Raw genomic sequence first — 70,771 nt, 5'->3', positions numbered from 1 at the left:
CCTGAACCAAAAAAATTATAGTCTAGGCCCAGTTAATTCACTTCTTTAACCCAGAGTTAGGGTTGCCGAGGGCTGCCATGCGTCCTTCCAGAACGTGGATGGTGACGAAACTTAGAGCTCTGAAAACCAGGAAATGAAGCATGAAAGTTCATACCACCTCTGCAGCATAACCTTAACTCTGCCCCCCAATCCTGGAGCTGGCATTAGCCACTGACTATCGATTAGTGAGGGTTACTAAACTACTGAGGAAATGGGGGATTCTCTTGGGAGTCTTCAGGTCAAGACTGGATGCCTTTCTGGATGAGTATTTAGTCTAACACAAGGTATTCAACTCAATACAAAAGCAACAGGAGAAAACTCTATGGTCTGTGTTATACAGAAGGTCAGAGGCGATGACCTAATAGTCCCTTGGGCCATAAAATCTATGAATTTATAATAGAGATGAGGAAGGACTAAGAGAACGTGCCACTGTCTGTGTTGTGTTCACAGATGGGAATCCCAGCATTTATCTGCATGCCCTCCAGCTGTGTGCAGTGTGTCACCTGTAATGATGGAGGGATTAGTAGCAGCATCTTGGCAGAGCTATGACTGTGATATAAAGGGAGGTGCATGTGATCCTTGAAGGAGCAAGCCTGCCTCATTTCATTCCCGAGTGTTGTAGGTTGCAACAATCAAGGTGCACAAGGGTGTGTTCTTTCCATGAGCGTTGTCGGCACTTTGGGGGAACACATGCTAGCCCTCTCCAGGGTTTAGAGAAAGGTAATAGATGGCAATGACTCAGAAGGAATCATCATCAGTGGTAGCAGATGACAGAGCAAGGAGCAATGGTCTCAAGTTGCAGTGGGGGAGGTCTAGGTTGGATATTAGGAAACACTATATCACTAGGAGGGTGGTGAAGCACTGGAATGCGTTACCTAGGGAGGTGGTGGAATCTCCTTCCTTAGAGGTTTTTAAGATCAGGCTTGACAAAGCCCTGGCTGGGTTGATTTAGTTGGGGATTGGTCCTACTTTGAGCAGGGGGTTGGACTAGATACCTCCTGAGGTCCCTTCCAACCCTGATCTTCTATGATTTGCCAGAGGCTGGGAATGGGCTGCAGGGGATGGATCTCTTGATGATTGATTCCCTGTTCTGTTCATTCCCTCTGGGGCACCTGGCATTGGCCACTGTCGGAAGACAGAATACTGGGCTAGATGGACCTTTGGTCTGACCCAGTCTGGCCGTTCTTAACCCTCAGGGGCGAAGAGGGGGTGATATTTTGCAAGTCTGTGATGGTTCGTGTGGCGTAGGCTCCATCTGAGGGCCGGCCAGGAGTCGGAAGCTTCTGTTCGCTTTGCCAGACCTAAACCCAAGTTTTGCCTGAGCAAAGAGAAGATGTTAGACTTTGTGCTGTACTGCTCTGTTCCCAGAGCGCTCGGTAATGAGCAGGGTAGAGTGCTGGTGTGTGTGTCACTGGCTTGTTGCGGTGTTGTTGAATCAGGGCAGAATGAACATGGCATTGTGGGGGGTGACATGAACCTTAACTCTGCATTTCCCCTTCTAGTAACCGAGAGGACGGGAATCCTTACCCAGCGAGGTCACATTCTCATAGTTCTCCTGCATGACGTCTCTGTAGAGGGCTTTTTGACGGGGGTCCAGCAGAGCCCATTCTTCCCTTGTGAAATACACAGTCACCTCCTCGAAGGTCACCGGCCTCTGGAAAAGCAAGAGCAAGAGGATGAGGAAGAGGGATAGCTCAGTGGTTTGAGCATTGGCCTGCTAAACCCAGGGTTATGAGCTCAATCTTTGAGGGGGCCATTTAGGGAACTGGGGCAACAACAACAAAAAATCTGTGGGGGACAGTACTTGGTCCTGCCTAGTGAAGGCAGAGGACTGGACTCAATGACCTTTCAAGGCCTATGAGATGGGTATATCTCCATATATTAATTATTAAGAGTCCAACACTCAGTACCTACTGCCCCATTATTCATGGGGGAGGAGGACAATCAAAAGGATACAGCGTCAGAGGAGTCCAACTCAACGGCCACGTGGCTCTTTCTAAAAACTTGGCCCTGGGTTTACCAAGTCCCAGCAGCTTCATCACACCTTGTCCTACGGCCTGCACCCTCCTCCCACCCTTAGATAGATCAAATTCCCACTTCCTGTGTATTCTCTGGCTCCTGCGGGAACCCCCCAGCATCCCTACCTGAGATAGCTCTGCTGCATCCATTTCCCTACCCCAGGAGAATCTGGAGGGACCCGGGGATGTTATTCTGCAGCCTGTCGGGGAGAGAAGGGTTATGGGGGGGTTGCAGATCACATCACGCGTCTCACGGGCACTTTCTCTGCAGAGACGTTTTCGACTCTCCCGCTGGGAAAATGCTCCGTCACTGCAGTGTAGACCCATCCCTTCTCACCAGGGCTAAACCCACTGAGACCCTTTAAAGCTGACATGGTTCCCCAGGACAGAACATAAGAACGTCCGTAATGGGTCAGACCAAAGGTCCATCTAGCCCAGTATCCTGTCTACTGACAGTGGCCAATGCCAGGTGCCCCAGAGGGAGTGAACCTAACAGGTAATGATCAAGTGATCTCTCTCCTGCCATCCATCTCCACTCTCTGACAAACAGAGGCTAGGGACACCCTTCCTTACCCATCCTGGCTAATAGCCATTAACAGACTTAACCTCCATGAATTTATCCAGTTCTCTTTTAAACGCTGTTATAGTCCTAGCCTTCACAACCTCCTCAGGCAAGGAGTTCCACAGGTTGACTGCGCACTGTGTGAAGAAGAACTTCCTTTTATTTGTTTTAAACCTGCTGCCCATAAATTTCATTTGGTGGCCCCTAGTCCTTATATTATGGGAACAAGTAAATAACTTTTCTTTATTCACTTTCTCCACACCACTCATGATTTTATAGACCTCTATCATATCCTCCCTTAGTCTCCTCTTTTCCAAGCTGAAAAGTCCTAGCCTCTTTAATCTCTCCTCATACAGCCAAACCCCTAATCATTTTAGTTGCCTTTCTCTGAACCTTTTCTAATGCCAGTATATCTTTTTTGAGATGAGGAGACCACATCTGTCCGCAGTATTCAAGATGTGGGCGTACCATGGATTTATATAAGGGCAATAAAATATTCTCCGTCTTATTCTCTATCCCTTTTTTGAATGATTCCTAACATCCTGTTTGCTTTTTTGACCGCCTCTGCACACTGTATGGACGTCTTCAGAGAACTATCCACGATGACTCCAAGATCTCTTTCCTGATTAGTTGTAGCTAAATTAGCCCTCATCATATTGTATGTATATTTGGGGTTATTTTCTCCAATGTGCATTACTTTACATTTATCCACATTCAATTGAATTTGCCATTTTGTTGCCCAATCACTTAGTTTTGTGAGACAGCAGAGGGAGAACTACGCAGAGGTAGGGACCAGGCAAAACCTGTCCAGTGCTGAGACAGGAACTGGATCTGAGCAGGTCAGCACGTTCCCCCAGCAGAGGGGAACAGATTTATTATAATCTTCAGCAAAGAAAAATCTCACTTCCTGCACTTTTAGCCCTCAGGGACACCCCTTCTCCGTCAGCCTCTTGAGACACACACATGCACATTCTATAGGATCAGCCTAGTTACGGGTTTTATTCTTATTTTCTACTAAATGTCAGGGGTTTGCCAAAAAAAAAAAAAAAATGGGGGACCCCTTTTTGGAAATCAGTATGAAAAGTATGAAAAACATGCTCATGCACTGCACAGCTCCCTCCACATTCACCATGAACATTCACAGCTGGTCTGTCTGCGGTATACCAGCCCCACGGCACAACCCACGGCACAGCCGGGCTCCCCCCCTCCTCGCGCCCGAGACTCTGCTGCCCACATCTGACCATTTCCACTCACTCATGGAAGCTTTCAGACTCCTCAGGGGCTGGAGATTTTGTCCTTGTTTAATCCTATTTCACACCCTTCAGGTGTTGTTCCTTTCCCCAAAGGGAAACACCCCCCTGAGATCCGGGATTCGCTCTGAATCCCCGTCAGACGTCACAGCAGGAGCGAATCAGTCACGGGGGTCACCCGGCTTCACATTCTTCCACAGCTTCCAGGTGCACATGAGGGCTGGAGGCCGTGATGCCCTGTTGCTAACATGGTTATTGGTCTGAAATCTCCCCATGGCCCATCAGAGACAGACACGTACCTGTGTCGCTCCCCAGCTCCAGTCGCAGCGTCTCTAGGGGAAGGAGAAGACGGGAGAGGTGAGAATTCAGGCCCTCACATTCGTGGAGAAATCCCCATGGCTTATTAATGTAACTGCTGTTAACTACGAGATGGTGACAGAGATCAGAGGCCGATAACGCAGCCGCTGCAGACAGAGCCAGCCCCACAGGGCTACTCCATGGGGAAGGGCGACTCGCTGAGCTGGGGCTGTGAGATGGAGCCGAGGATCACTGACATCACTAGAGTCCCCGACTCTCCCCAGGATGAGGGTCGCTCTAACCAGAGGAAACGCCACCCCCAGATTCCAACTCACCTTTGAATCCCAGCAGCACCTCCTGGAGCATGGCACTTTTCAGAGAGAAATCCCTGAGTCTCTTCTCCAGCTCCAAAAACCCCAGCTCTGGCTTCTGAAATGTCCCATCCTCCCTGCTGGGGAAAGGAGGGGTGACAAATAGGCCCGATCCCCAGACCCTGAGCCCAGCAACCCCCAAACTCCAGGAACCCTGGATCTGAGCTTTGTAGCCTGAGATAGTCACTGTTATGGTAAGTCACCTGCCTTCAGCCCTGTGCTCGCCATGGGCCCAGAGAGATGGGACACTGGGAAACACTGGGGCAAGGAACAGAGACAGGTTCAGGAGCTTTCTCCAGGACCCTCTGATTCTGTGGGGAGCAGAGCCACCTCCCACCCTGGAATATTCCAGCAACAAGGGGCACCAGCACTGGGATTACGTGGAAAGGGAGGAGACGCAGACCAAAGAGTGGGCAGGTCCCACCTGCTCAGACAGAGCCCAGGTCTTCAGCAGGGAATGAACGTGGGCCCTTAAACACCAAAAGCCCTGAGCCCTTCTGTGGAAGCAGTAACCCTGGGGTGTCCAGCTCCTTTGGAGGAGAAGCCGTCTTCCACTTTCTGTTATGGACAGTGGCCCAGGGCATCAATTTCGGACTCTGTCCCCCACCTCCCTTCACAGCAGGACACCCACTGCTCTCGGTGGGACACCCAGGCGCAAAGAACCAGAGGAGATGCTGCCCGTTAAGCAGGAAATAACAGTGTTATTTATAAAGTCCTTTACTGTCACAATCAATATCACCCCACGGGAAAATCGCTCCCCTCACACACACCCCTGTATGGCCCCTGCTATTTCTCCCCTTTCCTTGCCTTCCTTTCCCACCCTCCTCCCTCTATTTATCTCTTGCTTCCTTGTCCTTGTGTCTCTCCTCTGTCCCCCCCACAGCAATCCCCTATTCCTGCCTCTCTATGGCTTCATTCCCGCCCCCTCCTGATTCCACCTCCTCAAGCGATCAGCCAGGGAATGTTGTCACCAAAGCGTCGGCACTCCAATGAGATCAACGGCGGCCAAGTGCATTCACACCCCTCTGAGCTGCAGTTTCAGGCTGTCTGCAGACTCAGGAAGGCAATGCTGGCTCCCTGTGTCCATTTGGGAGGGTTTCTTTGCAACCAGGAGGGCTAGAAACTTACTTTAAAAAAAATAAACTGAAAGCTGAGATTCTGCACTCTCTGAATACGTGATGTGGCCACATAAATACGTCAGACAGGCCCAGCCTGGCCCATACATCTGACAGCCCTGGTGGGACCGTATCAGCTGTCCGAGAGTAACAGGGTCCGCCCCTTGCTGAGGCAGCCGCTAGGGGAGACAGACTCACAGGCTCTAAGCCGGCGTCACACTGCGGGGGCTGGGGGAAGCTCCGTATTCAGTGCAGTTACCAGACCTAACACACCACGAGGGGAGTGAGACAGAGCCCAGGCCTTACCTGCCCCCACAGCTCCCGGCACCCTAGAGAGGGAGAGAAAGACGAGGCAGTCAGAGGACTTCTCCCAGGCTGCGGGAGCCTCCTGCTCTGCAGGGGAATCACCAGGGAGCCTCTGGGATTTAGGGGAATTTCAGACACTCGGGTTCTTGTGCAGAGAGCAGCGGCCGTCTCCCCCGTCCCCCCGAGCTGGGACAGTGGCTCTCAGCGGCCCCAGCCACCACTGCTGGGAGGTGGCCACAGGGGGAAGTTTCTTCCCAGGCACTTTACAGGCAGAAAATGTTTCTCTGCCTTGAGAGTCAAATTCCCCCCAGGGCTGAGAGCCCCACAAGCCCCCTGGCCCCAGTAACCCATTAACCTGGTGTGAGCGGGGCCTCAGCATGGGGGAGGGGATTTACAGACATTTCCAGGAGAGGAGAGAAGGTCTCGGGGTTGCAGCAGCCAGGACCCATCCCTGGCGCTGCCACAGAGAAGGTTTGTGACCTCGGGCTCTGCCCCTCCCTCTGCCTCACTTTCCCCCTTTGTCCCATAGGGATAATGCCCTTGACCCACTTTGTAAAGTGCTTTGGGGTCTGGGGCTCAGAAGCGCCTATAGAAACGCTGCGTATGATCATTGCAATGACAGCCTGACCTGCAGGGACTGGCTCAGCGGCTGCTGCCCCTCGTCTCCTCCCCTCTCCCTGAGCAGGGAAATCTCCCGGGACAGGCTGCAGACGCCCTCATCCCTTCTCTGGACAATGTCTCTCTCTAGCTCTTCCAGCCGGGCCAGCAGCCGCTGCTCCTGCTCCTCCAGAAACCCTCGCAGCTCCTGCCACTCCCAGACGATCTTCCGCCTCTCGGCTAACGTCTGTTTCTGCAGCCACAGGGAGAGGGCAGGTCGGTACCGGGGGAGAACCAGAAATGCACCTCCCGGCGAGTGGGGGAGTTATTTACCAGAGCAGAGGACCTCTTGTGCTGGGGGATGGGAAGTTTATTTACCCCAGGAAGGGAGGACGGAGCAGGGCCGGGGTGAGCTGTACATCGCTCACAGGGGGGGACTGTTCCCCCCAAAACCTCATCAGATTGCCCTGGGCCAGCCCCTCCATTTCTGCAGCCCACATTTCATCTCCTTCCCCCCTAGGCGCTAGAAAGGATCCCCGGTCACTGTGACATGCAGCCAGCCCGTGGGCAGGGGCTCTGGGCTCACACAGACTGACCCTCTCCTGCCCAGCAGCCTCCTGCCCCCTAAGGGCATCATGTCACCCCCGTGTCTGACCCTGCCTCTCCCTGGGCTCCCGTGGGGATGTGTCCCCGGCTGAGGCTGGCAGGCCGGGCCCTGCATTCACCATCACTCAGGGCTCTGGGACCCCCGGCAAACCTGAGGGACAGGGGGCCCTGGGCACCTACCAGCAGCTCCTCGCTTTGCCGCTGCTCCTTGGCTTTGGCAGCTTCTCCCTCGTCTTGCAGAGGGACCGGACACTCTGGTGGGGGCTCCTGGAAGAAGTAGGGGAGGGGCTTACACACCGCTGCAAACAACCTCCGAGCTGCCAGATGTCAGGGCCCGTCCTGCCCTGCAGAGCCCCTGGGACTCCCTGAGATCTTTTTTCCAGCTCTAATTCAACCTCGGCGAGGATGATGCGGGAGGCAATGGTGAAGGGGGGGACACCACGTTTTCCAGAGAAAACACAGAACCCCCTGGTGAAGTGACGGGGGTGCAGCACAACCCCCAACAGAAAAAAACTGTGATCTGACATCATTCGCTACCAGTAGCCGTTACTCATCAGTACGTTTGTGCTTATTTGCTGACTTGCCCCAATTGGCTACCTCTCCGCTTTCCCGGCTTCTGGTGCAGAGGGAGCAAATTGGGGGCACCTCTGTCACAGGCTGACACCTCTGACATTGTGGAACGCTATGGGTTGCATATGGCCCGTGGGCCCTACTTTGGCCATCACCGGCCCCAAATTAGAAATCACAGTAAAAAAACACAGCAATTGCAATGCTAGAAACACAGATGTCATTGCTAGTACTAGCAACATCCCTACTTATACAGATTTCCGAGGAGTATTTGAGATTAAAATATAAATGAAACAGCACAAAGCACAGTGATAACATGATTACATGATGACGTGCTAAGAGTAATTAAAATAGTATTTAAAAAGTAACCCATGAAAAGGAGCCAATGGATATTGAAAACGGATTCCAAGGAAGGGAGTGTCACTCAGGGGATCCCAGCAGCCGATACGAGAAATCGGTGAACGGCTACGAGACTCTATGCAGGCAGATGCACTGATAAGGGATGCTCTGTTTCTGAGGGGGGTGTATGCAAAATATTTCACTGAATCAATCTCCTGCAGCACCTCAGTAGGTGACAGCAGACAGAGAGGAGCGGCAGTGACTAGGCAGTGGGGTGCCTGTGTCTTTAAGAACCCAGCCCTGGGAAGCCCATGCTGAGAGGTGCTGTCTGGGGGAGGGGAAATAAAAAGGCCCCTCTGCCCCCCACTCTATTATTGCAAACACTGGGGTCACTGTTCCCCCCTGTGCCCCTGCCTGGGCCGGGGGGTTTGCGCCTCAGCCTTGAGCTTAACTTCAATTCAACGCCCTCCCCCCCGATTTTGCTCCTCAGCCCCCATCCTAACCCTGCCTCCACTTGCTTCATCCTGTCAATTTCCACCCCGTGCTCAGACCCTGGCCACCTCCCTCCTCCGATTTGCCCCTTTTTAGCCCCTGTAAAAAGCAGCCACAAACTCTGATGGCAAGGAAGGGCAGGGAGAAGGGCAGGGTGGGGGCCGTGGCTTCAGCAGAGGTGACTGAGTATGCTCAGTACAACCAGTAGGAAATTCTGCCAGAGAGCAGATTGTTACACCCCCAACCCACTGCAGACATTCCCAAAGCTCCAGCCCCAGTCCCCCAAGCTCCCACAGGGCCAGAGCTGAACATGGACCCTCCCCCCCCGCCGAACATCCCCCCCAAAGTCCCAGCTCTGCCCCCCCACCAAACATCCCCCAAACCCCCAGCTCTGCCCCCCAACCGACTATCCCCCCCAAACCCCCAGCACTGCCCCACCAACCAAACATCCTCCCAACCCCCAGCTCTGCCCCCCGCCGACCATCCCCCCAAGCCCCCAGCTCTGCCCCCCACCGAACATCCCACCAACCGAACATCCCCCCAAACCCCAGCTCTGCCCCCACCGAACATCCCCCCAAACCCCAGCTGTCCCCCAACCGAACATCCCCCCCAAATCCCCAACTCTGCCCCCCACCGAACATCCCCCCAAACCCCCAGCTCTGCCCTCCCACAAACGAACATTCCCCCGACCCCCCAGCTCTGCCCCCCACCAACCATCCCCAACCCCAGCTCTGCCCCCCAACCGAACATCCCCCCAAGCCCCCAGCTCTGCCCCCACCGAACATCCCACCAACCGGACATCCCCCCAAAGTCCCAGCTCTGCCCCCACCGAACATCCCCCGGACCCCCCAGCTCTGCCCCCCCCCCAACCGAACATCCCCCCAAACCCCAGTCCTGCCCCCCCAAACTCCCCGCTCCAAACAGGCCCCAACAGCCCCACGACCCCCAGCACCAGCCGGTCCCCCCACCCAGGCTCTGACTCGCAGACTCCTCCCCTCGCTCCCGGGCCCCGCCTGGCCTCCGAGCTCCGCAGCCGAGCCGCGCTCCGGGCCCCTCCCCGCGTGTCCCCCGCCCACGCCCTGGACCCACCGCGCTGCCCCGCGGGCTGCAGGGCCGGAGCAGCCCCCGCGCTGGGCTCCCGGGCCCGGCCATGGCCCCGCTGCAAACACACAAAGGGGCCGGGCCGGGGGGGCAGGAAGGGGCGGCTCCTCCCCGGGCCTGGCCCTGCCCCCCGGGCCCCACGCAGGCGGGTTGGGACACGCGGGAACCCAGCTGCAGCAGACCCCGAGCGAGAGGGGCAGGTGCCCACGGGTCGGCTGGGGTGGGGGACACGTGACAGTCTGGGGGACAGAACTGGGGTTACCACGGGGGGCCGGGCTAGGCCCGAGGAGGAGCCGCCCCTTCCTGCCCCCCCCCCGGCCCGGCCCCTTTGTGTGTTTGAAGCGGGGCCATGGCCGGGCCCGGGGGCGCAGCGACACGCGTGGGGCGGACACCTCAGTCAGAGCCGGGGTGGGGGGACCGGCTGGTGCTGGGGGTCGTAGAGGTGCTGGGAGGTGGGGGGATGTTTGGTAGGGGGCAGAGCTGGGGGTCGGGGGGATGGTCGGTGGGGGCAGAGCTGGGGGTTGGAGGGATGGTCGGGGGGGGCAGAGCTGGGGGGTTGGGTGGATGTTTGGTGGGGGGCAGAGCTGGGGGCTTGGGGGGATGTTCGGTTAGGGGGGCAGAGCTGGGGGTTGGGAGGATGTTTGGTTGGTGGGGCAGTGCTAGGGGTTTGGGGGGATAGTCGGTTGGGGGGCAGAGCTGGGGGGTTGGGGGATGTTTGGTGGGGGGGCAGAGCTGGCGGTTTGGGGGGATGTTTGGTGGGGGGGCAGAGCTGGCGGTTTGGGGGGATGTTCGGTGGGGGGGCAGAGCTGGGGTTGGGGGGATGTTCGTTTGTGGGGGGCAGAGCTGGGGTTGGGGGGATGTTCGTGGGGGGCAGAGCTGGGAGTTTGGGGGATGTTCTGTGGGGGGCAGAGCTGGGGGGTCGGGGGGATGTTCTTTTGTGGGGGGGCAGAGCTGGGTGTTTGGGGGGATGTTCGTTGGGGGCAGAGCTGGGGGTTTGGGGGGATGTTCGGTTGGGAGGGCAGAGCTGGGGTTGGGGGGATGGTTGGTGGGGGGCAGAGCTGGGGGGTCGGGGGGGATGTTCGTTTGTGGGGGGGCAGAGCTGGGGGTTTGGGGGGATGTTTGGTGGGGGCAGAGCTGGGGGTTTGGGGGGATGTTCAGTGGGGGGGCAGAGCTGGGGGCTTGGGGGGATGTTCGGTTGGGGGGCAGAGCTGGGGTTGGGGATGGTTGGTGGGGGGCAGAGCTGGGGGGTCGGGGGGATGTTCGTTTGTGGGAGGGCAGAGCTGGGGGTTTGGGGGGATGTTCGTTGGGGGCAGAGCTGGGGGTTTGGGGGGGATGTTCGCTTGGGAGGGCAGAGCTGGGGTTGGGGGGATGGTCGTGGGGGGCAGAGCTGGGGGGTCGGGGGGATGTTCGTTTGTGGGGGGGCAGAGCTGGGGGTTTGGGGGGATGTTTGGGGGGGCAGAGCTGGGGGTTTGGGGGGATGTTTGGTGGGGCAGAGCTGGGGGTTTGGGGGGATGTTCGGTTGGGGGGCAGAGCTGGGGTTGGGGATGGTTGGTGGGGGGCAGAGCTGGGGGGTCGGGGGGATGTTCGTTTGTGGGAGGGCAGAGCTGGGGGGTCGGGGGGATGTTCAGTTGGGGGACAGCTGGGGTTTGGGGGGATGTTCGGTGGGGGCAGAGCTGGGGTTTGGGGGGATGTTCGGTGGGGGCAGAGCTGGGGTTTGGGGGGATGTTCGGTTGGTGGGATGTTCGGTGGGGGGCAGAGCTGGGGGCTTGGGGGGATGGTCGGCGGGGGGCAGAGCTGGGGGTTGGGAGGATGTTTGGTTGGTGGGGCAGTGCTGGGGGGTTGGGGGGATAGTCGGTTGGGGGGCAGAGCTGGGGGTTTGGGGGATGTTCGGTGGGGGGGCAGAGCTGGGACTTTCGGGAGGATGTTCGGCAGGGGGGGAGGGTCCATGTTCAGCTCTGGCCCTGTGGGAGCTTGGGGGACTGGAGCTGGAGCTTTGGGAATGTCTGTAGTGGGTTGGGGGTGTAACAATCTGCTCTCTGGCAGAATTTCCTACTGGTTGTACTGAGCATGCTCAGTCACCTCTGCTGAAGCCACGGCCCCCACCCTGCCCTTCTCCCTGCCCTTCCTTGCCATCAGAGTTTGTGGCTGCTTTTTACAGGGGTTAAAAAGGGGCAAATCGGAGCAGGGGGGTGGCCAGGGTCTGAGCAGGGGGTGGAAATTGACAGGATGAAGCAGGTGGAGGCAGGGTTAGGATGGGGGCTGAGGAGCAAAATCGGGGGGGAGGGCGTTGAATTGAAGTTAAGCTCAAGGCTGAGGCACAAAACCCCCGGCCCAGGCAGGGGCACAGGGGGGAACAGTGACCCCAGTGTTTGCAATAATAGAGTGGGGGGCAGAGGGGCCTTTTTATTTCCCCTCCCCCAGATAGCACCTCTCAGCATGGGCTTCCCAGGGCTGGGTGCTTAAAGACACAGGCACCCCACTGCCTAGTCACTGCCGCTCCTCTCTGTCTGCTGTCACCTACTGAGGTGCTGCAGGAGATTGATTCAGTGAAATATTTTGCATACACCCCCCTCAGAAACAGAGCATCCCTTATCAGTGCATCTGCCTGCATAGAGTCTCGTAGCCGTTCACCGATTTCTCGTATCAGCTGCTGGGATCCCCTGAGTGACGCTCCCTTCCTTGGAATCCGTTTTCAATATCCATTGGCTCCTTTTCATGGGTTACTTTTTAAATACTATTTTAATTACTCTTAGCACGTCATCATGTAATCGTGTTATCACTGTGCTTTGTGCTATTTCATTTATATTTTAATCTCAAATACTCCTCGGAAATCTGTATAAGTAGGGATGTTGCTAGTACTAGCAATGACATCTGTGTTTCTAGCATTGCAATTGCTGTGGTTCTTTACTGTGATTTCTAATTTGGGGCCGGTGATGGCCAAAGTAGGGCCCACGGGCCATATGCAACCCATAGCGTTCCACAATGTCAGAGGTATCTGCCTGCGACAGAGGTGCCCCCAATTTGCTCCCCGTGGACCAGAACCCGGGAAAGCGGAGAGGTAGCCAATTGGGGCAAGTCAGCAAATAAGCACAAACGTACTGATGAGTAACGGCTACTGGTAGCGAATGATGTCAGATCACAGTTTTTTCTGTTGGGGGTTGTGCTGCACCCCCGTCACTTCACCAGGGGGTTCTGTGTTTTCTCTGGAAAACCTGTTCTCCCCCCCCTTCACCATCGCCTCCCACATCATCCTCGCTGAGGTTGAATTAGAGCTGGAAAAAAAGGTCTCAGGGTATGTCTACACTACGAAATTAGGTCGAATTAATAGAAGCCGGTTTTATAGAAATCGGTTGTATACAGCCGATTGTGTGTGTCCCCACATAAAATGCTCTAAGTGCTCTAGTCGGCGGACCGCGTCCACAGTACCGAGGCTAGCGTCAACTTCCGGAGCATTGCACTATGGGTAGCTATCCCACAGTTCCCGCAGTCTCCGCCGCCCATTGGAATTCTGGGTTGAGATCCCAATGCCCGAATGATGCAAAACAGTGTCGCGGGGGGTTCTGGGTACATGTCAGGCCCCTCCCCCTCCGTCAGAGCAACGGCAGACAATAGATTCGCGCCTTTTTACCTGGGTTACCTGTGCAGACAACATACCACGGCAAGCATGGAGCCCGCTCAGCTCAGCTCACCGTCACCATATGTCATCTGGGTGCCGGCAGACGTGGGACTGCATTGCTACACAGCAGCAGCAGCTAACTGCCTTTTGGCGGTAGACGGTGCAGCATGACTGGTAGCCTTCATCGGCGATCTGGGTGCTGGCAGCCGTAGGGCTGCATTGCACCAGCCCTTGCCTTTTGCCTTTTGGCAGTAGATGGTTTATTACGACTGGTAACCGTCATCGTCATACAGCAGTGGCTGGAACTCCGTATGTCCCCCATCCCCCCAGTCATATTCTGCTGCCTTCACAATGACGATGATGGCTATAAGTCGTAGTATGCCATTTTCTGCCAAGCGCCCATCGCACATTAGCAGAGTCTTCCCTGAGCAGCAGATCATGCAATAGGCCTGAAGGCCATCGTCATCATAACTGCCAAGTGCCCAGTATTTGCTGCCAAGCACCCAGAAGATGCCGAGGGCTATCAGTCATGCTGCACCGTCGTCTTAAGATGTAAAAAATAGATTTGTTCTGTATTCATTTGCTTCCCCCTCCCTCCGTCAAATCAACGGCCTGCTAAACCCAGGGTTTTGAGTTCAATCTTTGGGGGGGGGCCATTCTGTGTGACAGTTGTTTGTGTTTCTCCCTGATGCGCAGCCACCTTTGTTGATTTTAATTCCCTGTACCTGTACGCCATGTCGTCACTTGCCCCTCCCTCCCTCCCTCCCTCCTTCCCCTGGTCCGTCAGATACTAGTTTCGCGCCTTTTTTCAGACCAGACGCCATAGCTAGCACTGGGATCATGGAGCCCGCTCAGATCACCGCAGCAATTATGAGCACTATGAACACCACGCGCATTGTCCTGGAGTATATGCAGAGCCAGGACATGCCAAAGGAAAACCAGGACCAGCCGAGGAGGCGATTGCAGCGCGGCCATGAGAGTGATGAGGAAATTGACATGGACATAGACCTCTCACAAGGCACAGGCCCCAGCAATGTGGAAATCATGGTGTTCCTGGGGCAGGTTCATGCCGTGGAACGCCGATTCTGGGCCCGGGAAACAAGCACCGACTGGTGGGACCGCATCGTGCTGCAGGTGTGGGACGATTCCCAGTGGCTGCGAAACTTTCGCATGCGTAAGGGCACTTTCATGGAACTTTGTGACTTGCTTTCCCCTGCCCTGAAGTGCCAGAATACCAGGATGAGAGCAGCCCTCACAGTTGAGAAGCGAGTGGCGATAGCCCTGTGGAAGCTTGCAACGCCAGACAGCTACCGGTCAGTCGGGAATCAATTTGGAGTGGGCAAATCTACTGTGGGGGCTGCTGTGATCCAAGTTGCCAGGGCAATGAAAGACCTGGTGATATCAAGGGTAGTGACTCTGGGAAACGTGCAGGCCATAGTGGATGGCTTTGCTGCAATGGGATTCCCAAACTGTGGTGGGGCGATAGACGGAAGCCATATCCCTATCTTGTCACCGGAGCACCAAGCCACCGAGTACATAAACCGCAAGGGGTACTTTTCAATGCTGCTGCAAGCCCTGGTGGATCACAAGGGACGTTTCACCAACATCAACGTGGGCTGGCCGGGAAGGGTACATGATGCTCGCGTCTTCAGGCACTCTGTTCTGTTTCGAAAGCTGGAGGAAGGGACTTTCTTCCCGGACCAGAAAATAACCGTTGGGGATGTTGAAATGCCTATCGTGATCCTTGGGGACCCAGCCTACCCCTTAATGTCATGGCTCATGAAGCCGTACACAGGCAGCCTGGACAGGAGTCAGGACCTGTTCAACTACAGGCTGAGCAAGTGCCGAATGGTGGTGGAATGTGCATTTGGGCGTTTAAAAGCGCGCTGGCGCAGCTTACTGACTCGCTCAGACCTTAGCGAAAAGAATATCCCCATTGTTATTGCTGCTTGCTGTGCGCTCCACAATATCTGTGAGAGTAAGGGGGAGACATTTATGGCGGGGTGGGAGGTTGAGGCAAATCGCCTGGCCGCTGATTACGTGCAACCAGACACCAGGGCGGTTAGAGGAGCACAGCAGGGTGCGGTGCGCATCAGAGAAGCTTTGAAAACGAGTTTTGTGACTGGTCAGGCTACGGTGTGAAACTTCTGTTTGTTTCTCCTTGATGAACCCTCCGCCCCCCCCCCCGGTTAACTCTAATTCCCTGTAAACCAACCACCCCACCCTCCCCCCTTCGAGCACCACTTGCAGAGGCAATAAAGTCATTGTTACTTCACATTCATGCATTCTTTATTAATTCATCACACAACTAGGGGGATAATTGCAAAGGTAGCCCGGGATGGGTGGGGGAGGAGGGAAGGAAAAGGACACACTGCAGTTTAAAACTTTAACTCTTATTGAAGGCCAGCCTTCTGATGCTAGGGCAATCATCTGGGGTGGAGTGACTGGGTGGCCGGAGTCCCCCCCACCATGTTCTTGGGCGTCTGGGTGAGGAGGCAATGGAACTTGGGGAGGAGGGCTGTTGGTTACACAGGGGCTGTAGCGGCAGTCTCTGCTCCTGCTGCCTTTCCTGCAGCTCAACCATACGCTGGAGCATATCAGTTTGATGCTCCAGCAGCCGGAGCATCGACTCTTGCCTTCTGTCTGCAAGCTGACGCCACCTATCATCTTCAGCCCGCAACTTGCTCTGTTCATCCCGCGATTCAGCACGCCAACTCTCCTCTCGTTCATATTGTGCTTTTATGTAATCAGTCATTGACTGCCTCCACGCATTCTGCTGTGCTCTGTCAGCCTGGGAGGACATCTGTAGTTCTGTAAACATGTCATCACGCGTTCTACGCTTTCTCTTTCTAATCTTCACTAGCCTCTGTGAAGGAGAAACATTTGCAGCTGGTAGAGGAGAAGGGAGAGGTGGTTAAAAAAGACACATTTTAGAGAACAATGGGTACACTCTTTCACGTTAAATTTTGCTGTTCACATTACACAGCACATGTGCTTTCGTTACAAGGTCGCATTTTTCCTCTTATGTTGAGGGCCTGCCGGTTTGGTGTGAGAGATCACTCACGCAGTGCCAGGCCACAGATTTCAGCTTGCAGGCAGCCATGGTAAGACACAGTCTTTTGGCTTTTTTAACCTTCTTAACATGTGGGAATCATTTCAAAGAGTAGCGCCCTCATTTCCCATACCAAGCACCCGTTGGGTTGGCCATTTAAAATGGGTTTGCAATGTAAAAGGAGGGGCTGCGGTTTCAGTGTTAACATGCAGCACAAACACAACTAACTCCCCTCCCCCACACACCCAATTCTCTGGGATGATCACTTCACCCCTCCCCCCGTGGCTAACAGCGGGGAATATTTCTGTTCAGCAGAGCAGGAACGGGCACCTCTGAACGTCCCTTGCCCTTAATAAAGTTGCCCCATTTCAACCAGGTGACCGTGAATGATATCACTCTCCTGAGGATAACAAAGAGCGATCAGGAATGGATGTTGGCTGCATGCCAGCAAACACCGGGACCATACGCTGCCATGCTTTGTTATGCAATGATTCCAGACTACGTGCTACTGGCCTGGCGTGGTAAAGTGTCCTACCATGGCGGACGGGATAAGGCAGCCCTCTCCAGAAACCTTTTGCAAAGGCTTTGGGAGTACATGAAGGAGAGCTTTCTGGAGATGTCCCTGGAGGATTTCCGCTCCATCCCCATACACGTTAACAGACTTTTCCAGTATCTGTACTGGCCGCGATTGCCAGGGCAAATTAATCATTAATCATTAAACACGCTTGCTTTTAAACCATGTGTAATATTTACAAAGGTACACTCACCAGAGGTCCCCTGTGTGCCCTCAGGGTCTTCGGTGAGTTCGGGGGTTACTGGTTCCAGGTCCAGGGTGACAAACATATCCTGGCTGTTGGGGAAACCGGTTCCTCCGCTTCCTTGCGGCTGTGAGCTATCTACATTTTCTCCATCCTTCTCTTCCGAACCCTCTTCCCTGTGTGTTTCTCCAGTGAGGGAGTCATAGCACACGGTTGGGGTAGTGGTGGCTGCACCCCCTAGAATGGCATGCAGCTCCGCGTAGAAGCGGCATGTTTGTGGCTCAGCCCCGGACCTTCCGTTTGCTTCTCTGGCTTTGTGGTAGGCTTGCCTTAGCTCCTTAATTTTCACGCGGCACTGCTGTGTGTCCCTGTTATGGCCTCTGTCCTTCATGGCCTTGGAGACCTTTTCTAATATTTTGCCATTTCGTTTACTGCTTCGGAGTTCAGCCAGCACTGATTCATCTCCCCATATGGCGAGCAGATCCCGTACCTCCCGTTCTGTCCATGCTGGAGCTCTTTTGCGATCCTGGGACTCCATCACGGTTACCTGTGCTGATGAGCTCTGCGTGGTCACCTGTGCTCTCCATGCTGAGCAAACAGGAAATGAAATTCAAACGTTCGTGGGGCTTTCCCTGTCTACCTGGCCAGTGCATCTGAGTTGAGAGTGCTGTCCAGAGCGGTCACAATGAAGCACTGTGGGATAGCTCCCGGAGGCCAATAACGTCGAATTCCATCCACACTACCCCAATTGGGACCCCCTAAGGCCGATTTTATCGCTAATCCCCTCGTCGGAGGTGGAGTAAAGAAACCGGTTTAAAGGGCCCTTTAAGTCGAAAGAAAGGGCTTCGTCATGTGAACGTGTCCAGGCTTAATTCGATTTAACGCGGCTAAAGTCGACCTAAACTCGTAGTGTAGACCAGGCCTCAGGGAGTCCCAGGGGCTCTGCAGGGCGGGACGGGCCCTGAAATCTGGCAGCTGGGAGGTGGTTTGCAGTGGTGTGTAACCCCCCTCCCCTACTTCTTCCAGGAGCCCCCACCAGAGCGTCCGGCCCCTCTGCCAGGCGAGGGAGAAGCTGCCAAAGCCAAGGAGCAGCGGCAAAGCGAGGAGCTGCTGGTAGGTGCCCAGGGCCCCCTGCCCCTCAGGTTCGCCTGGGATCCCAGAGCCCTGAGTGAGGGTGAATGCAGGGCCCGGCCTGCCAGCCTCAGCCGGGGACCCATCCCCACGGGAGCCCAGGGAGAGGCAGGGTCAGACACGGGGGGTCACATGATGCCCTTAGGGGGCAGGAGGCTGCTGGGCAGGAGAGGGTCAGTCTGTGTGAGCCCAGAGTCCTTGCCCACGGGCTGTCTGCATGTCACAGTGACCGGGGATCCTTTCTAGCGCCTAGGGGTATGGGGAGGAAGGAGATAAAATGTGGGCTGCAGAGATGGAGGATTTGACTCAGTGCAAGTTGATGAGGTTTTGGGGAGAACAGTCCTCCCCTGTGATCGAGGTACAGCTCACCCCGGCCCTAAGCCCTCCACCCTTCCTGGGGTAAATATACGTCCCGTCAGCCATTGCAAGAGGTCCTGTGCTCTGGTAAATATCTCCCCCACTTGCCAGGAGGTGCATTTCTGGTTCTCCCCGGTACCGACCCGCCCTCTCCCTGTGGCTGCAGAAACAGACGGCAGCCGAGAGGCAGAAGATCGTCTGGGAGTGGCAGGAGCTGCGAGGGTTTCTGGAGGGGCAGGAGCAGCAGCTGCTGTCCCGGCTGGAAGAGCTCGAGAGAGCCATTGTCCAGAGAAGGGATGAGGGCATCTGCAGCCTGTCCCGGGAGATTTCCCTGCTCAGGGAGAGGGGAGGAGACGAGGGGCAGCAGCCGCTGAGCCAGTCCCTGCAGGTCAGGCTGTCATTGCAATGATCATACGCAGCGTTTCTTTAGGCACTTCTGAGCCCTAGACCCCAAAGCACTTTACAAAGGGGGTCAAGGGCATTATCCCTATGGGACAAAGGGGGAAAGTGAGGCAGAGGGAGGGGCAGAGCCCGAGGTCACAAACCTTCTCTGTGGCAGCGCCAGGGATGGGTCCTGGCTGCTGCAACCCCGAGACCTTCTCTCCTCTCCTGGAAATGTCTGTAAATCCCCTCCCCCATGCTGAGGCCCCGCTCACACCAGGTTAATGGATTACTGGGGCCAAGGGGCTTGTGGGGCTCTCAGCCCTGGGGGGAATTTGACTCTCAAGGCAGAGGAACATTTTCTGCCTGTAAAGTGCTTGGGAAGAAACTTCCCCCTGTGGCCACCTCCCAGCAGTGGTGGCTGGGGCCGCTGAGAGCCACTGTCCCAGCTGGGGGGGATGGGGGAGATGGCCGCTGCTGTCTGCACAAGAACCCGAGTGTCTGAAATTCCCCTAAATCCCAGAGGCTCCCTGGTGATATCCCTGCAGAGCAGGAGGCTCCCGCAGCCTGGGACAAGTCCTCTGATGGCCTCGTCTTTCTCTCCCTCTCTAGGGTGCCGGGAGCTGTGGGGGCAGGTAAGTCCTGGGCTCCGTCTCACTCCCCTCGTGGTGTGTTAGGTCTGGTAACTGCACTGAATACGGAGCTTCCCCCAGCCCCCGCAGTGTGACGCCGGCTTAGAGCCTGTGAGTCTGTCTCCCCTAGCGGCTGCCTCAGCAAGGGGCGGACCCTGTTACTCTCGGACAGCTGATACGGTCCCACCAGGGCTGTCAGACGTATGGGCCAGACCGGGCCTGTCTGACGTATTTATGTGGCCACGTCATGTATTCAGAGTGTGCAGAATCTCAGCTTTCAGTTTATTTTTTTTTTAAAGTAAGTTTCTAGCCCTCCTGGTTACAAACAAACCCTCCCAAATGGGCATGGAGACAGTGTTCCCTTCCTGAGTCTGCAGACAGCCTGAAACCGCAGCTCAGAGGGGTGTGAATGCCCTTGGCCTCCCTTGATCTCATTGGAGTGCCGACGCTTTGGTGACAACATTCCCTGGCTGATCGTTTGAGGAGGTGGAATCAGGAGGGGGCGGGAATGAAGCCATAGAGAGGCAGGAATAGGGGATTGCTGTGGGGGGGACAGAGGGGAGACACAAGGACAAGGAAGCAAGAGATAAATAGAGGGAGGAGGGTGGGAAAGGAAAGGAAACAAAGGGGAGAAATAGCAGGGGCCATACAGGGGTGTGTGGGAGGGGGCTATTTTCCCTTGGAGTGATATTGATTATGACAGTAAAGGCCTTTATAAATAACACTGTTATTTCCTGCTCAATGAGCAGCGTCTCCCCTGGTTCTTTGCGCCTGGGTGTCCCACCGAGAGCAGTGGGTGTCCTGCTGTGAAGGGAGGTGGGGGACAGAGTCCAAAATTGATGCCCTGGGCCACTGCCCGTAACAGAAAGTGGAAGACGGCTTCTCCTCCAAAGGAGCTGGACACCACAGCGTTACTGCTTCCGCGGAAGGGCCCACTCTTTGGTCTGCGTCTCCTCCCTTTCCACGTAATCCCAGTGCTGGTGCCCCTTGTTGCTGGAATATCCCAGGGTGGGAGGTGGCTCTGCTCCCCACAGAACCAGAGCGTCCCGGAGAAAGCTCCTGAACCTGTCTCTGTTCCTTGCCCCAATGTTTCCCCGTGTCCCATCTCTCTGGGCCCATGGTGAGCACAGGGCTGAAGGCAGGTGACTCACTATAACAGTGACTATCTCAGGCTACAAAGCTCAGATCCAGGGTTCCTGGAGTTTGGGGGTTGCTGGGCTCAGGGTCGAGGGATCAGGACTATTTCTCACCCCTCTTTTCCCCAGCAGGGAGGACGGGATGTTTTGGAAGCCAGAGCTGGGGTTTTTGGAGCTGGAGAAGAGACTCAGGGATTTCTCTCTGAAAAGTGCCATGCTGCAGGAGGTGCTGCTGGGATTCAAAGGTGAATTGGAGTCTGGGGGTGGCATCTCCTCTGGTTAGAGCGACCCTGGCCCTGGGGAGGAGTCGGGGACTCTAGTGATGTCACTGATCCTCGGCTCCATCTCACAGCCCAGCTCAGCGGGTCACCCTTCCCCATGAAGTAGCCCTGTGGGGCTGGCTCTGTCTGCAGCGGCTGCGTTATCGGCCTCTGATCTCTGTCACCAGGGCCGGCTTTAGCAGGTGCGGGGCCCCACACCGGGACACGAATTGTCTCGTGCCCCCCCACCCCAACTCCGCCCCCAGCCCCGTCCCCTCCCTGCCCCATTGGATCCCTCCCCAAATCCCCGCCCTGGCCCCACGTCTTCCCCAAGCACGCCGCATTCCTCCTCCTCACCCCTCCCTCCCAGGCTTGCGCTGATCAGCTGTATGGCAGCGCAAGCGCTGGAGGGAGAAGGAGGACGCGGCTTTTTTTTTTTTTTTTCCCCACTCCGCCGGCAGCCCCGGATGTTGCGGGGCCCTCTTAGGCACAGGGCCCCATTCCGGGGAATCGGCCGAATCGGCTTAAAGCCAGCCCTGTCTGTCGCCATCTCGTAGTTAACAGCAGTTCCATCAGTAACCAATAGGAACCTCCCCTGAATTCTCACCTCTCCCATCCTCTCCTTCCCCTAGAGACGCTGCGCCTGGAGCTGGGGAGTGACACAGGTACGTGTCTGTCTCTGGCGGGCCGTGGGGAGATTTCAGACCAATAACCATGTTAGCAACAGGGCATCACGGCCTCCAGCCCTCATGTGCACCTGGAAGCTGTGGAAGAATGTGACCCCCGTGACTGATTCGCTCCTGCTGTGACATCTGATGGGGATTCAGAGCAAATCCGGATCTCAGGGGTGTGTTTCCCTTTGGTGAAAGGAACAACACCTGAATGGTGTGAAATAGGATGAAACAAGGACAAAATCTCCAGCCCCTGAGGAGTCTGAAAGCTTTCATGAGTGAGTGGAGATGGTCAGATGTGGGCAGCAGAGTCTCGGGCGCGAGGAGGGGGGGAGCCCGGCTGTGCCGTGGGTTGTGCCGTGGGGCTGGTATACCGCAGACAGACCAGCTGTGAATGTTCATGGTGAATGCGGAGGGAGCTGTGCAGTGCGTGAGCATGTTTTTCATACTTTTCATATTGATTTCCCAAAAGGGGTCCCCCATTTTTTTTTTGGCAACCCCCTGACATTTAGTAGAAAAAAGAATAAAACCCGTAACAAGGCTGATCCTATAGAATGTGCATGTGTGTGTCTCAAGAGGCTGATGGAGAAGGGGTGTCCCTGAGGGCTAAAAGTGCAGGAAGTGAGATTTTCTTTGCTGAAGATTATAATAAATCTGTCCCCCTGTGCTGGGGGAACGTGCTGTCCTCGGGATGGTCAGCTTTAAAGGGTCTCAGTGGGTTTAGCCCTGGTGGGAGGGGATGGGTCTACACTGCAGTGACTGAACATTTTCCCAGCGGGAGAGTCTAAAACGTCTCTGCAGAGAAAGCGCCCGTGAGACGCGTGATGTGAAATGACCTAAAGTCTGTTCTGAAACCCCCCGATAACCCTTCTCTCCCCGACAGGCTGCAGAATAACATCCCCGGGTCCCTCCAGATTCTCCCAGCCTGCCCGGGGAAAGGAAATGGATACAGCAGAGCTGGCCCGGGTAGGGATGCTGAGGGGTTCCCGCAGGAGCCAGAGGGACAGGGAATACACGGGAAGTGGGAGTTTGATCTAAGGGTGGGAGGGTGCAGGCCATGCACAGGGTGGAGAAAGGGAGGGGGACAAGGTGTGATGGACCTGCTGGGACTTGGTAAACCTGGGGCCGGGATTCTAGGAATAGGCCCATGGGGGTTGGGTGTGACATTCCCAGATTTGGAAAATGGTGCAATTCAGAATTTAAATAGTGATCCCCGTCTCCTTCCTGCCCCTGCTCTACGTTGCTCCACAGCAGCTTCTCCCCCTGCCGAGTCACCCCAGCACTGCAGTGCAGCCCCCCAGGGTTCAGCAGGGCCCCCGGCAAGGACAGTGGGTGCAGCTAACAGCCCGGTGTGCCTGGCAGTGAGGCGGGGCAGCCTGAGGCTGGAAGCTCTGAGTCAGCTGTAAAGAAGCAACCCCCCCCCCCCCCCACACACACACACACACGTACAGAGATTGAATTCCCCAACGTCAACATCACGACACCCTGTAGAAAGCCACACGGGTCAGTTGTTTTTTTTCACAGGGCGATGCAAAAATCAGGGGCCCCCCATTTTTAAATTGGAGTCAATAAAGTTCAGGAGACCTCGCAAAAATATGCCAAAGATCCCTCGACGTAACCCCTGAAGGTGAAATAGGAACAGAGACAAACCTTGTCAGCAAAAGGAATGAGGAGGCCTTGTGGCACCTTAGAGACTCACAAATGTATTTGAGCATGAGGCCGTGCATCAGGCAAGGTGGCCTAGTCGTTAAAGCAATAGTCTGCTCATCTGAGGCCGTTCTTGAGCTGCCTGTTATAAAAAGCTGGTGCCCCACTTCAGCTCTGCTAGAAACACCCCCAGGTCCCTGCTCATCCCAGTGGGAGCAAGACGAGAAACCCCCAGTGGGCGCCGCCCTTAGCTGCGGGCTGCTGTCGCAGGGGTGGGGGGAATTGATTGTCTGGTGCTGAGGAGGGAGTCAGGACAACCCTCTGGTGTCTGCTCCGAGCATCTGCCCAGCCCAGGCTGTCCGCTGGCCTCAGCTGCTGCCCCCTTCGTGCTCTGGAGCAGGGGGTCATCAACAATTTTTTTGGTGGCGTCAGAGTGCGGCCACCAACTCTTGCTGGTGGCCACTCTGGCAATTTTCCCAAGCCGGAGCCCCACCGCCCTGGGGGTTGAAGCCTGAAGCCCAGAGCCCGCTGCTGAAGCCCTGTGGCTGGAGCTGGGGAGGGCTGGAGGTGGGTAGGCTGACGCCCAGCGCCCCCGGGGCTGACACGAGGGAGGGAGGGGCACTGAAGCCCCAAGCCCACTCCTGGAGCCCTGGCAAGCTGAAGCCCAAAGTCTTCCCCCAGAGCCTCTCAGCCCCTGGTAGGTGAGTTGGGAGCTCACCAGCTGCCTGCGGAGTTGACGGTTCCTACCCCGTCAAGAACACCCCAGCCCCACATGCCTGCAGATGTGCTGCCTGGAGCCCCCAGGAGGCTGGGTGGTACATGACACCAATCCCCTGCTGGTAGTGCCAGCAAACACCCAGGCAGTGCATCCAGGAGGAACAGCTGGACGCTGCAGGGAGGGGCTCCTGCTTCCCCCCCCCACCTGCATCTCTGCCCAGGAGGCTGTCCCAGCTGCAGGAAAAGCCCCGAATTTGAGAAATGCTGCTCTAGATTCACAATGCAGGGCCCCAGTGGGGCAGAGGCTGGGGCAGGGCAGCAGCCTGGGTTGGGCTGGGAAGATGCTGGAAGTTCTGGTGCCCAGAGAACTGGCCTGACTCTCTTCTCAGCAACCAACAAGTCAATTCCACGTAGCTGGAGTTGCATAACTTAGGTCGACTTAGCCTAGGCCTGTCCTTAAGCTGTCTACACTTAAAACACGGCTGTAGCACTTTGGAGTAGACAGTCGCTACAGTGATTGGAGGGGTTTTCCCATCGCTGTAGTAGCCAGATTGACAGAAGACTTCTTCCATTGACCCAGTGCTATCTACGCCAGGGCTTAGGTCAGCTGAACTACACTGGTTAGGAGGGTGGCTTTTCACACGCGGAGAGACGTCGCTATGCCAGTTAAGTGTCCAGAGTACATCAGCCCTTAGATCTCTCTTAGTATTTCAGTGCAATGAACTGTGAGAGGAAAACATCAATTCACAAACACAGAGACTGAATTCCCCCCATTTAATCTCGCTGCATTTTCCAGAAAGTCACAACATTCAATTCATTCTTGCTAGGAGAGAGACACATGAAGTGACACTGATTTTTAGTAAATAAAGTGATGGGTTTAATTAATATAGGAAAAATTAGGGCTGTCGATGAATCACAGTTAACTCAAATCGACAATCGTAAATTCAAATCTATGCTCATAAGCAAAACTCCCACCCCCGAGTACGCTGGACAGTGTCCTGTGCCTCAGTTTCTCACCTTGCGGGGTGACAGGCCAATCCAATGTTCCTTTAACAGACCCCTCTGCTCTCCTTCCACCAACCCCCACTCCCCTTGGGCAGTGAAGACCCCAGAGGTGAGGGAGGGAGGGGAAGGCATCGAGCAATACCTCAGCTTCTGCTGCCGCCACTCCCTCACCCGGCTCTCGGTTTGCACTGTTCACTCCTGCACTGTTCACTCCCCTGTCGCCCCTTCCCCTGCTGCCACCTGCCTGTCTCCTGCAGCCTCTGCATGGCCACGTAGTGGGGGAACCTCGCTACAAGTGCAGACTGGGCAGCCTCTTTCATTGCAACACCATGGGCGGGGCGCGAACCGCCAGCTGGGGGAGACGAACCCCCTGCCCCGCCCCTGCGCCCGAGGCCCCGCCCCTTCCACAAACCCCGCTAGAACCCAGATCCCCACCCCCACCGCAGCGGCCAGCTCCTGCCCCAGGCTAGTGCCCGGCCCCCATTGCGCCCCCAGCCTCAGCTTCCCCAGCCCCAGAGCACCCGGAGGGCGGGTTACGCGGCCCTGACACACCCTGCCATTGACTCGCGTGGCTCTGCGCTGCATCCGCCGGGGCGGGCCAGGCTGCGGACGTGACCCAGGCGTGGGCAGCATGGCCGCGCGTCCCTGACGAGGCATGAGGCAGGCCAAGAGCTTTGTGCAGCCAACAGGGAAGCGGGAGGGAGGCGTCTTTGAGCCGGCGTGTCTCGTCCGTTTCTCCCTTGGGCGGAGGCGGGAAGGGAGCGAAATGTGCCCGGCTGAAGGTTTTGCGCTCGGCCTTGAGGATTAAGCCCGAGTCCCCGGCATGGCTGCTGAGAGATGGGTTTCTGGGTCGTATCTAGCGCGCTCTTCGGGCCACCAACTGAAACCACTGAGGCCAAGAGGGACATTTTTGAGGCAGCAAAGGGGGCCTTTGAGGCTCCCAGCAGGTTTTGAGGAGCAAAGAAGTAACACAGGGTTATCACCGCCCCTGGGTGGGCTCGAACCACCAACCTTTCGGTGAAGAGCCAAACGTGCTGACCCATTGCACCACAGCGACACACATCTGTTCTTACCAAGGCTGCTGCCGAGCAGCCTGCGCATCCAGAGCAGAGTGTTGGGGTGTGGGAGGGAGTGAGGGGTGCAGGCTCTGGGAGGGAGTTTGGTGCAGGGGGGGGCTCTGGGCTGGTGCAGAGGAATGGCGTGCAGGATGGGATGAGGGGTGTAGGCTCTGGGGGGGATTTCGGTGCAGGATGGGATGAGGGGTGTAGGCTCTGGGGGGGATTTCGGTGCAGGAGGGGGCTCCGGGCTGGGGCAGAGTGCTGGGGTGTGGGAGGGAGTGAGGGGTGCAGGCTCTGGGGGGGATTTGGGTGCAGGAAGGGGCTCTGGGCTGGGGCAGAGTGTTGGGGTGCATGAGGGGTTGAGAGGTGTAGGCTCTGGGGGGGATTTGGGTGCAGGAAGGGGCTCTGGGCTGGGGCAGAGTGTTGGGGTGTGGGAGGGAGTGAGGGGTGCAGGCTCTGGGAGGGAGTTTGGTGCAGGAGGGGGCTCTGGGCTGGTTCAGAAGATTGGGGTGCAGGATGGGATGATGGGTGTAGGCTCTGGGGGGGATTTGGGTGCAGGAAGGGGCTCTGGGCTGGGGCAGAGTGTTGGGGTGCATGAGGGGTTGAGAGGTGTAGGCTCGGGTGGGGATTTGGGTGCAGGAGGGGGCTCTGGGCTGGGGCAGAGTGTTGGGGTGTGGGAGGGAGTGAGGGATGCAGGCTCTGGGAGGGAGTTTGGTACAGGAGGGGGCTCTGGGCTGGGGCAGAGTGTTGGGGTGTGGGAGGGAGTGAGGGATGCAGGCTCTGGGAGGGAGTTTGGTGCAGGAGGGGGCTCTGGGCTGGTTCAGAAGATTGGGGTGCAGGATGGGATGAGGGGTGTAGACTCTGGGGGGGATTACGGTGCAGGAGGGAGCTCTGGGCTGGGGCAGAGTGTTGGGGTGCAAGAAGGAGTGAGGGGTGCAGGATCTGGGAGGGAATTTGGTGCAGGAGGGGGCTCCCGGCTTGGGCAGAGTGTTGGGGTGTGGGAGGGAGTGAGGGGAGCAGGCTCTGGGGGGGGATTTGGGTGCAGGAGGGAGGGAGGGGTGCAGGCTCTGAGGGGCGGATTTGGGTGCAGGAGGGGTTGAGGGGCGCAGGCTCTGAGGGGGGATTTGGGTGCAGGAGGGATTGAGGGGTGCAGGCTCGGGGGGGGGGATTTGGGTGCAGGAGGGGGCTCCGGGCTTGGGCAGAATGTTGGGGTGTGGGAGCGGGTGTGGGGTCTGTGAGGGACCTCTGGGCTGGGAGTTGGGGTGCAGGCTCCGGCTGGGAGGTGCTCACCACGGGTGGCTCCCAGTCGGTGGCTGGCTGCTAGCATGTCTGTGTGTGCAGCCCCTGGGAGAGAGGGGGGCAGCGGGTCTCCTTGCGCTGCCTGCACCTTCAAGCACCGACCCTAAAGCTCCCACTGCAAGGACAGTGCTGGGGGCAGGGGCAGCGCGTGGAGCTACCTTACTCCCCCTCCCTTTCCCCAGGGGCCGCAGAGACGTGCCAGCTGCCAGACGCTTCTGGGAGTGGCGTGGGGCCACCCCCATTGATCTGATGTCCCGATTTTATAGGGACAGTCCTGATTTGGGGGGCTTTTTCTTACATAGGCACCTATTACCCCCCACCCCTGTCCCGATTTCTTACACTTGCTTATCTGGTCACCCTACCCAGGGGATGTTGTGTTGGGGTTGGGAAACCGAGTCGGCTGTGGGTGCCGGCTCCCGAGGGGAGACTGGCCTGCCCCCTGTGGCTGTCTGTGGCTACACGGCTCCCCATGGCCGTGGACGGATTTGATAAAGGTGTCTCTCAGCATAGCTTATTTGTAACACTGAGCAGAGGTTACGGCACAAGGTTTTGGATGAGCCATGAAGATAATGGATTTTGTAGGAATTGTCTAGTCATTTTAACTCTTTCACTGCCTCTAACCTGACAGGAAATTCAGTCGTCCTCAGGGCCGTGTATTTATTAGGAAGGAGATTAGAATCCTGTTATATAAACCCAGCATACCCATTCTCTACCGCACTACGCTGAAGGCATTTTTCCTAAGATGAGCCAAGAATGTTCACACCGTGTAGAAATATGGGGGAAATGGTGAAGTTGGATAGAAATAGTCTGTAGAATTTTTACTTGTAACTTATTCCTCCTCTTACCAGTAATAATTTATAACCATGGTTTAGTGTCTCTTAATCAGCTAATTGAACTGAGAGCATTCAAGGATCCAGGGCTGGGACGAGGCACTCTAGGTAATTCATGAGTGACTAGTCCGAGTGCTTATCACGGAGCCCCCGGGCGATGCTCTGGAACTGCTCCCCACAAAGCCAGTCAGGACTTTGGGGAGCCTCTTCTCCCATGGAGCAGACTGTCTTCAGGGCAAGAAGCTCACACGGCTTCACCTTCCTGGGTCTGACCTTGGAGCATTCAGCCTATGCCCCTCCGTGCACTTCCCACAGCAAGTCCGCCCAGGCAGCCAGAGGGTCCTGCCCCCCAACTCCGCAGCCAGACGTGACTCTCAGCCAGCTGGGAAAACAGAGGTTTATTAGATGACAGGAACATGGTCTAAAACAGAGTTTGTAGGTATAGAGGACCGGATCGCTCCGCCGGGTCCATTCTGGGGCCCAGCGAGCTAGACATAGGGTTACCATACGTCCTCTTTTTTCCCGGACATGTCCGGCTTTTCGGCACTCAAACCCCCGTCCAGGGGGAATTGCCAAAAAGCCGAACATGTCCGGGAAAATGGCGGCTCTGCTCCTCCCCTGACTCTTCGGCTCTGTTTAAGAGCCGAGCGCTATGGGCTTCAGGCAGCCCCCTTGCCTCCGGACCCCAGCCGCCGGCCGGGCACTTCCCCTCCCGGGCTCCGGCGGCGCAGGGTCCGGAGGCACAGGGACTGCCCGAAGCCGGTAGCGCTGGGGCAGCTCGGCTCTTAAACAGAGCCGAAGAGTCAGGGGAGGAGCAGAGCCTCCAGCCGCGGCGGCTCTGCTCCTCCCCGACTCTTCGGCTCTGTTTAAGAGCCGAGCGCTACGGGCTTTGGGCAGCCCCCATACCTCCGGACCCTGCGCCGCCGGAGCCCGGGAGGGGAAGTGCCCGGCTGGGGGCGCAGGGTCCGGAGGCATGGGGGCTGCCCGAAGCCCGAGCGCTACCGGCTTCACGGTTTGCCGGGCAGCCTCCAGACCCTGCGCCCCCGGCTGGGCGCTTCCCCTCCCGGGCTCCAGCTGCGCTGGGCAAGCGCCGGCCGGGGGCGCAGGGTCTGGGGGCTGCCCGGCAAACCATGAACCCGGTAGCGCTCGGGCAGCCCTTTCCCCGTGGCTGGGAGTGGGAGGGAGGAGGGGGCGGAGTTAGGGTGGGGAAGGGGCGGGGTTGGGGCAGGGCTGGGGGTGGGGAAATGGGCGGGGCCAGGGCCCGTGGAGGATCCTCTTTTTTTATTTAATAGATATGGTAACCCTACTAGACACCCACGTCTGCACCTCCCCGTCCCCAGCCAGCCCCAAACTGAAACCCCGTCCAGCCCCTCCTTTCTGGCCTTTGTCTCTTTCCCGGGCCAGGAGGTCACCTGATCTCTTTGTTCACCTTTAGCTATCCCCTTGCAGGGGGGAAGGGCCCCAGCCATTTGTTGCCAGGATACAGGGTGTCGGCCATTTATGCACACTGGAGACTTAAGAAATGCATAGGGGAAACTGAGGCACCCACACAGTATTCAGAGGAAACATTAAGAACAGTCCCACTTCGTCACAGTGCTCCTGTACTTAGCAGGGAGTGATTGCACATGCTAAAGGCTGTGTGACCAGGCCAGGAGTGGATGTCCTGACAGCAGAGCAGTGTCAAAGGCGCGCCAGGCTAGAGAACTAAGGGGCCATGGCAGTTCAACAGCCCAGACCGGGATTGTACCCTGGGGATGTCCTGGTGGCACAGCCATTAGCAGGGTGTTCGCACAGCGTGTTCTTCGGAGTGAAGTTTGCACTTGAAGCCCTGGTGGAGTGATTTGAAGTGACGCTCAAGGGTGGTGGCTGAAAACAGTCTGAGAGGTTACAGTTTTATTCTTTTCTGTTGGCTTCTTTTGGGAGAGGGAAATAGAAACAGAAAAACAGAAAAATGAGCGATGTTTTGCAGAAATCATGGCCAGAGAGTGGGATCCTGGGCAGGCCGGGCTGGCAGGGCCCAGGGGGATCCGGGGCTGGCGGGGTCCAGGGGGATCCGGGGAAGGCCAGGCTGGCGGGGTACAGGGGTATCCCATTCACCCTGCAGTGTCCACCGGTGCTCACGGGCTCGCGGCTTTGACACCCCCCACAGTCCTGGGACAGGCCCAGATCTGGCCCTAACGGGGCTGCTCATGACCCTGTCAGCCTGGACCGGCCCCACCCCATCCCAGGCAGGGCCCGAGGGCCCGTCCCGTGCTGCCCAGCCCCGCTGGCTCACCGGGTGTTTGGCTGGTGGTTGGGTCTTTGCTAGATCCCTCCCCGTGGTCTGGGGCAGGCTGCTCTCCCCGGGATGGGTGGGGGGACCCTGCACACCCAGGGGCAGTTTTACAAGCCCAGGGCCAGTGGGCTGAGGCTGGAGAAACTGGCGGAGGGACGGGGCTGGGGCTTGTCTGAGTGTAGGTGGGAAAATTTCCCACCCAAGTGCTTTAGAGCTGAGGGAAACGATGCAAAATGTCCCGGCAGAATGCACCCAGGCGCAGAGCTGTGTGTCCTGGCAAGATGAGAGCACCCACCAGGGGCTCCTCGCATCTCCCTGTTCTCCCCCAAGCTCTGTGGGTGCCCCACCCCCCCTCTACTTCGGGTCCCCTGCATCTCCCCCCAATCTCTTCCCTGCCAGGGTCTCCATGTGCCTCCCACTGCCCTCTCCCCAGACCAGGGTCCCCAACTCGCCCTCATGCCAGGGGCTGTGTGCACCTCTGTTCCCACTTTGCCCCATGCCCGGGGGTGACACCTCCCTGGGGTGCCCAGGGCCGTGAGCCAGCACCTGCCCGTAGCAGGAGGGTCTGCGCCAGCCGGGAGCAGCTCCCCGGCTCTGCCAGGCACGGGCGACACAAACCCTCCCCTCTCGGCCACACGGACGCCGCTGTCCCTCTGCGGGTGGGGAGAAGCCAGGCCTGGTCGGCAGGGGACAGATCACTCGATAATTGCCCTGGTCTATCCATTGCCCCCGGTCATCTGGCACTGGCCGCTGTCAGAGACAGGCCACTGGCCCGTGGGTCTGACCCGGCATGGCCGTCCTTCTGGAGCAACAGGCACACGCCAACCCCCGAGTGTCCCCCTGCGGTGCCCGGCCCCGGCTCCACGGTACACGCTGCATTCACAGACCTGCTGCTGGCAGAGGGACGGGACCCCTAGCTCCCCCGGTCCCTCTCCGTTCACGCCCCCCGGACGCACCGCACCAGCGTGGGTTACACTGAAATCCAGGGGCTGTTTATTTCACAGCGATTTGGGACGTCCCAAGGAAAAGTCCTGGGAGCCAATGGCTCCCTGGGAACTAACCCCAGAGCCCGCCTGGGAGAGCCGAGAGCGAGCGACGAGGACACGTTCCTGGCTAAGGAAGTTTCCCACCCGCAGCCTTTGCAGCGATGTCCAGCCAGGCTGGCTGGGAGCCTCCTTCCAAAGAGAGGCCAAGCTGAGGTTTGTCTCCTCGGGGAAGGACCAGGGTGTGTCTCAGTCCCCTCGTGACACCCCCTGGCCCCATTGTCCGTCCCCTAAACAGGACACCCCACCCACCCCCTGCGGGTTTTGTTTCTTCCTGGAGCTTTTCCGTGTGACTTGACACCCCCGGCTCAGCGTCAGGCTCAGCAAGGCAAATAGGCCCCATTGAGAGCCCGAAAATGCCCCCAGCCCCCAAACACAGCAACTCGTTCTGCATTGGCAGGAAAGTGTTTTATTGCAGGAAGCAGCAAGAAAACAAACCTCAGTGACAGCATCCAGCCCCCACCCCCCCGCGACAATCTTCTCCCCACAACCTGCCCCCGATACCCCATGGATGTGGGGGGAGGGGCGGCTGTACTGTATGGTGGGCACCTAGCGAGGCGGGCACCGGGCTCAGGCTGAGGGTCTCAGTGCCAGCTGGGGGGCTGGGCACCCGGATTTTCACTCATGTGGATGGGAACTGGGCGCCCAGGGTGGGAAATCCCCCCCAGGCCCCAAGCTGCCGGCCTGTGGGATAAGGGGAGACGCTGAATGTCCCTGTGGAGATGCTTAGCGGGCGCTGCCCAGCGGGGCAGGGATGGGGCAGGAGAAGAGCCCCCAGAGACAGGGGGCTGCCCAGGAGCCAAAGGGGGGAGTAGAGGACCCCCTGCTCCCAGATCATGGCCAGCGCCTGGGCTCTACAGGGCTGTGTCGAAGCGCACGGGCCTTCCCTGGCCTCAGGTCACGGGGATCCGGCTGGTCTGGGCTCTGCCTCGGGACGTGGGGCTGGATGGGGGGGGGGGGGGGGTTGCAGAAAGGGCCAGTCAGGTTCTGGCACTGCATCTGGTCATTGGTGGTGCTGGTCTTGGGGAAATTGACACGTTCTCTCACGAACCGCTCGTAGGTGTCACGTGGTCTGAAATGGGCCAGGCCGGCGGCCAGCAGGACAGAGGTCAGGAAGAGCCAGGGGCAGGGTCCCCTCGGGGCCAGGGCTGTGTCTGTCACTGGATCAACCTGCCGTGGGGAGAGGGGGGAGATGGGGGGAGACAGCGCGGGGTGGGGATCTGCCTCCTCCATGGATCCCCCTGAGCCCAAACGCCTCCCCCTGCCAGCCCATTCTACCCCTAAAGCCTCATTACCCCGACCGAGATCAGGGCTCCCATTGTGTTGGGCGGTGCCTAGACACTGACTGCGATCAGGGCCCCGTTGTGGCAGGGAAACTGAGCAGAGAAAAGGTAAAGTTGGGGTCTTCATCTCCCTCGGGGGTGCCCAACTCCCATGGACACACCCCAGGGTTTGGCCTGCATCCAGGGGGCCCTGGGAAATCCACATCCTAAGAAACAGGGAATGAACCCCAGGGCGCCTGGACCCCGAGGAGAACCATGGCTTGCAGAGCAGCTGGCCACGAACTGAACTGTCAGCGTTACGGCTTTGTCTGTAATGCGTCCATTGTCCTGACTCCCAGCCCCTCGCCGCCCTGCTCAAACCACTAGCCCCCACTCCTCTGCGAGACACTGGGACAGAACCCAGGAGTCCGAGCTCCAGCTGTCCTCCAATCTGCCTTTCACTCTCTTACCCAGATCATGATCTCAGCTGCCTCGGGGTCAGTCTGGAGTCACCCCCTGAGTGCAGGGGGGGGGGGCAGGCCTGATTCCGCTCCCAGCCCCCGGGTTCAATCTGCAGTGACCCTCCCTCTGCATTTCCCCCTGGCTGGGGTCTGTTCTCGGCTCACCCAGCTCCTGGGGCTCCCCTCAGAGCTGGATCCAGCTGCTGGCAGAGCTGAGAATCCCTGAGTCTCCTTCCCCTTCGGGTGTCATTATGTGGAGCCCGGCCAGGCAGTTTGGGTGCGGGGTGGTGAGGGGGTGGAGGATTTGGGGTGGGGCAGCTCCTCCCACTGAGGGCCCCAGAGATGCTGGGTGGAGCAGGGAGCTGGGGTGGGCACAGGGCAGGGTCCTGAGATACTGAGCACCCCACAGCCCCAGTGCCTGGTGCACCTGCCCCTGTGATTCTTGGGGAATGGAACCCAGGAGTCCTGACTCCCCACTCCCTCTAACCGCACAGCCCTGGTGACCCAGTGAATCTACCCCCTTACTGGTGCCCTGGATACCCCATAACCACAGCCCCAGTTCCCTGCCCTGGTCCCTGGGCATCGCAAGGGGCAGCGACCTAGCCAGGGAAGGGGCAAGCCTGGCTGCTGGAGATGCCCAGGCCCAGCAGAGCCAGAGGGAGCCAGGGCCTGCTCCCCACCCCGCCCAGCACCACCTGAGCCCCAGGACCTGGGGGAAGGGCGAGGGCTCGAGGGGAAACTGGGAGCAGTGTGTATCTGGGCAGTGTCTGACCAATGTGTCTAAGTGTGTGTGTGGTTGTGTTAGGGTGACCAGATCAGAGAGCTAGAATATCGGGACACGGGGCGGGGGGCGAGCAAAAAAAAAAAAAAAAAGCAGTTTCACTGCACACGGAGGGCCCGCGGGGCAGCGCGGAGCGGCCAGGGGCCGGGTGGGCGGCACGGGGGCGTGCGCCGAATCCCCGCTGCTGCCGGGGGAGCCCTGCGCCTCTCCCTCCCGCTCTCGGCTGCGCTGTGCTCCAGCGGCTGCGGCTCCTTCCCGGCCGCGCGCGCTGCCCTCCCCGCGGAGCCTCCCGGGAAGGAACCGCTGGAACACAGCCGAGAGCAGGAGGGAGAGGCGCGGGGCTCCTCCGCCAGCAGCAGGGATTCGGCCCGCACCGCCCACCCGGCCCCTGCCCACTCCGCGCTGCCTCCGCCCGGACCCACCGCGCTGCCCCGCGGGCTGCAGGGCTGGAGCAGCCTCTGCGCTGTGCTCCCGGCCCCGGGCCCTCCGTGTGCAGCGGCCCGGGGGCTGGGCAGGAGCCCTCTGGCACGGCAGGGGGCTCAGAGCTGAGCCCCCCCGTCTCCCTCCCTCCCTGGCCAGCCCCCCTTTGCCTGCCCGCCCGGTGCCTGGGTGCCGGAGCTGACTCACTAGCTCCAGGATCCAGGCGCCGCCGCCACCCCCTCCCTCCAGGCTTGCGCCGCCATGCAGCTGCAAGCCTGGGAGGAAGGAGGAATGCTGGGTGGTTGGGGAAGGGGCGGGGCCAGGGTGGGGATTTGGGGAAGGAGCCAATGGGGGAAGGAAGGGGCGGAGCCGGGGGGGGGCGAGAGTCCCTCCGGGAGGGCAAAATTTCTTGTTTGTCCAGTGTCCCGACCAAACATCGGTCGGGATGCGGGACAAAGAAGCAAATATCAGGACAGTCCCAATAAAATAGGGACGTCTGGTCACCCTAGGTTGTGTATTTGTGTGAGCAGTGTGTATGGGTGTGCAAGAGCATTTGTGTCTGTACAGTGTGTGTATGCAGTGTGCATGTGACAGCAGCATGCATGAATGTGTGTGAGCAGTGTGTCGAAGTGTATCTGAGTAGTGTGTGCGTGTGTGTATTTGCTCAGTGTGTAGGAGTGTCTTTGTCTGACAAATGGGTGTGTTGTGTGTATATCTGTGAGCAGTGTGTATAAGTGTCTCTGTGACGTGGGTATGCCTGTGTGTGTCTGTGCAGGGTGCATATGTATGTGTGTGCGAATGCACCTGTGTGCAGAGTTTGTTCATGTGTGTTGTGCTCTGTCAGCGTGTTTGGTGCAGGGGCAATCAGGGAAGTGCCACGTGCTGTCCCCGCCCCAAACGCCAGCTCCGCAGCTCCCATTGGCCCGGAATGCGGCCAATAGGAGCTGGGGGGGGGCTTCGCCTGCGAGCACGGGCAGTGTGCACTGCGCAGAGCCACCTGGCTGCCCCTGTGCCCAGGAACCAGCTATGCCGGCCGCTTCCGGGAGCAGCGCGGACAAGGGCAGGCAGGGACAGGGGTGGCAGGTTGGGAGAAATTTGGGTGGTGCCCAGATGGCTCAGAGCCCGCCCCCCCTCCGAGCTCCGCCCCCCACCTGCCTAAGGCTCTGTGAGGGAGTTTGGCTGGGGGGTGGAGGTCTGGGGTGCAGGCCCTGGGTTGGGGCAGGGGATTGGGGTGTAGGATGGTTGAGAGGCTGGGCTCTGGGATGGAGTTTGGGTGCAGGAGGGGGTGTGTGGGAAGGGGTGGGGGTGCAGGCTCTGGGAGGGAGTTTGGGTGCTGTGTGCAGGCTCTGGGCTGGGGCACAGGGTGGGGGTACAGGGTGGGTGGAGGGGTGCAGGCTCTGGGAAGGAGTTTGAGGAAGGGAGGGGCTGCAGAGGGAGGGGGCAGGCTCGGGGAGGGAGTTTGGGGAGGGGAGGGGCTGCAGAGGGAGGGGACAGGCTCGGGGAGGGAGTTTGGTTGTAGGCTCTGGGCTGGGGGAAGGGGTGGGGGTGCCGGACACTTCCAAAAGCAGCGCGCAAGTGCCCCCCCTGCCCCAGGTCAAAACGCCTCCTGCCTACCTAAACCCGCTCCTGGAGCCGGTGCTCTGCAACCCCCCCACCCCCGAACCGCTCATCCATCCCCATCCCAGAGCCTCCCCCACCCCCTGAACCCCTCATCTCCGTTCCTGCCCCGCAACCCCCCACCCCCTGAACCGCTCGTCCCCGCCCCGCAGCCTCCCTGCCCCCTGAACCGCTCATCCATCCCCATCCCAGAGCCTCCCCCACCCCCTGAACCCCTCATCTCCGTTCCTGCCCCGCAACCCCCCACCCCCTGAACCGCTCGTCCCCGCCCCGCAGCCTCCCTGCCCCCTGAACCGCTCATCCATCCCATCCCAGAGCCTCCCCCACCCCCTGAACCCCTCATCCCCGTCCCTGCCCCGCAGCCTCCCCGCCCCCTGAACCCCTCATCCCTGTCCCGGCAGGCCCCCCCCACCCCCTGAACCACTCGTCTCCACCCCGCAGCCTCCCTGCCCCCTGAACTGCTCATCCGTCCCCATCCCAGAACCTCCCCCACCCGCTGAACCCCTCATCCCCGTCCCACAGCCCCCCACCCCCTGAACCCCTCATCCCCGTCCATGCCTCAGAGCCCCCCGTCCCCTGAACCGCTCATCCGTCCCCATCCCCGAACCTCCCCCACCCCCTGAACCCCTCATCCCCATCCCCGCAGCCCCCCCGCCCCTTGAGCCCCTCATCCCCATCCCAGAACCCCCCCACCCCCTGAACCCCTCATCCCCAGCCCAGAGCCCCCCCGCCCCCTGAACCCCTCATCCCCGTCCCCACCCCACAGTCCCCCCTGCCCCCTGACATCCTCCTCCCCCGGTCCTCAGCGCCCCTCCCCCAACCTCCTCCTCCTCCCCGTCCTCAGCACCCCCCGTCCTCAGCGCCCCTCCCCCGACATCCTCCTCCCCCCGTCCTCAGCGGCCCGCCCCCGACGTCCTCCCTCCCGTCCTCAGCGCCCCCCATCCTCAGCGCCCCATCCCCGACCTTGTCCTCCTCCCCCCATCCTCAGCGCCCAGCCCCTGATTGACTCCAACCCATTTCTCCATTGCTGGGCCCCACTTTCCGATCACCCCACTCCCCCAGTCCATCCCCAGTGTGTGAGGTTCCTCATCTCCACTCTCTGCTATCCCCCAACCTGCCGGGTTCCCCTTTTCAGCCACCCTGGGGGCCTCCAACCTGCCCCCATCCGTCCCCTCTGGGGTCTCTAAATCCCCCATTCCCACCATGCACCTTGGTAACCCCACCCTCCTCTACCCCTAATCCCCCTATTCCCTTCCCTTGGGTCCTGCTGGACACCCCAACCCCACAATCCGCCCCCCCATATATCCCTGTCACTCATTCATATACTGAGCTAGTTCTTCAGGGGCCTCCACTGTCCACCAAACTTCTCCATCCATGAGCCCCGTGGACTTGTGACCGGGAACGGGGGGCAAGCTCCCAATTTGGCTGGTTTTGGTGTGGGTGTTAATCTTGTGGAAGAAACAAAACTCCACTCTCAGGTTGGAAGCAACAAAATCAGAGACAGCTTTATTCAAGCAATTGCAGGGGAAGAATACAGCTGGCAGAGAGCATCTCTGCCTCAGTTTCTCCAAAGTACAAGCAAATCACAAAAGCATTTATACCTCTTTGTGATGTGCATGAAATTAAAAATACCTGCCTTTTATTGAGGCTATTTGCTCTCTATTCCAGTATTTTCTCACTTCCTCGTTTCAAACATCGTTGTCTCAAGGCTGGGTCACACGGACTATTCTGCTGTTTTCCGCTCGCTTCTGATGTGAGCCCTGCTTCTACAGGTCTCGCGTTATTAGGCTAAGACTTGACAGAACAGTTGCTCTGTCTCTGACACTTAAATGGCTGCACTTAAACCCTCTCTTCTTTCCCTGCTTCCACACTCCCCCCTTTTGTGCTTCCTTTAGCACAACTAACATTCTTAAACCTCCAATTGCATCAAGTCTTGTATTTCTGTTTCTAGCTCAGGAAGATCAGAATCAACCCTATAAGTCTTAACTGCATATAACGATAATGCATGATTAGTGTGAACATGAAAGGCATCTTACTTCCCTGGTCCTTCTCGCATGAAGGGAGAGCAACAATACCCGAAGACCGAAGGTGCAAACAATTGGATGTTTATTGGGGTGAACTTTTAGCAAGCATGATTCCAGTTTCCTTCCTTAGTGTCTCTCTTCCCAGCTCTGACACCACAACAATTCTAGCCACAAGACAAAACACCACAAGGACAGCACCCAGAACACAATTTCTATTGTGCCAGTAAAGGCATGGTATGTTGGATTGCTCTTTAGCTGGCATTAACTTTCTCTAATTTTCTAAAAGACAAAAACAAATTTCTACCCCTTCTCGGGCGATCAGTCATTGTTTAAAATATTTCTTTCTTATACAAATACCCTTGCTGATTGTAGGCAAAACAGAGGAATTACCCCTATATTTTCTGTGTTTGTTTCATAGGCAGGCTAGGTTTCAGTGGCTTCTACCTTTATCAATTAGGTAATTTGCATTAACACACAACTGCTTTCTGACTTTGCTTTTAAATCCAGAGCCATTCACAAATTAAACTTTTACTTAAAAGGGACACAATTAACTTTTACCAGAGTTCTGATTGCCTGTTACCTTTAACTCCTGTTTTCAAAACACACGGTAATCCGAAAAGGAAAAACACCACCTATTGTAGCCTATCAGGATTTTAATTAAGTAGCATTGCATATTTACATTTTCCTCACTCCTTTTACAATATACACTACACATGTGCCTTTCCTTGACATTCCTTTCATACAATTTGGGTGGTTAAATTCCAATAGACACCCCGTATGTTTTTCTAATCCGACTAAAATGTTCATAGCCAAATGATTTCAATCAAACAGGATTTATTTACAGACATTTCTTTGGAAAAGGGCCCATTTTTCCTTCAGAAAGGCTGCAAAGAAACCAAGAAGTCTTTTTCTATAACACTTTTCCTTTTAACGCTGTTATAACATTGAACTGCTTAATTCCCTCCAGCTTTTGCAGAGTTAATGTCTCATTCATAGATTCATAGATTCTAGGACTGGAAGGGACCTCGAGAGGTCATCGAGTCCAGTCCCCTGCCCGCATGGCAGGACCAAATACTGTCTAGACCATCCCTGATAGACATTTATCTAACCTACTCTTAAATATCTCCAGAGATGGAGATTCCACAACCTCCCTAGGCAATTTATTCCAGTGTTTAACCACCCTGACAGTTAGGAACTTTTTCCTAATGTCCAACCTAGACCTCCCTTGCTGCAGTTTAAGCCCATTGCTTCTTGTTCTATCCTTAGAGGCTAAGGTGAACAAGTTTTCTCCCTCCTCCTTATGACACCCTTTTAGATACCTGAAAACTGCTATCATGTCCCCTCTCAGTCTTCTCTTTTCCATACTAAACAAACCCAATTCTTTCAGCCTTCCTTCATAGGTCATGTTCTCAAGACCTTTAATCATTCTTGTTGCTCTTCTCTGGACCCTTTCCAATTTCTCCACATCTTTCTTGAAATCCGGTGCCCAGAACTGGACACAATACTCCAGCTGAGGCCTAACCAGAGCAGAGTAGAGCGGAAGAATGACTTCTCGTGTCTTGCTCACAACACACCTGTTAATACATCCCAGAATCATGTTTGCTTTTTTTGCAACAGCATCACACTGTTGACTCATATTTAGCTTGTGGTCCACTATAACCCCTAGATCCCTTTCTGCCGTACTCCTTCCTAGACAGTCTCTTCCCATTCTGTATGTGTGAAACTGATTTTTTCTTCCTAAGTGGAGCACTTTGCATTTGTCTTTGTTAAACTTCATCCTGTTTAACTCAGACCATTTCTCCAATTTGTCCAGATCATTTTGAATTATGACCCTATCCTCCAAAGCAGTTGCAATCCCTCCCAGTTTGGTATCATCCGCAAACTTAATAAGCGTACTTTCTATGCCAATATCTAAGTCGTTAATGAAGATATTGAACAGAGCCGGTCCCAAAACAGACCCCTGCGGAACCCCACTCGTTATGCCTTTCCAGCAGGATTGGGAACCATTAATAACAACTCTCTGAGTATGGTTATCCAGCCAGTTATGCACCCACCTTATAGTAGCCCCATCTAAATTGTATTTGCCTAGTTTATCGATAAGAATATCATACGAGACCGTATCAAATGCCTTACTAAAGTCTAGGTATACCACATCCACAGCTTCTCCCTTATCCACAAGACTCGTTATCCTATCGAAGAAAGCTATCAGATTGGTTTGACATGATTTGTTCTTTACAAATCCATGCTGGCTGTTCCCTATCACCTTACCACCTTCCAAGTGTTTGCAGATGATTTCCTTAATTACTTGCTCCATTATCTTCCCTGGCACAGAAGTTAAACTAACTGGTCTGTAGTTTCCTGGGTTGTTTTTATTTCCCTTTTTATAGATGGGCACTATATTTGCCCTTTTCCAGTCTTCTGGAATCTCTCCCGTCTCCCATGATTTTCCAAAGATAATAGCTAGAAGCTCAGATACCTCCTCTAGTAGCTCCTTGAGTATTCTAGGATGCATTTCATCAGGCCCTGGTGACTTGCAGGCATCTAACTTTTCTAGGTGATTTTTAACTTGTTCTTTTTTTATTTTATCTGCTAAACCTACCCCCTTCCCATTAGCATTCACTGTGTTAGGCATTCCTTCAGACTTCTCGGTGAAGACCGAAACAAAGAAGTCATTAAGCATCTCTGCCATTTCCAAGTTTCCTGTTACTGTTTCTCCCTCTTCACTAAGCAGTGGGCCTACCCTGTCTTTGGTCTTCCTCTTGCTTCTAATGTATTGATAAAAAGTCTTCTTGTTTCCCTTTATTCCTGTAGCTAGTTTGAGCTCATTTTGTGCCTTTGCCTTTCTAATCTTGCCCCTGCATTCCTGTGTTGTTTGCCTATATTCATCCTTTGTAATCTGTCCTAGTTTCCATTTTTTATATGACTCCTTTTTATTTTTTAGATCATGCAAGATCTCGTGGTTAAGCCAAGGTGGTCTTTTGCCACATTTTCTATCTTTCCTAACCAGCGGAATAGCTTGCTTTTGGGCCCTTAATAGTGTCCCTTTGAAAAACTGCCAACTCTCCTCAGTTGTTTTTCCCCTCAGTCTTGATTCCCATGGGACCTTACCTATCAGCTCTCTGAGCTTACCAAAATCCGCCTTCCTGAAATCCATTGTCTCTATTTTGCTGTTCTCCTTTCTACCCTTCCTTAGAATTGCAAACTCTATGATTTCATGATCACTTTCACCCAAGCTGCCTTCTACTTTCAAATTCTCAACGAGTTCCTCCCTATTTGTTAAAATCAAGTCTAGAACAGCTTCCCCCCTAGTAGCTTTTTCAACCTTCTGAAATAAAAAGTTGTCTGCAATGCAGTCCAAGAATTTGTTGGATAGTCTGTGCCCCGCTGTGTTATTTTCCCAACATATATCCGGATAGTTGAAGTCCCCCATCACCACCAAATCTTGGGCTTTGGATGATTTTGTTAGTTGTTTAAAAAAAGCCTCATCCACCTCTTCCACCTGGTTAGGTGGCCTGTAGTAGACTCCTAGCATGACATCACCCTTGTTTTTTACCCCTTTTAGCCTAACCCAGAGACTCTCAACACTTCCATCTCCTATGTCCATCTCTACCTCAGTCCAAGTGTGTACATTTTTAATATATAAGGCAACACCTCCTCCCTTTTCCCCCTGTCTATCCTTCCTGAGCAAGCTGTACCCATCCACATCAACATTCCAATCATGTGTATTATCCCACCAAGTTTCAGTGATGCCAACAATGTCATAGTTGTATTTATTTATTAGCACTTCCAGTTCTTCCTGCTCATTACCCATACTTCTCGCATTTGTATATAGGCATCTAAGATACTGGTTTGATCTTTCCTCCCAGTTTTGTCCTGACCCTCCTTTCTCTCTGCCAATATAGCCCACACTCCCTCTTGTTTCCGACCCATCTCCCAGGTCTCCATGTTCCCCACTTACCTGCGGGCTTTGCTCACCTGTCCCCGTCGAACCTAGTTTAAAGCCCTCTTTTTCCTTAAATCACTTGCTTATCTCCCTCAAGGCTTCGAACCCATTTTTCAATTTCATAAACTATCAGGGTTGGAAGGGACCTCAGGAGGTCATCTAGTCCAAACCCTGCTCAAAGCAGGACCAATGCCCAGACAGTATTTTTACCCCAGTTCCCCCTTCCTCAAGGATTGAACTCACAACCCTGGGTTTAGCAAGCCAATGCTCAAAGCACTGAGCGATCCCTTCCCCCCAAAACACACTCTGACCATAAAAAATTAACAGAGCAGGCCCCAGTGAGATTTGAACTCACAACCCATGGTTTATAAGACCAGTGCTCTAACCCCTGAGCTATGGAGCCACTTTATATACTGCCTACTTGCTTGTCTGGGCCTGATCCTTTTTGCCTTTGAACATTCCTTTTGCACGGGTACAGGCTTTGTTCCACTACCCATTTAGCAAGGTGGATGGGTTCCTCAGCCAGCCCCCACCCTTCCTGGTCTCTTTCCTTAAACATTCTCACTCACAAGGGCTACCGGAGCTGTCAGGTACACATCTCTTCCCTTTTCCCCAACTCTTCTTATTGCCCAGTCCTGCTACGACCGGCGGTAGACCCACCTGCACCCTCTTTTTTTTTTCTTTTCATACTCACAAACACGCTGCCAGGGCTGGCCAGGCCCGGGGTAGGAGAGACAGACAGAGAGAGAGAGAGGAGGTTATCCTGTGCACAGGTTGTCCAGAGGTACGCTGCAAAAAAGAATCTCCAACTTGCTTCTGCTCTTGGGTTTTTTTGTTTGTTTGTTTGTTTTTCCGCCCTGGGGTCTCTTGGGGCATCCCTTTCAGAGACCTTTGCTCAGTATTCCAGTCCAGGCCGGCTGCCTGTGGCTTCTTCAGCGTCCCCAAACCACACCAGCTCCAGGGTCGCAAAGGCAGACTGTTGGGTCTCACTGGGCGGCCAACCTTTGCAAATGTAATCTCAGTCCTGCAACTTTTCACAGCCAGCTGGGGCTGAAAGCAGTTCATAGTCTGTGTGGATTCTTAACCTTGGACGCTGAGCAGCCTTCTCTTTATCTCTAGGCCAAGCTGACTTTTCAAAGTTTCATGCACTTATCTTGTTCTTTTTTGAACTCTGTTACAGTCTTGGCCTTCAGAACATCCTCCTGCAAAGAGTTCCCCAGGTTGACTGTTTTAGTGCGACCCCTCCCCCTGTATGGGACACACATTGACCAGAGCTCATCTCTGCATTTCATGTCCCCAATGGGGAAGGAAAGACACTGAGAGGGGAGGAAGAAGATGGGCAGAAGGAGTCAAATGGGGCTAGATGAGAATAGAGGAGATTTTCTTCCCGTTAAAATGTTCTGGATTCTCATCGCTAAAAAGCTCCATTGTCAGCTGGATTTCAACCATCAGCCTTTTAGTTACTACCCAAAGGTGTTAACCAAAGGCACAGGTAACTGCCTACTTCCCAACTTTGCCTAAGACACACCTGTGGTGGTGCAACTGGTTTTAATGGAGGGGGGAACACTGTTGATGTTTTGAGTTCAGGCCTCACCCGGAGCATTGGTTTTCCTATGCCATGTAGCTTTCCCCCACTTGCTTTGCCCAATACACATGGAAAGTGCCATACTACGGTGATGAGAGTAAATTCTAAACTCTGAAATGTGGAGGTTGGCCCATAGATTGCGATAAGGAGGGGTTTGAAGAGAGAAAGCTCTAAGGGTATAAAACCAGACTGTCTCCAGGGACAGGTATGGTACAACTCCTCAACAGGCAGCCATTTGGGGGAGGGGGTTTCACTTCCTCTGTCAAATGTCCTGAGAGGTATTTTAAGATGACGATAACGCCATGGTTACCAGTTGACTGGCACGTCCTGGGTTAAAGAAAGAAAGGGACTTGGGTTAATAGCCTGAAGTATTTGTGTCACCAACCCTGTCACTGTCTGACCCCAATTGAGTTTGGAGCAGGTTTGTACTTTGCTGTGTGGAACGCACGGACTCCTGGAGAGCAGTGGCAGCTGTTTCCATGGAAGAGAGCCTGGAACTTAGGAGACTTTCTTGAGTTGGTGTTTCGAAGCAATTCAATAAAATAACGGTGGAGCTACAATGTCCGGTCCAAAATTTGAGCCCCCGGAGCAAAAATGCTATTTTAGGATGTAAGCAGGAGGCTTCCGGCGCTAGGACACCTGACCAGAGAGCTCAATGGGGGCTGTAAGAGCTGCTGACTCTGAGGGTCCTGGGCTAAATCCACTTGCAGGTGGAAGCGTTTCGATTTATTTGATTGATAATTAGTAAGGTGATGATTTAATCATGGGTATTTTTAGTAAATGTCATGGACAGATCATGCGCAAAAAACAAAAAATCATTGCCCGTGACATACCATAAATACCCCTCATCGAATCTTGGGGAGTGGAGCCCAGGGGGTCCGTGGCACCAGCTGTGGGGGGAGGGAGTCCAGGGGGCCCGTGGCACCACCTATTGGGGGAGAAGCCCCGGGGGCCCGCTGCCTCTCCAGATGCTGCCGGGGGGGAGCCCCAGGGGGCCAACCGCTGCTCCGGCCACCCCAGGAGCGCTGCCGGGAGCCACTGAGCTGCGGCTGCTCCCTCCACCCTTGGAACCGCTGCTCAAGTGGTTCCCAGTGCCGGCTGCATTGGCCACTGCTCAGGCAGTCCCCAGGGCCAGCTGCTTGGGTGGCCATGGAGTCAGCCACAATGGCTACTGCAGAAGTCACAGAGGTCACAGGAAGTCACAGAATCCATGACTTTTGCGACCTCCATGACAGACATGGATCCCTAATAAAGAGACAAACCCCTCCCTGCTGTGACTGCAGTTCCTGGAAGAGAAGAGAAGAACAGAAAGTGAAGAGAGAAGGAAAAAGAGAGACTCCCTGTCACCGCTCTCCCCTGCTGCCTCCCCCTTGTATTCTGTAACCCCATCGCACTGCGTTCCCTGTGCTGGTGCCATGGGGGGGGACACTAGAGTTCTGGGGATTTGGGGGGGGGAAGGGGGCTCTTCACTTCTCGGCATTTCACAGAAATTTGTCTTTGGGCTGAAATTTCTCCTGTGGGGGCCTCTCAGTCAGAGGTGTACTTCACCCCCTTTAGTGGGAAGGGAGGCGTAAATTGTGGAATAGGCGGAGAAGTTTCCCATAAAGGGTCATGTTGTTCTGGTGACTCATTTTGGCTGGGGTCACATGTCCTCTGACACAGGATCATATGCAGAACATGGAAGCTCTGGCTTTTCCTCAATGCTGTAGAGTGAGAGTTCTTGGGAAAGGGCAGGGGGAGAGGGAGGAAGAGGAGAAAGGCAGAGACATTGGAGAAGAGAAATGGGGGGGAGAAGAAAGAGACAGAGAACACAGAGAGACAATAAATGATTGAAGCAGAACAGGTGTCCCAACTCAATCTTGCTCATCACAGGTGTTCAGCGAGCTGGGTAGTTGTAGGTTTTCCACAGTGTCAAGTCTGAACTTTGATTCTAGCAATGTGAGTTCAAATATCCAGGGGATCTCCACATACCTGCTCTCTCTCCCCTGGCTCCCATTTTAGTATTAATTTTTATTTTGAAATGTTTGGCTTATCCGTGATCTTCTCTTTCCCTAACTGTATTGCAATTTGGGTGGTTTTTTTTTTTTTTTTTTTGCTTCCCTTTTGTTCATATCATTATAATTGTAACAGCAAAGAAATCTGCAGGAGCAAAAACTGACTCAAAACTCTATTTCCCCATCATGCAGGAACATCATACAAACATCGCACACAGTTGGAATCATAACACGGAAGGCAAGGGGATGGGGGACGGAAGTTTCCAAGTGTTCTGTCTTCTCAGATGACACATTCCAGCCCCTTGTATTCCTCCCTCCTGTATGACCTGCTGGGCTTTGAGACGTTTATTGTCTCATTCTATTGATAATGCGATTATAACACAATGTGACTGAAATTAAACCACTTCCAGAAAAGGAACCAATAAAAGAAAAAAGCCATTAGTGCATTGGCTGGGAATTGAAGCCAGGCCAACTGCTTGGAAGGCAGCTATGCTCACCACTATACCACCAACACATCTGGCAGGAGTAGCTTTCCTGCAGGCTGTGTGTGCTGGCAAAGGGGGTGACAGATGACCATGGAGCTAGTAAGCAGGGTGGATGGGTTGGAAGCCGCCTGACAGCTGGGAGCAGAGTTAGGGGGCAAAGGTGAAAACAGATCTCATTGGGAGCTGGCCCCACACCCAACCCGCCCCTAGGAGAGGGGAACTGAAGCTCAACTTCAATCATAGAAAAATCTTCCCTGAGAAGGAAGGGGACAGCTTGTTTTAAAGACAAGGTTTGTGTTTTTTTCGCACTACATACAGAGGGGCTGGATAGTGCTGATTCCAGACAAGACTCCGGGAGGATAAGGAACAAATTCAGGCTGCCAGTGACCTGAAGGAGGGAGATATTTTGACAGTGATGGACACCTCATCTTAAAGGCCTTTGTCTGCCCCCTTCTAGTGACTGCTTGGTACAGGAATGCAGCCCCCACTTCTGGGTGTCTCCTGTGGAAATAATGTTTCTGTGCAAAACACAAAAGCTTTTAACAGAAAGGAGGGAAAGGAAATGGCCACGCAATGGGACAGGAATGTAAGGAATGAAACACAAGATGTTTCTCCCACGTGCATTGACTTTGAACCTTGTTGTTTGCGGTGTTGTTATATCCGTGTTGGTCCCTGGACATGAGAGACGGGGCAGGGAGGTGGGGGCTCACATATCTTTCAAAGGATCAAGAAAGGGAGTATTATTTACTCCTTCTCATAACGCAAGAACTAGGAGGTGTCATCAAATGAAATGAATAGGCTGCAGGTTTGAAACGAAATATTTCTTCACACAACACACATCAACGAGGGAAGATAGTTTGCTCCCTGCTTCTTCTCAAGGAAATTCCAGAGAAAGGAGACTGGAGCAAACTGATTTCTGGACACCCTCCCCCCCCCCCCCCACTCTTTTCCAAGACATTAACTCTTCCTTCTCTTTTATGACTCTTTAATGCAGCTTGAAATACCAGTTCCTTGAAGCCCCTTCCCACAGAGAACAGAACCACAGTGCAATGACAAAGTTGGGGGCTGCCAGGTTGTCATGGGCGAGTAGTTAAGGGGATGCACTAAAAATCCAGTGGAGTCATCCGCTTCCGCTCCACCCCCAAGCAGCTTTGAATCTTACTGACTCTGATGCTGAGTTTCCACTGCCTCAGCATCCTTGACCCCCACAGGAGGCCGGTGTAGAGTCTTTAGCTCCCTGTTCATATTTCATACCCCAGCTAATGCACCATTCCTGCCCAGCAACTCACCATCTGCCCCAGGAGAACCAGCTGGTGGGCTGCATCCACAGGCAGATGGCTTATACCGCTCCCCTCAGGGCAGCAGCCGCAGCCGTTGGCAGCTAATCCCCACCTGAGGCTTGGGGGAAGGAGCTGGGGATCACTTGTTATTTCTTCCGTACATCGAGTCTCACTGTGTTTGAACACATTTCTCTCTAAAACTGATTTAAATTTAGAGCCCCTCCCCCCATTTCTGCTTTGCATGTGCCTCATTCCTGTACATAAAACATAAGAACAGCCACACTGGGTTAGACCAATGGTCCATCTAGCCCAGTGTCCTGTCTCCCAACAGTGGTCAATGCCAGATGCTTTAGAGGGAATGAACAGAACAGGTAATCATGAAGTGATCCATCCCGTTGCCCATTCCCAGCATCTGTACAGATGTGAACACAAAAACAGTTGGGGACCACTTGCAGCTACTTAGACTCATAGAAGATTAGGGTTGGAAGAGACCTCAGGAGGTCATCTAGTCCAACCCCTGCTCAAAGTAGGACCAATCCTCAACTAAATCATCCCAGCCAGGGCTCTGTCAAGCTGGGCCTGTGACGAACTGGGACTGTTCTTACTGTGATCTGTAAGTGCTGACAGGGGAGTGTGGCTGGGATGGTCTGCATTGGGGGATGGGAGAATGACTGAAGGGAAATACCTGAGCCTGTAACATGAGAACCCAGGAGGGGGCTGGGGCGAGGTGACACCTTTGCCCGGGAAACTGAACAAAGGCTGTGGGAGGGGTCGCTGAAGGCAGAGTCTGGGAAGCTGGCTGGTGAGGTGGCTGGAGGCAGGGAGGGCTCTGACCTCTGGAGGGGGGCTGGGATGCCCGAGGACCCCAAGATGGACCTAACTGAGGGGTATCCTGTTGTCTGTGCCTGCAAGACCTGTCTCGGACTGTATTCCCGTCGTCTAAATAAACCTTCTGCTTTACTGGCTGGCTGAGAGTCATGGTGAATCGCAGGAAGCCGGGGGTGCAGGGCCCTGAGTCCCCCCTTACTCCGTGACAACTGGTGGCAGCGGTGGGATCTACTGCACCCCGTGGACGGCGCTTCCTGCAGTAAGTGACTGGGGAGAAGTAAAACGAAGGGGGATTGACGGGGACCAGGCGTGTTGAGGAGTCAGAGAGAGACGGTTATCACCCCTGGGAGTGTGTGACCAGCGAGAAGGACTTTTGCAGTAACAGGGTCCCCCGGGGGATCGCAGCGAGTGGTCCCAGGGGCAGAGGAGTCTGCAGCTCGACCCTGGCAGAGAGGTGGTGACCTCGAGAAGGGCTGGCACACTAGGGGTCTCCCTGGAAACTGTGGGGAGCGGTGAGCACACAGGCCTGTGAGTGGCCAGCAGGAAGATGTATGCCAAGTGGCTTAAGAGCGACCTGGTGGAGCTGTGCAAGCAGAGGGGTGTGCGCATTGGGAGGCTCACCAAAGAACAGCTCATTGCCCAGCTGGAGAAGGGAGATCGCGCGAATGAACTGATCCCTGTCTCTGAGGGAAGCAGCCTGGCAGAGTACCACCTGCTAAGGAGGGAGGAGAGCTCCAGGCCTGCTCCTCTGCGGGGCGGGATGCTCCAGACTCAGGGTTTTTGGTTTATACGGTGGGCGCGGGGCGGTCCCTCCGGAAAGAGTACCTCGTTCCCCTGGAGGTGGATGGGAGGAAGGTCGATGGATACTGGGATACGGGCGCAGAGGTGACGCTGGCCCGGCCCGAGGTGGTGGCCGCAGATCAGGTGGTGCCCAACACCTACCTGACCCTGACGGGGGTGGGCGGGACACCAGTCAAAGTGCCCGTGGCGAGGGTACACCTGAAGTGGGGGGCCAAGGAGGGCCCCAAGGATGTGGGGGTACACCCGTATTTGCCCACTGAGGTGTTGATGGGGGGGGGGGGACCTGGAGGACTGGTCAAGCAACCCACCAAGTGCACTGGTTGTGACCCGCAGTCAGAGCCGGCGAGGGGCACTGCGCCCTGACCTTGGGGAGGGTGCCTTGCCCGAGGCGCAGGACCCTAACCTGGTGGGGAGGGAACGCCCAGGGACACGGCTCAGGGAGGCTGCGGCTTCAGACCCAGCCGGCAAGAGAGAGCAGGTGGCCATCCCTGTCCCAGCTGCTGAGTTCCAGGCCGAGGTGCAAAAAGATCCCTCCTTACGGAAGATAAGGGACCTGGCCGACCTCGGTGCGGTACAGACCATGGGGAGAGGTGGCCGGAAAAGGTTCCTGTGGGAGAAGGGGTTCCTGTACCGAGAATGGGCTCCCCCAGGGAAAATGGAGTCAGGGGGGTTCAGGAGGCAGCTGGTGGTACCCCAGAAGTATCGCCGCCAGCTGCTGTGCCGGGCCCATGACATTCCCCTCTCAGGGCACCAGGGAACCTGGCGTACCCAGCAGAGGCTGCTACGGAGCTTTTACTGGCCTGGGGTCTTTGTTACTGTCCGGCAGTACTGCCGATCCTGTGACCCCTGTCAGAGGGGGAGGAAGGCCCGGGACAAGGGGAAAACGGCTTTAGGACCCTTACCCAGCATAGAGGAGCCTTTCCAGAGGGTGGCCAAGGTTAAAAGGGGGGCTCTGAACCAAGAGAGCCCGAAGCACAGACCTCCAGACTGGAACGCTGGGAGAAGACCACAGCCCAGTTGGAACCCCAGGGGTATTGGGGTGGGAAAAGGGCACAGGCCGCATAACCCTTCCCACATGCGAACTGCAAATGCCCTCGAGCACCCCCGACCTAAGGGGGGGCGTGAAACTGGAGGGGCCTGGTGTAATTCTCACCAAGGAATGGGAGGGATGCGGGGGCATCCATGGGAACGGGGGTAGGGTTCGAACTTCCCCGGGTCACTGGCTGAAGTGACCCCGCTCAGTTCGGTCTCGAAGGGGGGAGATGTGACGAACTGGGACTGTTCTTACTGTGATCTGTAAGTGCTGACAGGGGAGTGTGGCTGGGATGGTCTGCATTGGGGGATGGGAGAATGACTGAAGGGAAATACCTGAGCCTGTAACATGAGAACCCAGGAGGGGGCTGGGGCGAGGTGACACCTTTGCCCGGGAAACTGAACAAAGGCTGTGGGAGGGGTCACTGAAGGCAGAGTCTGGGAAGCTGGCTGGTGAGGTGGCTGGAGGCAGGGAGGGCTCTGACCTCTGGAGGGGGGCTGGGATGCCCGAGGACCCCAAGATGGACCTAACTGAGGGGTATCCTGTTGTCTGTGCCTGCAAGACCTGCCTCGGACTGTATTCCCGTCGTCTAAATAAACCTTCTGCTTTACTGGCTGGCTGAGAGTCATGGTGAATCGCAGGAAGCCGGGGGTGCAGGGCCCTGAGTCCCCCCTTACTCCGTGACAGGGCCTTACAAACCTCTAAGGATGGAGATTCTACCACCTCCCTAGGGAACCCATTCCCATGCTTCACCACCCTCCTAGGGAAACAGTTTTTCCTAATAGCCAACGTAAACCTCCCCCACTGCAACTTGAGACCATTACTCCTTGTTCTGTCATCTGCCACCGCTGAGAACAGCCGAGCTCCATCCTCTTTGGAACCCTGTGACGTTATTGACATAATCTGGGACCATATAGAACAGGGTTGCAACCAAAGTCCTGTAGTGGCACCAAATCTTGTATAAAGGGGGTCAAATGAGGTGTCTAAGACAAGGTTATGGTTTGCTGGTTATGATTATGCTGTCTGTATGTGTGTATCAATTTTGTAGTTGAAGTTGTGAATATTGGCTCTATACTGTCTGTATTTCAAACTTAGGCTATGCTTCTGGGAAACATCCGAGACAAGTTGGTGTTAGCTCTGCCGAGCCTGCTTGATGGCCCATTAAGGACCATCCGCTATACAATTGACCCATGGAGAGAAGGCAGATACACCTTGCAACTCAGCAAAGTATGCAGGAACTGGCCCATGTGACTCCAGACCTCCATTTTGCTGTAATTTTCCACAGTAAGGACAAAGGGCATTCTTACGCCTGGAAAAGACTATAAAAAGGCTGATGCCTCCTCTCCATCTTGTTTTCAATCCTGCTTCATACTTCTGGAGGAACTTTGCTACAAACTGAAGCTCTGAACAAAGGACTAATGACCCATCCCAGCTGGGGATGGTCCAGAGATTTGATTTGAACCTGCAGTTTCTATCACTGCTACAAGCCTGAACCAAGAACTTTGCCATTACTGTATGTAATTGATTCCATTTAACCAATTCTAGCTCTCATCTATATCTTTTTCCTTTTATGAATAAATCTTTAGATTTTAAAGAATTGGCAACAGCGTGATTTGTGGGTAAGATCTGATTTGTATATTGATCTGGGTCTGGGGCTTGGTCCTATGGGATCAGGAGAACCTTTTTTCTTTTAGTGGGGTATTGGTTTTCATAACCATTTGTCCCCATAACGAGTGGCACTGGTAGTGATACTGGGAAACTGGAGTGTCTAAGGGAATTACTTGTGTGACTTGTGGTTAGCCAGTGGGGTGAGACCAAAGTCCTCTTAGTCTGGCTGGTTTGGTTTGCCTTAGAGGTGGAAAAACCCCAGCCTTGGGCTGTAATTGCCCTGTTTTAAGCAATTGGTCCTGAATTGGCACTCTCAGTTGGGTCCCACCAGAACCACATCGTTACACCCCCCTTCAGGTAGTTGAAGGCTGCTATCAAATCCCAACTGTCTTTTCTTCTGCAGACTAAATAACTCCAGTTACCTTACCCTCTCTTCATAAATCATATGCCCAGGCCCCCTAATAATTTTCATTGCCCTCCGCTGAACTCTCTCCAATTTGTCCACATCCTTTCTGTAGCGGGGGGCCCCAAAACTGGACGCAGTACTCGAGACGTGGCCACACCAGTGCCAAATAGAGGGGAATAATCACTTCCCTCGATCTGCTGGCAATGCTCCTACTAATGCTGCCCAATATGCTGTCAACCTTCCTGGCAACAATGGCACATTATTGACTCATATCCAGCTTCGCATCCACTGTAATCCCCAGGTCTTTTTCTGCAGAACTGCCGCTTAGGCAGTCGGTCCCCAGCCTGTAGCAGTGCATGGGATTCTTCCGTCCCAAGTGCAGGACTCTGCACTTGTCCTTATTGAACCTCCTCAGATTTCTTTTGGCCCAATCCTCCAATTTGTCTAGGTCACTTTGGACCCAATCCCTACTCTCCAGCACTTGGATTCTTTACATGCTTTCACAGAGGGAAGAGCACATGTTCCATGATTTCATAGGGCAGAGTTTTAGGGCTATTTTGATTCAGGGAGCTATGCTATACGGTGCTTTCCCTGTGTGGATTTGACAGGTGGATCAACATAGATGCACATTGTGCCCCTTCTCAGGGTGCTGAGGGCTGCGAGTCTCCTTGTTGCCACCTGCCACTAGTAAAAGGGACTTTTGCATTTGGCAGCTGGATGTTAGCTACCAAACTCACCAGCCTGTCAGGTACTCAAGCACCCTCCTCTGAGCTACAGCAGCCCTCACAGTTGACAATAGAGGCACCCTAACCCCTGAGTTCCTTCAATGTGTCCCCCTCCGCGGTCCAGCTCCGACCACCAGATACTCGGGGTATGTCTATACTACCTGCCGAATCGGCGGGCAGCAATCAATCCCGCGGGGGTCGATCTATCGCGTCTAGTGTAGATGCAATAAATCGATCCCGGAGCGCTCTCCTGTTGACTGCTGTACACCAGCTCGGCGAGAGGCGCAGGCAGAGTCTACGGGGGAGCTGCAGCAGTCGACTCACCGCAATGAAGACACCACGGTAAGTCAATCTAAGTACATCGACTTCAGCTACGTTATTCATGTAGCTGAAGTTGCGTAACTTAGATCTATCCCCTCCCCTAAGGTAGACCAGGGCTCAGAACAATCCCAGATCCTCTCTGCCCGAAGCAATGGTATATCCCAGGTTACCAGTTTTACTGTAGACCACTGCTCCTGTATCACACACAGCACTTGAATACAGTTATCGAACAAAGGGAAATTTATTTAACAAAGGATAGATTTAAACAGAAACAAATGTGAGTGATGGAAACAAACAGTTACAAACAAAACAAAAATCACAAAATGCAACCTAAACTTTTTAATAGTTACCTTTCCTATCTAAGTAGATTGAAGTGTGAGGTGACAGTCTATTGTAGTGATTGCTAGTCCCTAGGAGCCATGCCCCTTCCTTTCTTGAAGCACGACTGGTCATTAGTGATCTCCTTGGTGAGTGGACCCAGAGTGTTTCTCTCCACCCTGTTATGAACTGAATCAGTCTTTTGTGTATATTCACAGAAAGGACCATTTCCTCATTGTCATTTACACTTCCACAGGGTTTCGATGTCTATAATTTGTCTGATAGTTTTCTATTGGCTTTTCTGGGCTGGTGCAAAGGTTGACAATGCAGCAATACATCACATAACTGGCTAGCAAGGAATGGGTGACAATTCCCTCCCACTTGAATGGGCCATCCCCAACAAGACCTATGATTGGGGTGACTCACTTTCATGACAATACCATATGGACATAATTTTCCATATACTTACATTACTCCTTCAATATGACTCATACACACCTCTTGCAGTGATTACTGAAAGCTTGTAAATTATTGTTACGCCTAGAGATCTCACTGCTATGCTTCCTGGATAAATATCATAAAAATCAGTGCATTAGGTGTGATGAGTTTGTCAGGTTTGAGACAGGAGTTTCTTGTGAATTACTTTGACCTCTTTGCCAATTGGCACCAAAGAGCTTTTATCACAGATGCACTGAGCTATACAGTCACACCCTGATACAATAGAAAGGCCATCACAAAAAACAGAGAAAGGAACAATAAAATACTAAAATGACAACAGTTGGAACTCAACATTTTTCTCACTCTTTGGACTGATGGGTACTAAGAGCTTTTCCCTCAGTTGAACCAGGCAATCGGATAGCTGCTCAGCCCTCCATACTAGCAGCTCTCTCACATACAGGGAGATGGGTCAAAATTGGAATTGATGTCATGACTTGCTTCGCATAGAGGATCAATCTGTCTAAGGCTATGTCTACCCTTCAAACACTGGAAGTATTCTTCTGAGAACTTAGTGTCCACACTGGGGCTTAGGTCACATTAACTACTTCTCTCAGTGGAGTAGATTTCTCACACCCCTGAGAGATGTGGCTATGTCAACATAGCTTTTCAGTGTAGACCAGCCTTTAGATGGCTTTTTGATATGAAATGCAATGGACTTCAGCCTTTTCCTTGGTATTGATGGTTGACAATTGCAGCTCTCCTACCTGCTGGACACATCCTATGACAGATGTCATGCCTTTCCTTTGCAAATTAGAGCAGTGGGGAAGTCAGTCACCCTTACGGTGTAAGTGGGTAAAAAGTTATTCAACTTGTCTCCTCGAGTAGTTTTCCTTTTAATAGAAATTGACTTTGAAGCTAAGCAAAATATGTTCTATTTGAAATACAAAAAAATAAAATCTATACAGGCCCAATATTCTCTTATACACTCTTTCTAACACCTATTCTCCCACCCCAACCTTTGGAGTGAGGTTTTCTACCAAAACTCCTTACACTACAGGGGGTAAATTAAATCAAATTAACTTTTGAAGATTAGCCATCATTTCCTGTATGAATAACAAAAGAAAAACAAGACAACTTTCAGTTTTCCAAAATAATTCAGATCATCAAACAATTAGTCTCTTACTCTTTAACCAATAACATCACCTATTATTTCATTTTCACTAGTAACTAAGGGCACGTCTTCACTACCCGCCGGATCGGCGGGTAGCAATCGGTCTATCAGGGATCGACTTATCGCGTCTAGTGAAGACGTGATAAAATCGATCCCTGATCGCTCTGCCGTCGACTCCGGAAATCCACCGCGGCAAGAGGCGGCAGCGGAGTCGACGGCGGCGCGGCAGCAGTCGACTTGCCGCCGTCCTCACAGCCAGGTAAGTCGACCTAAAATACGCCACTTCAGCTACGCTATTCACATAGCTGAAGTTGCGTATCTTAGGTCGACCCCCCGCTGTAGTGTAGACCTAGCCTAATATATTCAAAGATCACAAATTCTTGTCATATATGTTAGTTTTCTTTTAATCTCCATTGCCAACAACTGAACCTTGGCTCAAATTATGGCTTGTCCCAACACTTCTGTGAGTTCATATATCTCTGGTTCTTCTGCCATGTGTGTTGGTGGAAGGCATCTCCTATGTGGGAATGTTAGCATCATGAGGAAAAATACCTCTCTTTTCACACTTTAAATCTTTCAAAGTAGGAGGAGGTAAGGGAGAAGTGATGTAAATGCATAAGACACAAGAGAAAACTGTCTGGTGTACACTAAAGACATTTATCGGTATAACTATATTGCTCAGGGGTGTGAAAAATTGACACAACTGAGCAACATAGTTACACAGCTCTAATCCCCTGTGTAGATAGCGCTACATCAGCCTGCCAACAGGACTCTGTTGCTTTTTACATCTCCTTCCAGCATCACAGAGGCTGAAATGACACTTTTTTCTTGCCCCTGCTCCTCTTCATTTAAATATAATTTGAAAAGTTCCCATTATAACAGCTCTTCAGCACAACCCAGAGCAACGTGAGAACAATTGGCAATGATACAATCTGTATCATTGGTGACTCTAACAATAACTTTGCAATAGGAGGAATGGTATAAATGTGATGCTCCCTTGTTTCTTATGGGAAGGGCACACTCGAATTACTCATGGGACAATGGAGTTGATAGAAAGGACAAATGGGCCCACCTCAAAGAGGTCAAACTGCAAAAGGCAAAAATGGGCCACTCATCTGGACAAGCTGAGGGATATTGGTGCTGCAAACAGTTCAAACAGCTTTTAAAAGTTACTATGTGGGAATCAGGAAAAGTATTAAAGAAAAAGTATTGATAGCTCTAGAGGTTTTTATGGTGTTGATCTCCCTTCCAGATTCTCTGATGGCTAACATGGGCTCAGTGGCAAGACAAGGTTTTCCCCACACTCACTGCTTCCATAGGGTCTCATACCTGTGTGCATTCTCTGATGGCTAATAAGCTGCTGGCTGCGCATGAAGTTTTTCCCACAATCACTGCATTTATAGGGCCTCTCTCCTGTGTGGATTCTGAGATGGGTAAGAAGGTGTGAGCTGTGCTTGAAGGTTTTCCCACACTCAGTGCATTCATAGGGCCTCTCTCCTGTGTGGATTCTCTGATGCCCAGTAAGGTGAGAGCTGTGAGTGAAGCTTTTCCCACACTCACGGCATTCATAAGGCCTCTCCCCTGTGTGAATTCTCTGATGTTTAGAAAGGGCTGAGCTGCTAGTGAAGCTTTTCCCACACTCATGGCATTCATAGGGCCTCTCTCCTGTGTGGATTCTCTCATGATGAACAAGGTTTGATTTGTAAGTGAAGGTTTTCCCACACTCACTGCATTCAAAGGGCCTCTCCCCTGTGTGGATTCTCTGATGTTCAGAAAGGGCCGAGCTGGTAAGGAATCTTTTCCCACACTCACGGCATTCATAGGGCCTCTCCCCTGTGTGGATTCTCTGATGTTGAGAAAGGACTGATCTTTCAGTGAAGCTTTTCCCACACTCATGGCATTCATAGGGCCTCATCCCTGGGTGGATTATCTGATGTTTAGAAAGGACTGACCTGTGAGGGAAGCTTTTCCCACACTCATTGCATTCGTAGGGCCTCTCCCCTGTGTGGATTCTCCGATGGTGAAAAAGGCCTGATCTTTGAGTGAAGCTTTTCCCACACTCATGGCATTCATAGGGCCTCTCGCCTGTGTGGATTCTCCGATGGTGAAAAAGGCCTGATCTTTGAGTGAAGCTTTTCCCACACTCATGGCATTCATAGGGCCTCTCGCCTGTGTGGATTCTCTCATGATGAACAAGGTTTGATTTGTAAGTGAAGGTTTTCCCACACTCACTGCATTCAAAGGGCCTCTCCCCTGTGTGGATTCTCCAATGGTGAAAAAGGCCTGATCTTTGAGTGAAGCATTTTCCACACTCACTGCATGTATTTTTCCTCTTTCCCATGAGGATTTCCTGCTGTGTTGTGGTTTTCTTGACACTCTTCTGAGTTCCCCGACAGGAAATAAATTTACCCATTTTCTCTCCTGGCTGGTTTCCCTGCTCTCTTTCTGGTCTGTGCTGAATCTCACAGGATTTTTCCTTCTCATAACTCCTGGACACATTCCTTTTTGATCTTTGCGATAATGCTCTGTGTTTATCCACTTGCTCAACATTTTCCTGCTGAGAATTCTGCTCCTCTTTCTCACATACCATTGCGTCACCTGCTGTGATAGAGACAGAAACCTCAAACAGAGCTGGAAAGGGGAAGACCAAACGAAAACAAGTGCTTGAGAGAGGTCAAATAAAAACAGGAACTGAACTCCTCCAAACTCTCCCGCCAAATAGGAGAGAGGAGGGGATCATTTTGTCCTTCACATCCCATCCAAATTCGCAGGGGGAAGGAGGAAGCTACTGCCTGGCGTCTGCTAGGATCTACAGGAAGCTATGAGCTATATTTACCCTGAGGATGCGATCCTTGCTAGGGACAATAATGAACTGAGAGACCTCCCAAGGGCTTTGTAGGGCATCCCAGATGTTTCCTTCAGGCACTTTCAGATTCTGAGTTGGTTTAATGTTTCCTCACCTGTGAAGGGAGCTCTCAGGGTCTGTCTTTCCTCTGAACCCTGCAGGTCTGGGACCCATGACTCTTCCCCTTGTTCCAGCTGGGAGGTCACATCAGGTTGGGAAACTGGAAACCCTGCTCAGATGAAAGAAAACAAAGGAGTTCAGTTGATTTCATACGACTGTGTCATAAAAAACATTCTATTAATTTAACTTCAGTGCTTAGTGTGAGCTGGTGTGCCTGGGCCAGTCCATACTGAAAATGCCAAGATCAGATGCTCCCAGAACTGGTGGTTAACACTGAAGTTAAATTCACCAACCAGTCACAAACTGCTTCTGATCACCCATACTGGTTAGCGAGAAACTGAAAAAAGAAATCACAGCCCCCTTTATTGCATTGCACTTCTCTGACTCCCAATCAGCACCTAGGTCCAGTACAGTGAGAGGTTATTTAAAAATTCTGCTCACATAAACAGTGTTCTTCTGACCCCAGAGTCAGCCACATTACCAGGTCACTATAGGTTTGGATCTTACCTAAAATACTATGATGCCAGCCAATCCTTTAGAATCTAAACTAAAGGTTTATAAGAAAGCAAGAAAGCATCTAAACTAAAGGTTTATTATAAAAGAAAAAGAAAAAGGGAGTTGTTCAATGGGAAAGCAGTCAGATACATTCAGAAATCTATATATCTGGTTCCTAGCAGTATTGGTGAGTTCCTGGCTTGAAAGGCTGTCTGGAACACATCCACATTATTCAGTTCTTTGTTCAAGGCTTCAGTTTGTAGAGAAGTTGATCCAGAGTTAGGAAGAGGGATTGAAGACAAAATGGAGATGATGCAGCTGCCCTGTATATTCCTTTAGCCATGTGGCTTCTACTTCCTGTGTCCCAAACACAAGCTTCACAGCACATGGCATGGAAAAGCTTTGGAGTTCTCAGTACATAGGTATATCCCTGCATGTCTTGCTGACTCAATAGGTGTATCCCCTTAGTTCTTTCCATGGGCTCATTGTATGGCTGATGACCCTGGATGGGCCATCGAACAGACTAGGCAGCGCTGATGCCAATATGTCTGGGGGTGTCACCCAGAAACACTGCACAAGTCTGGAAATACAGATATACCCTACATATCTATACCTCACAATACAAAGGTGATACAAAGATAGAAACAAAATCATCATACTTGGAAAATCATAACATTTTCATTGACACCTTACATGGCACATCTAGCACAATTCATTGCAATTTTATCATATTGGTATTCATAATAAAATAATAATAATAAAGTGTCTCTCAATTCCATACCGTGTCACACTTAATAAACCAGTGAATTCCCAGGACCGGCTCCCCAGGTCCTTGAAGATGCCGAACAACTTGCTTGTGAGGGACTGAAATACCCACATATATGTTGGGAACACACAGACAGACACTGTGCAAGTCTGTACCCCTATGTTCACTCTTCTACAAAATTATGATCAATTTTGTACATAGTATGTGTCAGGGCTGAATCCCCACACTGAGTGCAGAAAGTGGGGGCCTGCAAGGATTCTAAAAATTAATTCGTGCCACTCTAGGCTTGTATTAAACCTCCAAAGTTACAGCTTTTCTCTGACCTTGGTTTGGTAAATGCTGCCACCACCCAAATGCAAAAAACCCCCAAACCCTTGGACCCAGGCAGGAGCACTTGAGAATTCCTCCCTCTGGGGCACCCTCAAGCCCTTTCACCTCCCCTCCAGAAAAGAGCTGAGAAAGAAAACAAAGAAAATTAGCTGTGGCTACCAGATAATTAAACATGCACAAACCTCTTCGGACACCAAAAATCCAATCCTGTTCTTAAAAGAGGTAAATTTTATTAAAATTGAAAAGGAAAACAATACATCTGGAACTTAGGCTTTTGCTAGCTCTTAAAAGAAACAATTAATTTTTGTAAGCACCCAAAATAGCTTTCTTGGGGGTTCAGCGTTAAGCTTACAAGCAAACAAAAGCATCTGGGATAGCACAGAGGAGATCCAAAAGCCAAAATAAAAAAATAAACCTGATTGTGTCTGTCTAAACATTCCCTATCCAAATAATTTCTTCTACATATGGAAGATGAATTTTCATACCTGCTTCAAGCCATACACAGCATTGCTACTCCGTGTCGCCTTCTCCGGAGAACAACAGACAAAGGGAAAGTTACTTTCCCGTTTTAAAAAGTTCTAGCCTTTCCATTGGCTCTTTTGGTCAGGTGCCCATTCCTTTTCTTTTACCTGTGGGCTTGTTAACCCTTTACAGGTAAAGCAAGCAGAGAACTCACACCAACAGGGATTTTACAGCAAACTGGCTGGCTGGGTGTTTACAAAAAGGAGATCCCTCCCCTCCCCTCCCCTTCATTTATGACTGTATGGCTTGTGAGGTATCATTTGAAAAGACAATCTACTGAATATCCTTCTGTTAAAATGTGTAGCAACATTGTATGTAAAGTTATGAGATTTTACAGTATGATACACCTCTACCCCGATATAATGCGGTCCTATAGAACGTGAATTCAGATATAAAGCGGTAAAGCAGCGCTCCGGGGGACAGGGCTGCTTTACCTTGTTATTTCCGAATTCGTGTTACCACAAGCGGTTCCTCTGCGCCCGCGTTACTTGCTGCAGCCCTCCCCGGCCCCCCGCCCTAGCTCACCTCCGCTACGCCTCCTCCCCACGAGCGCGCCGCAGCTCCGCTTCTCCTCCCTCCCTCCCAGGCTTGCCGCGCCAAACGCGTCTCACCTACCCTTCCTTATGTCATCAGTGCCTACATGTACCACGACCACCGGCTCCTCCCCAGCACTACACAAATCTATCTAGATGCCTCGAGAAATCAGCAACCTTTGCACCAGGCAGGCAAGTCACCATACATTTCTCCCGGTCATCACAAACCCAGCTATCCTTGTTTCTAATGATCGAATCTCCCATTACTAAGAGCATCACCCCATTTTCTTAATGACTGGAGTTCACTGCCCCGGTGAGGTAACCTCAGTGCAATAGGTTACCCCAACACTATCTGGAAGGAGGGTCCCAACTATGGGAAGGTTTCCCTTTGCTCCCGTTGACTGCTCTCCTTCCCTGGGCCTTTCATCCTCCTCAACAGCGCAGGGGTTGTCTATCCAGAGGGGGGAGAAATCTACAGTGTCCCGGAAAGCCTCATCAACATACTTCTCTGCCTCCCTTCGCGCCTCCAGTTCCGCCACCCTGGCTTCCAAAGCCTCCACGCAGTCTCTGAGGGCCAGGAGCTCCTTGCACCAAATGCACACATACGCCGCCCGCCCACAGGGCAGGTAATCATACATGCTACATTGAGTGCAATAAACAGGATAGCCCCCAGTCTGCTGCTGGGCTTCTGTCTGCATTCTCTCTTACAGCTACCTAGGTTAACAATAGGGGTTTTGTTTAAATCAAAAAGTTTGTATTATAGCTTAAATGTTTTAAAGAATGGCAAGAGTACCTCGTCCCCTTCCCACTCCCCTTCCAAACTCCCTAATGAAATTCCCGTTAGCAGCCCTGGTCGCAAAGCTCCCTGGTCGCTTGCTCACTGCTTTACAAAGCACTCCCCTATCACATACCCTCCCCCCCCAAACCCTAGCCCCTGCTGTGAGCCACTCAGGATAGGGGGCTGGGAGCACCCCCACGACCCCAGCCCACACCCCTAGCCCCCAGACCTGACTCCTGTACCCTGCCCACATCCTCACCCTCACACTGAACACCAAATGGGAGCTCCTGCACCCCCTCCCACATTGCCATCTGCACCCCTCACACCAAATGGGAGCTGCCCCAGGTAAGCACTCCACGCCCCAACCTCCGGCCCCAACCCTGAGCCCCCTCCTGCATCCTAAAACCTGACCAGACCCTGCACCCCAATCTCCAGCCTGCTCCTGCACCCTAACTCCCTCCCAGACTCTGCACCCCCAGCCCTGACTCCTGCACCCTGAACACCCTGCCCTCCCTGACTCCTGCACCCCCTCACACACGCCCAGCCATGACTCCTTAACCCCTCTCACACACACCCCAGTCCCCTGCCCTCCCTGATTCCCGCAACCCCCCCATACCTCCTGCCCCCACACACCCCCAGCCCCGACTCCTGCACCCGCTCACACACACCAAGCCCCCTCTGACTCCTGACCCCCTCACACACACACAGCCCTTACTCCTTCACCCCTTTCAAACACACCCCAGTTCCCTGCCCTCCCTGATTCCTGCAACCGCCCATAACCCCTTCCCCCCAAACACCTCCAGCCCCTCACCCCCCCAGCCCTGACTCCTGCACCCCCCCCACACCCCACCTGCATCGCTCGCATGAAACAGGAGCTGCCCCAGGTAAGCGCTCCACACCCCAACCCCCTGCCCCAGCCTTGAGCCCCCTCCCACACTAACTCCTGGCCAGACCCTGCACCCCAACGTTTTTTACATTTTTTTTATAAAGGGCTCTTATCCAAAGCGCTTTACACTAGTTAGCTAACGGTACAAACAATATTTGGAAAGATCATTAAGTGGTGCACCGAGACCCTCAGCGATTTTCAAGTGGTCTGTGGAAAAATCAGTTAGACTACAAGAACAATCAAGGTAACTCACTTTATTTTCATTTACTTCCTATTACTTACAGGAGGAGGATGAAGGGAAAAAAAGAATGAAAAATGGGGGTGGGGGGGAGATGAGAGAATGTTTTTTCTTGCCTGGGTCCCAAGGAGGGGCCCCAAAAATGAAGCTGAGCACAGGGCCCCACTAACATTAAATCCACCACTGAGCTTCCTTCTCTGGATACCCCCAGCCAGCATTCAAGGACGCACGGAGCGTCTGTGTGATACGTAAGCCTAGACCAGCAGCTCTGACTCCAGCAGCCTGCTCGTTACACCCCAAGCACATTCAGGTTTGGGTGGAGAAGGCTCAGGGTTTGAGAGGTCAGGGGTAGGAAGCTTCTGTTGATTATGCCGCACCTAACGCTCAGTTTTACTTGAGCGAACAGGAGATATTTGACACTGTGCAATACTGCTCCTGTGCTCTGTTCCCAAAGTGTTCTGCAGTGGGGGAGGGTCTCTGGCAGTGTGTGTGTCACTGGCATATTGGGGTGATGCTGAAACTGGGCAGAGGAGAGGTGGCATTGTGGGGCTGGCGTGAACCTTAACTCTTCATTTCCCCTTCCAAGAACCAAGGGGACAGTAACTCTTACCCAGCGAGGTCACATTCTCATAGTTCTCCTGCATGACATCCCAGTAGACGGCTCTCTGAGTGGGGTCCAGCAGAGCCCATTCTTCCCTGGTGAAATACACAGCCACCTCCTCAAAGGTCACTGGCCTCTGAAAGAGCAAGAGTCCAACACTCAGTACTTGCTGCTCCACTCACAGCCCCACTATTTGTGGGAGAGAGAGGAGCCCATCAAATGGAAGCTCTGGGTGGATCGCAGTCAACCAAGTCCCACCCCCACTCTGCTCAGAGCATCCAGGAAACACCAGGGTGAGGGGACAAAGAGACAGCCCCTCCGCTTTCCCAGCGGATCCATCACACACCTACTAGCCACAGACTGATACAGGAGATGGAGCCCCTAGCAGGGTCCAGGGAGAGCTCCCTGGTAGGAAGCCCAACACCCTCCTCATTCTGAAGATCTGGATATGAAGGGAGGGGAATCTCCCCTAAGCCTGACTGCTGGGTGCCCCTTTCATATCTCACAGCAGCCACTGGTTAGTCAGATCAGGCTTCAGCACTACGAGTCTGGTCAGTTTTCCTAGCTCCATGTAGCTGGGTTATTTTCTGTTCAACAAATTAGGTCATTTCCACCACTGAACCTCATGGGTCTGTTCCTAGAATCTAAGCCACTTATTAAACAACTCCCAGCAGGTTTGCCACATGCTGTCCTCCTCCGTTTCTCCACCCTGTGCATTTCCTGCCCCACTCCAACCTCCAAACCAGACTGTGCAAACCTTCCCATCTCCGGTGTATTTGCTGCCCCTCTCCCTCCAGCAGGAACCCACCAGCAACCCCCTGATAATACCTACCTGGACTGGCTCCTCTGCAGCCATTTCCCTCCCCTGTCCAATGAGAGGACGGGATGAACTGGAGCGAAACATGGACATCATTCTGCAGCCTGGCAGGGTGAGAAGGGCAGTTGTGGAGGTTTCAGAACAGGCTTTAATTAATTTCACAGCATGATTCCCCCAGGCCCTTTCCCTGCAGACAGACACCCTAGAGTTTGCCATGCTGGGAAAAGGCTTGATCTCTTTATACAGTGTAGACCTGCCCCTCCAGCAAGGCTAAGCGCCCACAGAGACATTTTTAACCTCCCTTCTCCCTCCCCCCATCCCATAACAAAGTCTCTGAACACAATGCTAGAAAAAAGCAGAACCAAAGGATTCACTGTGGGGGATTCCCTCAGACACTGACACCACAGCAGCCACACCCCAGCAGGAGGGATATGGAGTCAGGAACTGGATTTTCCTCTGTCTGATTCTCATCTTCTCCACAGGAAAGTGACTCTGTCCAGGGTGCAGTAATACATCTGTCTGGGCAGATAAGAGATCTGGAAATCTCTCTCAAAACTCTTCTCTCCCACAGCCCCTTTCAGTCTCTCTTTCTCCTTCTCTCTCTTTTTCCCTGTCCTCTCTCCCTGCCTGTCTGGTAAGAAAGTCCAATTCCTGGGTAGTTTGCTCCCCCATGGCTGGATTTGCTCCTGCAGTTGCTAATGGGATGAGAAATGAGGGGGGTCTGTTTGTGTAGAGTCATTTTAAGGCCAGACCCCCACATTTTCCCTTCATTTCTTTCAGTTACCTGGAATGTCTGGCTCAGAATTTAGTATTAACAGGGCCAAGGGCTGCCCTAAGGGGCTAGTACCAGCTGGAGAAAGTCATCACCTGGGACGGGCAGAGAAGAAGCTTTAATTAAGGTCACATCCCAGCACAGAACCCCCGCTGGGGGAGCAGCAGCTGCCAAGCCTGGCACTAACAGTGTTTGATAAGTGGATAGAAAGTTATCACAGTGACGGGGCATGTGACTGGGGAATGCCGGGCAGTGCTTGGAGCCAGGACTCTGGCACAAGTTGATCAGAGAGAAGGATCATGGTTAGTAGCAGTCCCCAGAGCCCACAGCCAGGGGCCCCAGACACCCCCCAGCCAGGGTCCCACCAGATATTCCCTGGGACGCAGCCCCCAGAGTCCCTGGCCAGGGACTCCAGATACCCCTCAAAGCCCCACCGGCCAGGGAATCCCCACCAGACCATGACTGCTAGGTTGGGAATCCCAAAGGGTTCCCCCCACTAAGAGCCCCCAGCAGCCAGGGACACCCCCCCGGGAACCCCCCACTGGGAACTCAGTCCCTCACTGCCTGCCTAGGACCCCCCCCAGCAGGATCTGCCAAGCCGTTTGTCTGGGACCCCCTCCTCCACCCAGCAGGACCCCCTGACCTAGTGCCAGAGCTCCGCCCCCCCCCCCCAGCTCTGTGCACTGGGCATGGCAAGGATCCCAGGAGCAGGCGGGGAAAGCCCAGACACAGCCCCTGGCACAGCACCAGGCTCCCTCTAACCCCCTGTCCTGCCTCCCCAAGAGACACCTACCCCCACTGTTCTGCAGCCAACAGGCCCCCAGTGATACCCACCTCCAGGACCCATAGCCTCAGGGCTGCGCACATCAGAACCACCCCCCAAACCTCCAGAACCCACCAACCTGACTAGGGTACCCCCTGCCCAGTCACCCAAACACCTCCCCCTACCACAATGCCCCTTCAGCTCCAGCTGCAATCTCCCCACACAGACACCCCTTGCCCCCAGAGCAACAGTGTTACCTCACAGTGTCTGAGAAGTGGATAGAAAGTTATCACCACCCCCTGCTGGCCAGTCACACAGGCAGAGGGAGCCCTGGAGGATGCTTCTTGAACAGGAGAATGGAAGGCCTGGAGGGCCAAAATAGGTAAGAAATGTCCATGCCCTGTCACTAGCAAATAATGGCCACCATGGATCCACCCCAGAGGTGGCTACATCTTAGCACTGCGGGAATCAACCCCTCACAGAGATCATTTGTCATGGGGCTTGGGATACTTCTGGACCCATGCTGCACTCAGAGTGACCTCCTCATCCTGTGCCAGCTGGAGAAAAGAAAAGGGTCCAGCCAACTCTCCTGTTACTAGCTGGGAACCACTGATCCCCCAGGCAGGGGTAAGCCTCTGGCTTTGATGTGTATTAAATATGTGGCTGATCGCTTTAATCAGCAAACATTTTAACAGCGCTAAAGCGGGGAAGAAATGATTCTCAAAGAAGAGGGGAAATATGATCACTGGGAAATTTAACCCCCTGCAACCGCCAAGATGGAGAATGACTCAGGGCAACAGGTTCCCTCCAAGGAAGGAGAAATTGCTGGGATTTAGAAACATGGGGAACAGCCCCAAACATGAAAGGATTTTTAATTGACATTTGATAATAACATAGAAATGTAAGAGAAAGGCTGGAAATCTGAGAGATTTTTGGATCCATTTTTGCAAATAATAGAGAGGAAAGTGGAAAATCAGAGGGATTTTATATGAGTTGTTGATATGAGGTAAAATCTGAGTGTTTCACATCAATATTTGTTAAATGAATAGAGAGGAAATGGGCACCATTTGCAAACATTTTATATCCATGTTTAAGAAGCTGAGAAAAGGTATCAATCTGAGATTTTCTTAGTATTTTATCATTAGAGAGACAGGGGAAAATCTCAGGGCATATTCAATTAGAAATAAACAACTAGAGAGAAGTGGGGCAAATGTTTAGGGTATTTTATATCAACCTTTGAGATTTGCAGAGAAAACGTGTCACAAACTATACAATTGAAGGTGGGAAATCAGAATTATGGAGAGAAGAGGGGGAAATCGGGGGAGAGGAGAGAGGTGATCATTTGAGGGGAAAGGGGGGAATCTCCCCGGATTTTATAGCCACGTGTGAGATACTGAGAGAGAAAAGGGGAAGAACTAGAGAGAATTTGTATCGGGGTGTGAGAGGCAAGTGGCACAAACAGGGACAGGATCAAATTAACTCCCCTCCCCCCTTCCCCCGCCCGCCACTTCCCCCCCGGGGATTTCCTGGCTGCACAGAGACAGTTCAACCCCCCCCCCACTGACCTTCCCCCCCCGCCGCAACTGCGGCTTCTCCCCTCCCCCCACCCACAGGGGACCCCCCCCCGCCGGGCCCCGGTCTCTGCCCCCCCCCATCCATCCCAGCGGGGCCGGGGGCAGATCCTGCTGCAGCTCCGCTGGGGCTGAGGCAGCTCCGAGGCGTCTCCCAGGTTCCCCGGGCCGGAGAGTCACTTTCCTGCCCGGCCCCAGCGCCCCCCCACGGGTCTCTCACTCACCGGCCGGTGTAGAAATGTGTAGCTGGGGCTCGCACCGAGCATGCGCAGTAACAGCTGCTGAAACCCTCCCGTACCTGAGCTGGAGAAGGCCCCCGGGGCATTCTGGGAGATGTAGTTTTTGACTCTCACTCACCGGGGGGCTCCGGCCCGGGAGTTGGTGCGGGCAGGGTCCGGGGCTGCCCAGGGGGCGGGTCCCAGCTGGAGAAAGCCCCCACCCCGGCCGGGCACGGAGGGGTTAATGCCGGGCTCCCCCCGGGTCAGACGGCGGCAGCAGCAGCAGCTTTGTTCTCCCGCCCGCACAGGGACTCGCACGGAGCATGCGCAATTTCAGCTTACCTGGGCTGGAGAGGACGGAATCACCCCCCCAGGAGCAGTCTGGGAGATGTAGTTCCTGACTCTGCAGGGAGCGGAAGTGACGTTGGACAGGGAGGAGGACGAGCCGCCTCCAGGTACCGGAGCGAGCCCCGGGCCGGGCGGTGACTCTGCCCCAGTGTCCGTGGGGGGGACCCGGCATTTCGCAGCGCCGGGATCTGCTCCCTGGGGGCTGTGCCCGCGGGGGGCTCGGAGCTGCTGTCCCCGCAGGAGCCCAACGCCCCCGGCCCGGCCAGGCTCTGCCCTGGGGCCCCACTGGGGGGTCCTGGGGGAGGACCGGCCCCCACTGGGGTCCCTGCGTGGGGCTGGGCGGGGGCTACCGGGCGGGGGGGGGGAGACCTGGGAAAGGGGCGGATGGAAAATGTCTGTGCAGCCCGGACATGGCCGGGGGGGGGAAGAGCACGTCACCCCCGAGGAGCGGGGAGAGAAAGGGGGGGGGCTGAGATCCCCTCCCGTCCTGCCCCCCTTCTCTCTAGAGAGCAACATTCAGGGTGACCCCCCCCTTTTCCCCTCAAATCCCTGAGAAGTTCCCTGTTTTCCTCCCCCGATTGTGCCCCATTTTCTCTCCACTTTGCCAATGGCCAGTTCCAATCTCAGGTTTCGGCTGTTTCCCCCCATTTTTACCTGCAGTGATTTGTCCTTGTTCAGGTGGGAAATGGTTCCCCTGAGTGATTTCTGAACTGGGAAGAGGGTGAATGGGCAGAGGCTGGGAGAGCCCTGAGACAGGGATACCTCTGGGGTGGGCTGGCAACAGGGCATGGAAAGGCCCAGGAGGGGAAGGGAGGAGCAAGCGTCCCCCATGGAGATGGCCCAGCCCCAGGTTTCTCAGTCCCAGCTACTTCCCCTCCCCCACCCTGCCCAACCCAGCAGCTTCCTCCCTCCACTGCTCCCCACCGCCTGATAGTCCCATTCCCAGACCCCACTGCCAGCTCCTCCCCACAGCCAGTGACCTTCTGACTCCAGCCCCACTCCTTTCCCCTGTGAGAGCTACATCACCCCGGGCTCCCTGCCGGCCATGTGAATGTGTGGCAATAAGAATCCATCCCATTCTGTTGTTGATTGAATATCACTGTATAATCCCCTCAAATTCCCCCTCTTTTCTCTTGAACTGTTGAATGGTGACATAAAAGCTTCCCAGATGTTGGTGCTTCTCTCTTATATTGGCAAATATTTAGTGTGTGCCCCATTTTCTCCTCCGTTCTGAAATACTGATATCAAATTCTTGAAAATCTTCCCGCTTTTCTCTCCAGGTGTCTGACTGAGATCCGGGCTCTTATCCTTGCCTGAGATCAGGTCCCCCAGTGTGCCGGGCACTGTAGAAACCCTGACCGAGTTTGGGGGACTCATTGTGCCAGGAACTGCACAGATGCCTACAGAGAGCAGGGACCTTGTTGTGCAGGGCTCTGCACAGACACTGACCAAGATCAGGGTCCCCATTGTTACAGGTGCTGAACAGACACCAAGGGCATCTCTACCCTGCCATTAAAACCCCCCAGCTGGCCCATGCCAGCTGACTCAGGCTCACGGGGCTCAGGCGAAGGGGCTGTTTAATTGCAGTGTCGATTTCTGGGCTCGGGCTGGAGCTGGGCTGTAGGACCCTGCGAGGTGGGAGGGTGCCAGGCCTTGGGCTGCAGCCCAAGCCGGAACATCGGCACCACAATTAAACAGCCCTGCAGCCTGAGCCGTGTGAGCCCAAATCAGCGGGCATGGGCCAGCCGCCGGTGTCTAACTGCAGTGTAGACATGCCCACAGTGACAGTCCTTCCCACAAAAAGCTCAAAGGCTAAATAGGCCAATGGTGGGAGGCGACTCTCCATTTTACAGATGGGGAAACTGAAGCTCAAAGAGCTGAACTAATTTGCTCAAGTTTGCATGGAGAATTTGGGGCGAAACTGAACCCAGATTGTTTGAATTCTTGCCTCTCCCCTTAACCCCAAGCCCAGCTTGTGGGTGTACAGCGTTCTTTTGGTCTGTGTTTGCATGGCATTGGCTTCCAAGGGAGGTTGTGGAATTTCCTTCACTGGAGGTCTTTAAGATCAGGTTAGAGGTACACCAGTCTGGGAATGTCTAAGGATACTTGGTCCTGACTCATCACAGGAGGCTTGAGTAGACGACCTCTCAAGATCCCTTCCAGGCCTACATTGAAATAATTCTCTTTTGTGCTGTCGTGTTCTACGCTGAGCTGTTTTGCATGGTGCCATTTGGAACTGTGATCGCCCCATGTTATGTTGCATAGTTTTATGGTGCATTGTTTTGCCTCAGCATTTTTGGTGCCTGTGTTGTGTTGGTTTGAGTTGAGCTCTTTTTCATTCTGTAATATTGTCCTAGGGTGTATTAGTTACCATTGTGTTGTTTTCTTTTCCTTTGTATTGTCATTTTTATGCTGTGTTGGTGTTTCCCCCCCCCCCCCCTGAATTGCCTGACATTATGTTGTATTGGGTTTTATTCTGTATGTTGTGTTTTATATGTATATATTTCATAGCATCATAGAAATGTAGTGCTGGACAGGACCTCAAGATGTTGTCAAGTCCAGCTCTCTCTACTGAGGCAGGACCAAGTATATGTAGATTATCTGCGACAGAGGTTTGTCCTACCTGTTCTTAAAAACTTCCAGGGAAAGAGACTCCACAGCCACCCTTGTAAGACTATTCCAGAGCTGAACTACCTTAGCTCTGGGTGACACCCACACAGATTTTAGTGGTGAGCAGCTCTGGAGAGAGAGGAGACCTCAGTGAGTGGGCAGCTGGGTAAAGAGACTAAATTTGGGAGGAGAAATATTGACGTGTCCAAGGTCACCCAGGCTGTTCGTGACAGAGCTAGACATAGATCCCAGTTCTAGGGCTGTTTTGGGTACTCAAGGTCTCTGCCACGCTGGTGTTTTAGGCACTGGTGCAACCCTTAGTATAGACAGAATTTACACTAGTGCATTCTGATTGTCACTGGTGCACCATGTCCCAGTTTGAAGGTTTGGGTGTGGGGAGACAGTGACCTCCCCGAGGCCTGGGGCTGGCTGACCAGTGCAGCTGGTAACGGAGGGGCAGCAGTGAGGTCTGAGCCAGGAGCACAGCCCCACAGGACTGGACACTGACTTCTCCTGACCCAGGACACCC

General features: G+C 54.2%; 3 non-coding genes and 1 pseudogene across 3 annotated transcripts; all 4 read right to left on the bottom strand.

Moving 5' to 3' along the window:
* Nucleotides 1–26,006: 26,006 nt before the first annotated feature.
* On the bottom strand, nt 26,007–26,080 carry TRNAK-CUU (transfer RNA lysine (anticodon CUU)). Its single transcript has one exon. It is a non-coding gene; the product is annotated as a tRNA-Lys (tRNA).
* Nucleotides 26,081–32,362: 6,282 nt separating this feature from the next.
* LOC135889552 (zinc finger protein 586-like) lies at nt 32,363–63,999 on the bottom strand (annotated as a pseudogene).
* TRNAI-UAU (transfer RNA isoleucine (anticodon UAU)) lies at nt 42,367–42,439 on the bottom strand. Its single transcript has one exon. It is a non-coding gene; the product is annotated as a tRNA-Ile (tRNA).
* Nucleotides 46,058–46,129, bottom strand: TRNAG-UCC (transfer RNA glycine (anticodon UCC)). The gene has a single exon. It is a non-coding gene; the product is annotated as a tRNA-Gly (tRNA).
* Nucleotides 64,000–70,771: the final 6,772 nt, after the last annotated feature.

The sequence above is a fragment of the Emys orbicularis genome, chromosome 15, assembly GCF_028017835.1.
Source record: "Emys orbicularis isolate rEmyOrb1 chromosome 15, rEmyOrb1.hap1, whole genome shotgun sequence".
NCBI classification, from domain to species: domain Eukaryota; kingdom Metazoa; phylum Chordata; order Testudines; family Emydidae; genus Emys; species Emys orbicularis.
This window is presented reverse-complemented; position numbering and strand designations above follow the sequence as displayed.